Raw genomic sequence first — 72,089 nt, forward strand, 5'->3', positions numbered from 1 at the left:
ATTCTGCACATTTGTGAACACTGCTGAAGGAATTAACCTTAAGAGTCTTAGATATATGAGGGGACAGCCAAGGTGCACTTCATTCATGAAGCAGATGGAGGGATGATTTCAAGGATAGCACTTTTCTTTCTTCCCCGTACTTAATTCCTGCATTGCTGGGCTGCTGCCAACCCCGAGTCACTACCTGCAAGAGTATATTGAATGTAAAGCAAGAAAACTGAGGAAAAGAGTGTTAGCAGAATTTATCTGGCCCTTGGGGCTAGGCATTTCACTCATGCCTGTGACGGGCTTCACTAGCACTTGGTGGGGGCAGATCTGAGGCAGGAGGCAGCCCCTGCTGGTCTCCTCCTTCTGGGGAATGGCAGTGGCAGAGCCACAAGCTTCAGTGAGGTCCAGGGCAGGTGAGAATGCTGACGGCAGCTGCCGTGCACCAAGCAGGAGACAAGTCAATGGGCGAGAGACAAGACAATGGGCAAAGCCCCAGATTCCTTCAGAATGTATAGGGACAGATGGAGGCATCTGAGACTGCTAGAATTACTGTGGAGCAAATATGGGTGAAAATTAGAAAATGTTACTCTTTGGGTGTCAATTTCTTCTCTTCTAGAATATAATAAAAAATAGCAGAGACCTAAAGAGTTGTTGGGAAAATTAAATGAATATACACATAGCAAATCATGACCACTATATAAATGTTAGCTATTAGTCTTATTAATAATACCATTGTAACCCAGTTTTAACCCCAGAATGCTGTGTCCGGGGTAATATGAATCACACCATCAATCAAAACTTTATATCACAGAGGGTGGGACTACCTATAGAAGAGAAATTTAAAACAATGGAAAGTAAACAAAAAAAGGTGAGAAGGCTAGCAATTGCTGTTCAAATTTAAATTCCGAGCAAATAGAGAAAATAGACACGTGCGTGCCCTGACTGACTGCTTATTTAAGACACATTTTAAAGCTAGCTCAGATAGACAGCTTTTGGAATGTGATAAATGAATTAAACTGTGTCAGTTTCAAACTGTCACTGTTAGAATCTAATTCAAATTTAAACAGCAATTTAAACAGTATAAAAGATTGCCCTCATCGGTCCGCCATAATCTTAACCTTTGGAGCATCCCACAGAATAGATAGTAAATTGAATTAATTATTAGCCTTTCACCTTGGGGACTGAGGTAGAATCTGGCAGCTCAGAAGACAGCTAATGAGATTGGTAGTTTCGTTTTAGTCCCCTGTGTACTTTAATCCCCAACACATAGCCACCTGTCGTATTTTCCCACTGCTTCTTCTTAGTGAGTACAATTCTGAGAAGTTAAGAGTTGACTGACATTTAAAATCCTCTTTGTAAAGTGACATAAATGTGTATACCAGTAAAGTCAAAGCAATGTCATATGTAGGAGACCAACGGGAAGAGGAAAAACAGAACCTATGTTGAAAGTACTGTCCAACAATGAGCTACTGCTAATTATTTCTCATCGTTCCTGGATTGTATTTCTAACCCTAACACCTTCCACAAAAGTAAGCATCCATTTTATTTTCATTCGTTCACTCATAGTCAATAAGCACTTTTTGAGTAAGTCCTGGCAAAGCTACACAATAAGCAATTTAACATCACAGAACGTATGCCCTGGTGGGACATAGACATAAGTGAATAAGTAATTTATTAGCTGTGTGATAAGAGATATAAAAGAAGAAATATGAAGGTGCATAACCTGGAATAGGGAGAGTCACATAAGGCTTTTTGGAGGAAATGACATCTAAATTGAGTCCTGAAGTAAGCATAGGCATTAATCAAGCTTTGGAAAGGGAGTGAAAGTCATAGTATAGTCCAGGAATAAGGGATGTGATGGGAAAATGCCAACCCTCCCACTCTAAATCTACAAGTGCAGCTAGCCCCACCCTGCGTTCATCAGCACATGAACTATAGGGCTTGGTCCCGAGCTTCCCATGAATAATAACAGACAATCCTAACACAAGAAATTACTAAAATATAGAGGTTACTTCCACCAGGAACTGGGAACAAAGACCAGTCAAATTTTTCATTATGCTCTAGTACCCAGATATGAAAACTAAAGCTACTTTAGCAGAACGCCACTTTTTTTTTCATATTCCGGGTCTGATTGTTTTAAAAATACAATAAAACAACAGATAAGTGCATAAGGAAACTTCAGACCTTAACATTAGAAAATGGAAATTGGCAAATTTAAAGGAGGTCTCTTTGTTGGCACAAAGTTTCCTGTAGTTACTGTTGTATCACAACCAACAAGTTAACAAATGAGGGAACTCTGATTTTCAAAATATAAAGACAATGGTAAATTTTGTAACTGACATTAAAAATAAAAACCTTTCAAGAGATATTTTTGCATCCATTCTAGGGCTAGCAATATAACAATGAAAAAGAAACCATCTCTGTCCTTAACAAATGAGGAATATAAGTACAGTTTTTGGAGGTGTGGGGGGCAGTATTGCGAGCGAAGGAAACACACGTTTCATTGTAAGTAGGTATTTGAAAATTGGATCTCGTATGCTGCCATTTGCTCTTTACTGTGTAATTTAAATAATGTTGTCATTCAACATTGGCTGCCTTGATTGTATTAGCAACACAGTAGCTTTGGAATTAGCTACACAGTTTTCATCATAATCTTGGGAAAGTACTTTCAAATGGGATCAATTTAGGTAAGTATTTGATTAACATTGAAATTAAAGTCATTCTCTTACTATAGCTCTTCAGATCCTAATTTTGCAACCCTGGAATAGGGAGAGTCAAATAAACATCTTATCATCTTTTCTTCCAAGTCCCATAACTCTTGGTCCTGAATGTTAGTTTAAGAGAGTGCTTTACCCATGGTCAACTGATAATAATTAATAATTGCCTTCCTAAGCATGTCTCCTAATTATCCCCATTCTGATGTTAATGTCTTGTTTCAAAAGATGCAGTGAAGGCAACCTTGCCCTCTGCCATTAATTTACTCATTCCTATTAAAAAAATTCAAAAGGACCAGCAGAGCTGAAAATGCAGCACTACAATAGCTATAAGAACAGTAAAATCCATGCCTACTCACTAAATTCTGCAGCTGCTCATCTAACACCAGAGCATGCTCAGACTGGACATCAAAACAGTGCCAGGTAAGTGGAAAATCATGTGAAACATGCAGCATCTTGCTAGGAGATACATTATTCTTGAGGGTTGTAAAACAAATGTTTTCAACTGAGGCAGTTTTTAAAAGTAATGAAGCAAATCTATAGTTTGCCTTTTATCTGTCACCAGCATTCTGTGTTTTTTCATGAAGTTAATTAAGAGAGTTAGAAAACTTCTGTGCAACAATATATTTCGTATTTTTATTTTCAGGCAGTATAGTAAATTTTAGTTTTCTTAAACCAGAAAGATCATGTAATTACTAAGAGAAAAAATATATACAAATATCATCCGTCTGCAGAGAAGACTTACACTGATACACCAGTGAGGATAAGTTGGAGCACAAGAGTCCTCAGTAAATCCAAAACACCTGCACATCCGTTAGTCTTCTTAAAAATTAGCTTGATACTATCTGAATTAAAGTTCCTACAATAATTATACCCGATCAAGTGTATGTGTTGCTTGTTGTTCTCCTTCTCTATACTTATGCAACACCTATCCACTAACGTACTGTGGAAAAGTGCTTCACGAATTTGTTTTCAGTACACTGATGTCAGCTAACTTCCTCCATTCTGAAGATTTTTCGTATTTGGTGGGAGTTAGGATTCTTGATATTCTTTTGTATTTTATCATCACCATAGCTGTTCGTTTCGTAGTTCGGTATATGTAGCCAAAATTTGCCTTCACGTTGTAGACTGATTCTAGTTCTGCTTCCCAGAACAAATTGAAATAAGTTGGTATTTCCTTCTCAGAATTATGATGGTATCTTAAAAGTGTCAAGGATTTTTACTAAACACATCTGGTATTAAATTCTGGTTCTGCCGTTTATTAAAATGCATGACCTCATCTGAGTATCCTTTTCTGTAGCTTTTTGAAAATTCTGTTTGCTCATTCAAAGGGTGTTGTTTAGAACATTAAAAGGACCAGAGTAGGTAAAAAAAAATACTGAGCCTCCTTATCTCAGAGAAAAAGAGATCTAGAAAAATCCTTTATTATTATAATTTTGTTTTTAGAGTTTCCAGGTTTCAAACCCTTTCCAATTTGCCTATGACCCTCTTAAATTTTAAACCAGGAATGAAGAATATATGTCAATTATGATTTTCTTTTATATATAGAGATTAAGTGCATCATATTTAAAATCATTTAAAGAACCATGTATGCTGTAGATATTTTCATCCCCCAAATAAAACCTCTTGTAATTGAATTATGTAATGCAGCCTATAATAAAGCAACCGATTAATACTATCAGATTTTACTTTCCTTGATATGCTAGCAGTAATATTCTTAATTTCAGCTATAGAACTCTGTGTTATGATTTAAGGAAAGTAAGCTTATTTTCATAAATGTAGAAACACCTTCCTGGTCTAGGTGGAAATTAGAGACAGATTGTAGACAAGAGAAGTCCATCCTAAAGAGAGAGAAACACCGTGAAGAACTGAACACTTGTCTTTGCTGTAGTCATTGCAGTCGGTGCAATAATAAGGAAAAATTGAAACAAATGCCTTATATTTCCCATAAGTCCCTGCAGGAGTCAATACGCAACACACGTTTGTTTGAACTGCAGGGCTTGAATAAAATTTATATGGATCTCTTTAATGTTTGGGGGCATTAGTGGCTTATAGAAGAGTAGAAGCATTTCATAATTCATGTAAATCTTTTCTTAAGAGGAAATATCTGAGAAAGTGGAAGAATTCCACTTAGTTAAAGGGCATTAAGGCATAAAAGTAAAATGTGAAGAACATTAAATTGACTAGAAATTGGATCCAGATATATTTGGGAGCATCTGAATGGCTGACTAATAAAAGAGCATAAATCATTTTCTGAGGTGTAAGATTTGTGAAGATTTCACATTATCGTGATGTCGTCAGTGACTGGATGAGTAAAGGAGCAACGTGAACCATCTGTTCGGGACTCCTTTAGGTAACGTGTAGCTTTCATTTATGTTTTAAGGCCAGGGATGTTCTTAGAGTGAAGATGACCTTTTCAGGGATCAGTTTATACAAACCGTTTCAATGAAGCAGAACCTGTTTATCTACAGTTGAACCAGTCCCCAGAATCCCATGAATGACGTACACATGTACCTAGCTTCATGAGTGAAACCAGAATTTTGGCACAAAAATGGAAGCATTAAATAAGCTATTAATTTCTGTGTGGGTTTAGGCTACACAAATGAGGTTATACTTCTGAAAAGCAGGCTGCCAGCCTCAATGTAGGGTAGCTATTTTGGCATGAACAGGCCCATTAACTGAATAATTGAAAGAGCACTTGGCCCTGGAATCCTGAACCAATTCCAGCTTGGTTAATTATATGCATTTATTGCCATTTTAATCCTCCCTGCAATTTCAATTGGACTCAAAGTTTTCCTGAAATCCTCTGTCCTAAAATAGTATTCTGATGAATACGGGGTGTTTTTCTTCTACTCCTGCTAATGTCAATTGTTTGGCTTTATTCCCATGAAGTTCAGTTTGTAGTTTCCAGTGAGAACACAAACACAGAGTGTGATCTCAGGGAAAATATGGTGACAAAATGTGTTCAGTTTCAATGAGTCCCAATGGGTCTGAGAAACTAAAAAATCAATATTTTAAAATATGGTTGATGATATAGATTAACTATGGAAATTGATGGCCACGTGACGTCATGAGAATATGCTGGATGCCTGTATCATTTAATCGATATACAGATGGACAAAAGAGATGCTGATGCAGAATTAGTCACAGATCATTTCACAACATTTGATAATTTTTCAAGAATGTTTTCTTTCCATGTGGTAATGCTTATACTCCACAGTTATAGGTTCCTTTCTCAATTCCCATATTGTGAAATCAGATGTACAATCCTACATGTATAGCAATAACCTTAGGTGGTTATTTTCAAAAGTAACATTCAAAAGTAGCATTTCAAAAGTGACATTCTTATGTCATCATTTCAGCACAATTTCTCTATCAACTTTTTAATTATTAAGAATTAAACATTTAAGCAATGTTAATTTTTCAGGTCTCCTTTATAAAGTGAAACAATGCAAACTGAAGTTGCATCAGTGAACTAAAGTAGTTATCACACCTACATTTTGAAATTATGCAATCAATTTTACTTTTATCAATAACCACTCAATAGATGGCATATGTTAAAATGAGGACCTGTTGTAAAGAATTTTATTTTTTCAGCACTGATGTTACATTTTCGATAAAATTTAGAGGAAAAATTAATTTTTAGAAATATTATTTAACATTTGCATTTCAAGATATATATATATATTAAATATACTTAATGCCCTTTATTAAATTTCAATTCTAATGTTTACTGTAGTTTCTCATATCATGATATCGTAAAAGGAAAGGAAACATCAAACAGGTATATGAATCCTATTAAAACGCAATATAATAGTTAGGAGAGATAGTGAAATAATTATATTCATCCATAATAAAACATGAACAAATAAAGTTTCCGAATGCTTATCACTGTTTTTACCATAACATATGAAAACTACCCTAAATTTGAAGAGTGTATTTGCAATGATTTGTCAAAAATATAGGCGAACCAACATAAATGGCATTTACTTGGAGAGCTGAAGGTAGGGAAAACCTCAAAGAGCCTTTCACTATACCATGATTTGCATGCAACTGCCACCTATCTACCATCACATGTGTAACTCCACAGTGAGTGCTCAGGGCAAATGCAAAAGGAGGAGGTCTCGTACGTAAATATGGCTGTTTATCCCCCCCCCCCCCCACCAAGAATGCACAGGCAAGTCATTATTAATTTTCATCTCAAATATGAACTTCTTCATTTGGGCAAGATCCTAGAAAATGTTTACTACTCTTGCCACTTGTCCAATGAGTACACTGTGAATCAAATTGACACAGCAATCATCATGCACTATTAGTATTCTATACATATTGGATAATTGGGCACAGCTATTATTAATACATTTCCGAGGACACATTACTAGGAATTAAATTTGTAGGGGATTCAAATGGAAATCTTAGAATCCCCTTCTTTCAGGTTTTAGTCATCTGATGCCACTGTCTGAAAGGCACAAAGGATTACACATCTGAATTATGAGCCTAATCTTTTTCTTAAAATGACCTTTGGATACAGTCATGAAAATGCATCGACTTGATGAAACAAAATGCCCACAGTATTCTTTGACATACTATTATAGATATGATGCTAAATTCTGTTTGAATTTTCTTTGTATACTCAGAGCCAATTGCTTTAATACTTTTTTCACAATTTCTGCTTTTTAAATTTCGACATTTCCACTATTTCCAGAAGAGTAACCAAAGTATAAATTCAAGTACAATATACAAAATATACTCTAATTGTTAAATTAATTTTAAAGTATATATTTTAATTTTTTGTCAAAACTGGAATATATATATATATATATTTGTTTATTTATTCATCAGTAAAATAGATTATTAGCAATCACCCTGAGCTCAGTCTACTAAAAGTCATTAAGATGATTTTTAGAAAATAGTAGCTTAGATTCTGGAAACATTGGCACTATTTTTTAAAAACCCATCACAAACATAATATATAGAGAGATGTATTTGGAAGTATTTAAAATTAAACTGTATGTCTGGTTGCATATTCTATATTTTATTTTATTTAAATAAAGAATTATGATGGTATTTTTGTATTTTTATTTTCGCCATTCTTATTTGCCATTCTTATATTGATGTGTAAGACTCAATTACTTCAAACATTGGGAAAATTTCTAAGATAAGTGTCTACAAACTATAGGATACTACCAAATTATAAATGAGGTATGAGTTTATTACCCTTGTTTCATTTCCTTTATGTTGTTAGTTAGACTAAACAGACTTCAGAGTGAAGAAATTAAATGTTTATATCAATTATTTTAAGTGCTTTAACAAGCAGCAGAAAAACTGCTAATTACTACAAAATGGAAACTTGACTATATAAATAGTGTTTACTATTAATAGTGTCATGGGAATAATTAATAAAAAGCACAATTCTTTTTGGTTATTTTTCTCCATTTCTGGATTAGGTTAATTTCTTTCATAAAATCAATAGTGGTTTCCATAGAACACTTTTTTTTGCTGTTGTTCTGAGTAGAAAAATGTCCAAAAGCATTCAGTGCCATGATGGGGTCCTGCCGTAGGCATTTACAATTAAAATGGAAAGCTCTGAGACTGTGTCTAAGAGAAGCAAAACAGTGAATAAAGCAATGATTTGGCAGATCTATTTGGGGGTGAGGGTAAAGCCAACCTGTTTTTCAGTGAATCTCTGTCAAAATTTAATTTTTAAAAAATTGCCAGGTTGATATTTGTAGTGGTTTGACACTGTAGGTGCCTCAGAAAGACATGTTCTTAAATGTAATCCATCCTTGTGGGTGTAAATCCATCATACATAGAAACTTTTGATGAGGTTACTTCAGTTAAGTTGTGTCTAGTCTCAATCAGGATGGTTCTTACTTTTCTTACTGCAGTTCCATATGAGAGAATGAAATTCAGACAGAGAGAAAAGCTGCGGAAGCAAGATGCTGAAATCAAGGAAACTCAAAGAGAAGGGAGAGACCTGCAGATGCTGTCATGCACTTGCCTCATGCCACAGGAGCCAAGGATTGATGGCATCCAGCCCCAGAATAGCAGTCTGCAGGAAGAAAGCATTGCTGTCACAAGGACTTCATTTGGAATTTCCTCTTAGACTCAAACCTGTAAACTACTAAAGTCTCATTGTTTAAGCCAACCCATTTCACGGTATTTGCTTGAGCAGCTTAGGAAACTAAAACTATATTCTGCATTGATGTATCTTGTATTTGAGCCCCCTTTCTTCCTAAATTCACCTATTGAAGATGGCATCTACGGTCTTCTATGTTGTACTCCCCTTTCACCATTTTCACGCCTTCAGTAAATTATTTTTACAGACATAGCTTGGTTTTGGGAAAATTTGAAAAATATTTCCCTCTCCACAGTAGAGGGGAAGCAGGAAAAAGAAAGGACAGGCTAGGAAATTCAGGTGCACTTGCTGAAGAAGCAGCAGGAGCTGGTGGAGTCCAAATGTCCAGAGTCAGAAGAAAGTCTGAGGCAGAAGCCAACATGCCAGACACATTTGGGGACTTGGGCACATCCCCAAGAATTCCAGAATTACCTTATTTTTGATAAATTTGATTTCTCAAATTTATGATATGGTGTCCTATTATATTGTTATTTTGCATGATGGATTGGAGCTGTCTTTACCTCAGAAAAGCATGTTCTTAAAATTTAATCCATGCCTGTGGGTGTGAACCCATTGTAAGTAAGACTTTTTGTTGAGATTACTTCAATTAAGAGGTGACCACTTCAACCAGGATGGGTCTTAATCCTGTTACTAGAGTCCGTTAAAATGGAATGAAATTCAGACAGAGAGGAAGTCACAGAGGGAGCAGCCAGACACTGAACATCAGTGGAACCTGGAAGAGAAGGGAGGGCAAGACACAGCACCATGTATCTCTCCAAGTGACAAACTAAGAACCAAGGATAGCCAGCAGCCTACCCCAGAATGCCATCTTTCTGTAAGAAAGCATTGCCTTGATGCCTTCACTTGGATTTTCTCTGAGCCTTAAAACAGTGAACAAATAACATTCTCATTCTTTAAACTGGACTATTGCATGGTATTTGCAGGAACAGCCAAAGAAAGTAAAACATCGTGTGTGTTTTTTTTTGGTCGTTTGTTAGTTTTTTTACCTAAAAGATAATAAAAGCTTCACTTTCCTATGAGGGATTATATAAAATAGACATTTTATAGTTATCAATAGACACATAATATCCTGGTTATTTATTGCTGACCAGAGCATTTTCTGTTCATTTGACACAATTAAATGAAGAAAATTATTTTATAGCAAATAGATAGTGATCTTTTAAACAACCTTTCATGGTTTCATTTTTAAAGAATTATAAGTGTGCAGCCACAAAGGAATGCCTATTTACAGGAAGCTTGCCTCTGGTGTTACCTTCATATATAAAGCCTAGAAAAAAATCTGTAGAAGGCAGGACTCATTTGGTTCCTAATAAAAGTTACCCTTGGGAAGGTCATTCAGTCTACATGATCTTTCATTGCCACTGCACACTACAGTGGGAAGAAAACAAGAACATCAAAGTCCTACTATTTTTTATATAAATCTTTGTCAGTCACCAGTTTAAGACTTTTTGAAAACGCACAGTCAGCGATATAGTTGTAAAAGGTAAAAAGAAGCTAAAGTCAACCCCCTACTGTACACTCTACCTTTTGCTGTTTTTGAAGAGGGAAACTGGAAATTAAGAGCAGAGAAGGGACAGAAAGATATTTTTTTAACCTGTTCTTCCCAGTTGCATTTGCAGAAGTGAATGGGAGGGACAGATTTCCTAGTTTAGATAGTATTTAATTACATTGAGGAAAAATATACAATGTGCAAACATGTCCACTGATCCCTGCCCAATTCATTTAAAACAACTTGATGCACATTCTATCTCAAATTTGGACAGACTTTTAGTATTTTACGTTCTTTTTTATTTAAATAAATTAATGTGTATTTCCTTATATAGCTCCTTCTAAAATGGAAATGATAGCATCATTTTAACAAACAATAAATAAATAATTGTGGAAGAAACAGTGTCATAAATGCATCCTTCATTCACAGAAAAATCTCTTTCCACTTTTTCAGAAAACACAGCTTCCAAGAAGACATGACTGAGTTAATAAGAAAGGAAAAAGCATCTTCCTCAAATCAACTGACTCCAATCTAACCTCAATATGTTTATGCACAGAAACTACATCTGCTGTCTTATAGCTGAAGATGATTTCTCTAAACACAAGGGGGATATTTTGCTAATTGATAAACTGATTTGTTTTGCATTTTCATAATAAACATTTTAATATATTTAAAACAAAACAGAAATAAGATGCTGTAAGCAAAGTTTAGAATAGCAAATGATCTAGTTAAACTTAATAGAAAAAAGGTTCTTTAACATAATTCCATTTTCATGACAAAGTTTGAGCTCACTGCAAATCTCCAGTTAAGGAATTATATTAAAATTCCCAGTGATAGTAAATCAAAATGGATACCACAATTTGAAATTTGACCTGACCATTTTCTAAGAACTGACATTCTGATACTCCATCATTTTTCAGTCTCCAACAACTTTTTAACAAAGACCCCAAAGGAAGGGGTCTAGCCTGTTTCAATCTCCGAATTCAGTACCACAAATATTTATTAAGTACTTGCTATGTTGCAAATACTATGTCAGACACTAGAGTAATAAAATTAATAACAAATGATTCCAACACTCTCCGAGCTTAATTCTAGTGGACGGCAGGGAAAGAAACAGACCCAAAAGGTTAAGTTCAGTACAAAAAGACTTTGAGTGCAACAAGTGTATAATATGCAGTAGGAGCACAGAAAAGAAAAACCTCTTTCAGCCTGAGGGTTTCCTGGGAAGTATTAACTTTTCACTTTCTCTCTACTATGAAGAATGGGCTCTCTCTCTCTCTCTCTCTCTCTCTCTCTCTCTCTCTCTCTCTCTCTCTCTCTCTCTCTCTCTCTCTCTCTCTCTCTCTCTCTCTCTCTCTCTCTCTCTCTCTACACACACACACACACACACACACACACACACACACACACGGCATTCTTAGCTCTTAGAACTTTAATGTAATACTTAACTTCAGATCACCAAGATTCTCAAGTACTGTACAATATTTTTAAGCATCTCTATTTCTGGTGCTTATTGAATTGTTAACATTAAATAATTTCAATAGCCTTCTGTTTTGTATCAATTACATGAGTCTCTGTGTGTGTCTTTGTGAATGGAGACCTGTGCCCTCACACCCATCCTTTGCCTGCTCCTGCTGTGGTATGTCTGGTGGAAGACTGAGAGCCAGGATGCCCTGGCTGCAATGGCAGTGAGCTTTCTACTGGCCTCAGCCACTGGGAGGCACTGGTTGGGGACCAGGTGATGAAATAATGGGAGAACGGGGGTATCTTCCCCTTCCCCATGTCTTCGTCAGTCTTTTCTGCTTTAGCTGCCTCTCCATGGGTGACTCTGCTACTCATTTTCAGCAGCACCTGCTCTTCCCAGGTCTTTTCAGTCTAGGAGAGACAGGGACTTGCTGCATTGCCCACTTGACTTGTCTCGAGTGGCACTTTCTCGATTCTGCTTCCCAGCTATTCTATAATCATTTAAACAATTCCATGCATAAGGTTCACTGACTTTTAAATACTCAAAATCACTTCTGCTTCGTGGGCAAAACCCTGACTGACATGCGTCCCAGAAACTGTATCATGCTAGGAAGTTAAACTGAAGGGTCTTTAAAGTTGAGTTGAGCTGATTTCATCTATTCTAAATCACCCTGGTCAGTTGTGCTCTCTTAATAATGATGATACGTACTTAAATTTAATTGTGCATCTGTTTATTCCTATGTGATTTACAATGTTCTTTTATTTCATCCTTCCGACACCTCTAAAATGTCAAGATGATCATTTTTCTTGTCTTGCAGATGAGGAAATTGAAACCTAGAGAAGTAACGTGTTTTATCTGAGGTTACTTTGTGAACAGGTAGCAGAACCAAGGATTACATTTGGCCTTTGTGGCTACTCCCTCAGGCCCAGGCATCATTATAGTCTAACGACATTTTCTTTCCCTCTAGCTGTAGACTATATTTTTTTATGTGCTACTTTGAATATTAAGTATTCTGTGAAGTCATGGAATTAAACTTATTAGAATTAAGTCTAAAATATGGGTAATCACATTCCATGTAAGGGCTGAGAGAAGGTGAAGAATCCAGCATTCAAACCATAATTTGTGAACAATATGAGAATTATTTTAGTTCATATAAATTTTTCTTTGATAACCTGATTGTCTGTTCTATTCTGAAGTATGCAGTCTGATTGATAATTGAATTCCTACTGTCCAAATCATTTCTACATGTATAGGAATGTACTTAATTGTGATGCTATTGAAGGCAAAATTTACACTTCAAACTTTCCTTTCCCAGCCCCTCGTTGAGGATCAGAATCATAAGAGGCACTGAATATATGATTTTCAATAATAATTGGATAAATATATGTGCAAGTGGGTGTGTACACTGAAATATATATGTGTAAGATTGTGTATCCCTAAATTAGTACCCCAAGATTATCCAGAATCAACCTGCCATAACTTTAAGAACTATTCAATATTACATGCATGCTTGCAGTATCCAATGAGAAAGTGATTTATTAAACCGTTATTTGAATAGCAGGAATAAACTCAGACGCAGTAATTTTAGCTTGGGATTGACATTCCGTTGACCAATAAGATCTAGACTTTTGGTTTTACTTTGACGACTGAATAAGAAGTGTTTCTTCTTAATCTGATGAAACCCAATAAAATGGCAGCAAAGGTAAAAAGCTTGCAGAAACCCACAGGAAAAGAGAACAAGATAGGACACCAAAACAGATAAGAGCAGTCATGTACATTTTGAAAGCTAAAAACTTGATGTATGATTAGACTAGTTAACACATGTCAAAGCTGAAATCTGAGCCTGCAGTGGGAGAGGGCCACAAAAGCAAGCTGATCAGACTGCCACAACTAAGTGAACCCCAGAATCTGGAGAAATCAGTTATCTTATAAGGCAAAATTATCCATTTCTACTTCGGCGGAAGATTGTAGGCTTCTTCTCTGGAAATGCAGATTCACAGTTTCTGATCTTCGAGATACGTGGTTTCACTGAGGTGCTGGTAACACTTCACCTGAAAATATGAAAAATCTTATGGTGAATTGCAGACCCTGCCCTTGTTCTCAGAATGCTAAAAGCCAGGTCTATACTCTGTAGGTAGGAGCTTAACAGTTTCCCTTCCTCTTGCAGCTGATCTGTCCAAGAGATAAACACTTCTAAACTGACAGCTAGAGATTTTCCAATGAAAAGGCCAGATTCTCTTCTGATCACCCTTGCATGGACACCCGCAGGTCACCACCACCTCCTAATCACACAGAATTTCCAATAACCATCTTAATGAATCCATATTAAATATGAATAAATGCTAAAAAAATGGCTTACCTTTGAAGAAAGTTTCTTTCATGAATCATTAAGACCAAAACAGATGAAGAGAAAAGACAAAAAATTAAATTTAAAGATAATACAAAGGCAAAAAACATACTTTAAAAATTCTAAAATTAATATTTCAAATATGAACAGAAAACACTGTGCCAGGAAAATCAAACAAGGATGCTATAAAAAAGGGTAATTTAGAAACAACAAAATGCTCTCCAAAAACAATGCTAGTAGAAATTACCAAAAACGAAAACAAAAAACAGTTTTCAATGGAGGAATTGAATGAAAATTTTCCCTCCAAAGCCACAAAATGTCACAGACATGAAGTGGAATGATGACTAAAAGGATATAAGTGACAAGTAATTGAAGAACATGAAGTTCCAAGTTAGAAAAAAAAAAAAAAGACCAAATCCTAATATAATGATTTATAAAGGTTCCTTCCGAGGTTCATAATTATGAAATATCAGAATACTACCGAGCAAGAGAAAATTCTAAAGTGTCAGAGAGCTAAAGAAAGATATGTATAGTTGACTGAGAGGCAAAGTGGTGTCAAAATTCTTAGAACATCAGTAAACGTTATGCTCTCTGGATGACAGATGCCTATTGGCTTGGATGGGGATGGGAGAGAGCGTGGAAGTTTTTACCCTGCCATACCAGCAATAATTATGCATTTCTAATAATTTTCTTATGCTTCCCTCCCGAGCACCATTCTTAAGAAGTTACTGTAGAATATGTTCCAACAAAACGAGTAATAAATTGGAAAATAGTGAGCCATGAGGGTCTAGAAATGAGGGATCAAACAAAGATGAGAGGCAAACAGAACCCTCAAGATGACGAAGGAGAAGCCAAGGTCCCAGCTGTGCAGGAAGTCACTGTAAGCAGCAGTTTGGGAAGTAGGAAGAACTCCAGGAGGGGCATGTCTACTAAAGAAGGAAGGGACGGAGGGAGTAGACTGTGGGGACCCTCGAAAACGGGCACTTTTGCAAGGCCAAACACGTGAGTGTTATATAGGAACAAGGACCACTGATGCCCAATATTTCCATTTCTGAAGCCGAAGTACATATTTTTATATAAAACCTTTGATTTTTACATGAAAATTCCCAACTCTTAAAAGTCGACAACAAATTAAAATATTTTGTTACACCAGCATAGCAAACCTGTGGGATAAGTTCCACCAACATGACACAAATTTGAGGCTTTGCTCCACAGTGTTTGTTTTCCCTGCTCTGGCCATGTTTTCAGCTAACAGAAAGGTTCCGATCGTGCCCCACGGTTATTGCTATGGTTTTAGCCAACCCATTCCTCAAGCTTACTGATTTTTTTTTTTTTTTAATTTTCACAAATAACTTGGGATCATGAATCTGTTAGATTTGCCCAATGAAGAATGTGTATTTAATAGCTCAATCCACGGTCAGGAGGAACTACATGCTTTGTAGTGGGTCCTCCAGGGAGAAGTCACCTGCCAGGCCTGAGTGTGAGGAGTCATCTCAGACATCCTTAGAGGCAGGAGCTTGGGTTCCCAGCACCCTGGGAAGAGACAAAGGCCTTTCTGATCTTGCAGCTCTCCCTGTGAAGAATATTTCCCCAGAAACCTACTCTCTCAGAGACGTCCTGTACAATGATGCCACAACTTGAAAGTACAGCAAAAATCCTTGATAAATCAGCATTCCCTTCAAATACTATCAAGAATGCAACCTTTCTCCCCAACTCTACCACTCCCTGCCCCCATCCAGTCCGTACAGAGATCACTGCAGTAGACAGCAAACTCTTCACTTGCTTCCACTCTTTTCTTCCTCAATTTGTTCTTCACTTCTTTTAAAAGTGTTCCTTTTAAAATATAAGCCAGATGGTGTTGATCATCTGTCCAATGTGGCTCCATCTCATTCACAGTAAAAGTCAATCTCAGCTCCACCATTCCCCTATTCATTCCTCATTCACTCTGCTTTAGTCATATTGCTCTCTGCGGTAGGCTGAGGAAAGTCCCCACAATTTACTTAAACAAACTTAAAAATAATTTTTATCAGAGATAGAATCATGTAAGAAACATACCTTAGAATTTAAAATCTTTTTTTTCTTGAAGGTTCCTCTATACCAGACACTATTAGAAAAGCATAAAGTGTGTTCAATCTTTAATTTTTATGAAAATCCTATATCCAAGAGATTATTGTTACCATTTTATAGGCAAGAAAATTTCGGTAACTTTCCTCAAGTCCCGCATCTAGTGAATATCAATATGGAAATTCAAACTTAAGTAATATGATTCCAGAATCCATTACTCTTAACCAGTACGACATTGTTAATTTATTTGAAAAAGGAAATAAAATAAAATTAGTAATAAATGGAAAGTTGGAGGGAAAGGAATTAAAGTTGAAGGATGCACTAATTAATACAAAGAAGATTAAATATAAAAAGTTATAAAGTAGTGTGGGAAATGCAAAACAAGTTTAGGTATAATAAAAATATGAAAACTCATAACAAAAGTATAAACATCTTATTAGACTATGATCTCAAAAGAAGGAATAGACTTTGTTAAGACAATAAAGCCACATTAAAAGAAAAAAAAAGCTGAGTAAGTAGTGATATGAAATATTTCTTAACACACTGATCTAATTCAGAAGCAGCAAAGATTTCACTGTAGATAGGATTCTAATTCTTTGCCTGAATCCCTTCATCCACTCACACGTGCATACATTCTTTAAGTCTATTTTGAGTGTTTTCCCTGCCGTAGGCTCTGTTACAGGCACCGGGGATTCAGCGGTAAACAAAGCAAACCAAATCTTTCACCCTCACTGAACTTACATTGCAAAGTTAGGTAGATGGGTTCTAAATAAATTCAAAGTAAAACAAAGTGAATATATTTTATACTTATCTAATAGTGTCTGGGTCAGAGCAGCCTTCAAGAAAAAAAAAAGTTTTTAAATTCCAAAGTGTGCTTCTCATATGACTTTATATCTGATTTTCCTTATTTATTGTATCATGGTAAGTATACATCATAGGCATAAATTAAACATCAGAATCATCAAATTTTTAAAAGGCTGATTAATTTTAGATTTGGGGATGATTTTTATGCAGACTACTTACTCATCATTTACACCTCCCATATCTATCTTCATTCCTACGATATGGTCTATACTTTCATTTATATGCTGGCACTAGCATATGGATCAGAAGAGATCATGAACATTAGGTTTTTAAAAATGGAACATCTGTACTGTATATTTTATAATAAAGAAGGGAGGAGAGAAAAGCATTTTAAATCATGAAACAAACTGCCCTAAAGACTAAAATGGTTACCAACTTAAGAAACCCACTGCAGTTTATGAAATATTTGCACTCTGTCTGACAGCCTACAGTAAAAGCCTGTGGTAGGTTTGTAATTGGATAAAAGGAAAAACAGAATATACTGGATTGAGGCCATATTTATCTAAATCAGCAAAGACATTTCCCACTGCAATGACCTTCGCTGTGTTTTGAGGACTATGGCAGCACCAAGAAACACTTTCCTGGTTTAGAAAAAAAAAAAAACACCCTGGAAGAATCTCTCTTTATCTATGCTTTTCTTATGATCAAGTATTCAAGACATCATTATAAGGATTTCATATGGCTGAAGTTTTATACATTTCTCTCCACCACGAGCTAATCTTTCGTTTCACAGAAATGCTGAAATTCTCCTAAAAATGTCATATTCCTCCCCTTGATGATAATCACTCAATCCAACAGCTTTTTAAAAACCCATTGTTCTGACATCTACTGAGAGGAATTTCCTTGAGATGACTGGAATCCATCACTATAATGGAAAACCTAATGTTTAACATCTGTATAAATACATAGATATGGGACAAAGTAAAGAGTCTGGGTAAACTAATTTCTTTTCATTTTTTGAAAGAGGCATTGGACTGAATTTTTAATCTCTTCATTTATTATACATTACAATGCAATATATAAGATTCTTGGGAAAGTTTCACATGCATCCAGTCGTGTTATCCAAGTTATTCTACAGGTCTATGCAATTATCACACAAATAATTTTCTCTACGCTGTCAACTTTTAAAACACACAGATTTTAAACCGTGAGTGATTAATTTAATAGTAATAAGATTTTCTTTTTGAAATTGGAAAGATATATTAAATTAATTGTACCTTAGTTCCCTCCTTCTTTCCATTTGGCCAAACTAATTTTCCTGAACTTATTGTCAAATTGTTGTCACTTAATTACTAATTGAAATAAACTAAATAAATAACCTTCTTGTTCCATAGCTTATTATATATGCACATATATACATACATTATGAATAAAATACAAAATTGTCTTAACACTCATGGTTATAATCCTTTGGCAATCGTTTATTAATATGAAAATGCTCATTGGATGATGCGAAGTGCTTCCCTAAAGTATAATCTAAATACCACATATGATTCTATAATTTGGAAAAATAGACTTAATCTTCTATGGGGATTTACATACATACAGTTCCTCATATATATACATAAGTTGCTTGCGAAGTATATGAAATGTATGGTCGGAAAGTTTCCCCTCTTCAAAATGTGTATTGCTGAGCACAAGTACTGTATGAGTCATTCTTTTAGTTCAACAATGAAGAAATCTGAAAATTAAACACCATCTATTATGTGATACATTTTGCCTTATAAACCATTGTGTGTTTTTGGTTTATCAAATCATCTGCAATCTAGCAAATATTTCATGAAAAAGGAATAAATACCACCTAAGATTTAATTTGGTGGGTGTGCAAGGAAGAGAGGCTGATAGGGAAAAAGACTCAAGATTGATTTGATTCTTAATTGGGGGAATTACTCTCCGATATATCATGTGGCAACATAGAGGATAGTGGATGTAGAATCTGGTATATTGGATTACACACCCAAATTTAGATATGTTTCCTAATTGTAATCCGCATTCCTGTGGGTGTGAATCCATTGTATAATAGGACCTTTTAAAGATGCTATTTTTAGTTAGGGTGTTGCAAATTGAACCTGAGGGGGGGGGGGTACAGATAAGGATACAGTCACAGAGAGAAGCAGGAAGTCAGTGGAAAACCAGAAAAGTAGAAGAAAGGAAAGGACATTTCATGTGACAAGAGAAAGCCAAAGAATGTGAAGGATTTCAGCTGCCAGCACCAGCACACAGTCATCTTTGGGGAGAAAGCACTCCTTGCCAAAATCTTGATACTGGACTTCTGGCCTTTGAATCCATGAGCCAATAACTGTTGGTTGTTTAAGGCAACTGATTGTACAGTGTTTGTGATAGCAACTCAGGCAAGCTAAGACATAAGGGAAGTATTTAGAACATGACAATAATTGTAGGCATATTCCAGGATAGGCCAGATTTTTGGTTTTATTTTGCTTTTGTTAAAGAAAACAAGGTGCTTTCTCATTTATTCATTCATTCATTCAAAGATATTATTGAATACCTATTATGGACTAATAGACATTTTTTGCTACTAGGCGTTTTAGGTCTTAAGCTTCATTAGTGAACTCTCTCTCTGGGGCAGCGGGAATGGACAATAAAACAACCAAAACCAAATGTTATGGCATTATATAAAGTGATGCATAATATTGAAATTAGAAAAAAATAGAGCAGGGTAAGGGGATCTGATGTACAGGGGGTTGGCAGACACGAGATTATGAGGCCAGGGCTAGGATTACAATGCAAAAGCGATGAAAATAATAATCTTTTTGGCTATATTATTCTGACATTATTTCCTGATGGGTCTGATGTGTGCTTAATAAAAATAAAGGAGTCCATGCCATGGTATTTGGGGGAGTTGTCATAAACTGATATAAAGCTAAATACAAAAGATTTGGGGAAGATGAGAGATGAGTGCAGTTTTGGACATGTTCTACTTCACTTTCTGAGTCAGCTTAAATGAAAATATGATGTGAGAACAAACAACCCAAAATCCAAATAGTTAATAATGATTAAAGAAATATTTTCACTCATCCTATATATCCATTGCAGTTTGCCTCTCTCCCTCATTTTTTTTTTCATTTTTCAACCTTAATTAAAGAAGCAGATTATCAACATTGTTGAACTTGTAGGAGAAGGGAAAGAAGAGATAAGAACAATGCATTGCTTCTTAAACCTTCAGCCTGAAGCTGACTGTGTAGTCAGAATTCTACCAGAGGAAGAGAACCAATAGGAGATTGTTCTAGTTTGCTAGCTGCTGGAATGCAACACACCAGAGACAGATTGGCTTTTAATAAAACGGGATTTATTTTGTTAGTTCTTCAGAGGAAAGGCAGCTAATTTTCCACTGAGGTTCTTTCTTACATGGAAGGCACAGGATGGTCTCTGCTGGTCTTCTCTCCAGGCCCCTGGGTTCCAACAACTTTCCCAGGGGTGACTTCTTTCTGCACCTCCAAAGGCCTGGTCTGAGCCGCCAGTGCTGAGATGAGGAATGCTGAGCTGCTTAGGCTGTGCAACATTGCGCTCTCTCATTTAAGCACCAGCCAATCAAGTCAAACGTCACTCATTGCAGCAGACACGCCTCCTAACCGACTGCAGATGTAATTAGCAACAGATGAGGTTCACGTACCATTGGCTTATGTCCGCAGCAACAAAACTAGGTATGCTCACCTGGCCAAGTTGACAACTGAATCTAACTAACACAGAGATGATGATAGATTGATAATAGATAGATAGATAGATAGATAGATAGATAGATAGATAGATAGATAGATAGATAGATAGATAGACAGACAGACAGACAGACAGACAGACAGACAGACAGATAGATAGATAGATAGATAGATAGATAAATGATAGGTTAATTTCAAGGTACGGCTTATGTGATTGTGGATGCTGGCTGGACAGGGCAAAGTCTATAGGAAAGGGCTTGAGCAAGGGCAGGCTGGAAATTCTTGGGCAAGAGCCTGCACTGCCGTCCACAGGCGGGATTTCTGCTTTCTTAGATTAACTTCAGTTCTTCTCATCAATCTTTTCAACTGGTTGGATGAAGCCCACATGGACGATCCAGGATAATCTCACTTACAAACTAATTGCAGATGTTAATTACATCTACAAAATACCTCCCTGGCAGCACCTACATTAGTGTTTGATGGAATTCCTGAGTAGTACAGCCTTGCCAAACTGACACAAAAAGATGAGCATCCCACTGACACACGCGACCCATGCTCAGACTTCATTAGTCAGATCAGTTCTCATGGTCACAACAAAGTTTATCAGAGTAAAGACATACAATTTTCTTTAAGGAAGTAGCCACTGGGAAGAGGCAATGCACAAAGGAAAAGGAAATGGTTTAAATCCTAATGAAATCCACCACACTTTCTGAAATTGTTCTTTGGCTTGCAATTGCTCTCTTTTTATTCAAAGGTATTTTTATTTTATGAGATCCAATTGTGTGTTACTTTAAGACTTTGGCCTTGGAAAGACTTATAATATTTTTACACCTTTAATTAGTTAAGATTCTTATATTTGAAAGCGAAAGAAAACTAAATCCAAATTGGATTAAAGCAAAAAGAATTTATCTTATCCCCTAATTCCAAAGTCCAAAGATAGCAGTGGTTCAGGAACAGGAGGCACGGTAGGAGGAGGGGTTCCTCATGCTAGTAGCTCTAGCAGCTTTATGTCATTTCTCCCACAAACTAGTTCTCCTTTACATATTTGAAGATGACCATAAGAACTTCAGATCTCACACTTTCATAATCCCAATCCTAGTTAAGAAAGAAAGGGAGCTTTCACCCCTAATCATAGGACAACTCTCCAAGGCGTGGACATTCCCTGGATGTTGTCACATGTTGTGCTTCTGCCTCACTGAATCACTCTGGTCAGAAAATGGCTTAAACCCATCAGTTTCCTCTACTGGAGCTGGGAAACGTCCGAATTGGCCAAGGCAAAACACATGCATTGGAGAGTAGGAGGAAAATTTCCCAACAGAAATGCAGAATTCTCTTAAATGGAAAAAAATGTGAATTCACACATTATGAATCTATATGTATGCTATTTGGTAAAAATCATCAGATATGCCTTATCTATAAAGTAAGGGGTTTATGTTAGATTATCTCAAAATGCCCTTTCTATATCAATGACTATTCAGAATCTTTGAACATGTCATATGGTGAACCTCTGGGCCCTTTTTATAGATAAGACTCACGATGTTCCAAGGAAACTGCTGAAATTGGGGACATTCGACAAACATGAGGATAACACATCATGATGCAGTTAAAACAGCATCTCTGAGGTTTCTTTCCTTTGGACACTAAGTTACCAGTTTTTCAATTTTATAATAGATAAAATATTCTTAATTTTTATGGATATACCATTAGAGTATTCACTATACTAACTAGTTTATTTTTTGACCTTGGAGTTTTGCTATATGGAACTTGCTAAAAATGTGTATCAAATATATTATTAACTTTGTGGAAAAAATCAATATGTAAAATTACCTTTAATTCACATTTTATATTTTTAGTTTTGCTAGTTTATTACTTGAAATGGACACTTGATATTTCTTCCCTTCAAAGCACATTTAATATGTTAATAGCATCAAATTAATTTTTATTTAGATATAACATTATCTATTACTCTTTCAAGCCTTCAAACTTATTTATCCAGGGCTGACATTAATTTTTATTCAATTCTGCTTTGGCAAAAGATAACAGAGAATAATAATTATCACTTTCAAAATAAGGACACCAATTCTTGACCTCTGTATTACAACTGTGACTGGAAATACTTTTGCTTAATGAACCTTAAAATAACAAACGCTTAAATTTCCAAATATTGTGGTTCATTATTCTGATATTTAAAATTCATAATGGCAAATAAAGTGGTTAGCAGTAGACATATCTGCACCATTGGGAAAACATGAACATGTTGCTATGAAAGTAGAAGACCCTGGGGTTTGTGCAGATTTTTACATTTTTTAATTTAAGAATTTACCCATTGTTTGTGGATGGGGATTGAATTATGTACCCCAGGAAGACATGCTTTCAATCTTAATCCATTCCCGTGGGTGTAAACCTATTGCAAATAGGACCTTTTGAAGATGCTATTTTTAGTTAAGGCGTGACCAACTGAGTCACTATAGGCTTTAATCCAGGTTACTGGAATTCTTTATAAGCAGAATGAGGTTCAGACACAGAGAGAGAAAGATACCTGGAGAGCTGAAAGCCAATGGAATCTGGAGGAGAAAGAAGATGACACCACCATGAGAATTGTCATGTATTAGCAAAGGCAAGGGCCCTTCAAGGCAGCCAGCCTAGAATTCCAGGGAGAAAGTATCACCTTGCTGATGCCTCGACTTTGGATTTTCAAGCCTGAAATCAAATTGTTAAGCCAACTCATTGTATGTCATTTGTTTTAGCAATTGAGAAACTAAGACACACCAGTCAAATTAACTTGTTTATAAATTTCACCGGTAAACCTTGCCCATATGATGAAGTACTTGCTCTCCGCTATCTCAAGTTTCCTTTTCATTTACCAAGGATTAACTATTGTTTAGGATTTTTGTTTTCTTGTTTGTTTCCTTATTTTCAGGCAAACCAATGGATGTGTGCTCATTAAGGTAATCTGTCTGAACAAGCTATTCTCACGGTTTCTCCCTTCTGTCCTCCTGGACTGTATGGGCAGGCATTTCCCTTGCGGAAAAAGTGCTTTTGACCACTCACATTACTTTGTTGCCATCTATATACTGAGCGCACTCAGTATCCACTTTTCCCACTAATAAATGTTCAGTGTTTTCTCTGGCTTAGGCTGTTGTGCAGACAGGGGTTAACCCTTAGCTCATGGAGAGTGGGGACAGACAACATAGGAAGTAGAGTGTCATTCAGAGAGATAGACTGTGATGGAGAATAGGCAGGGAAATGAAATAGATTTTAGTGTGGCTGAGAGCCTGGATCCTACCATTGTTTCATTTCTTTGAAAATAGAGGAGATAAATATGGATTCATAACATTTTAGCCATGTGCATGTCTCCCCATGGAATGGTTGAGCACATGTCCATTTTATACACAGAGAAATATGGAGGCACCTAATATACATGGGAGAGAAAGGTTTGTTTTAAAATTATCATTTCATCAATATAAAATGGTATTCATGTTTTGTGTTTCAGTTATCATCTACTATAAACAAATGCAACATTTCCATTTGAAAAATGGTGATATTGAGTCAATTTTAAAGTTTTACAGAGGAAAATCTCAGCTGTATGACTATATTTCTAATTTAAATCACTGTTTAATATGATAGATACACATGATTTTATAAAGATAATAAACACTTTGATTCCAAATGAAGGGATAATACAGGTATCTTTTCTAAGCCTGGATTGCCCAATAGTTGGCTATTGAGCTGAGGAGATATGACCAGGGAGAATTGAGACGTGCTATAATGTAAAATACCCACCAGATTTCGAAGTATGAAAATAAGAATGTAATATATCTCATTGATAATTGTTTATATTGACCACAAGTTGAAAATATAATGTATCAGCAATGTTGGACTAAATGATATATAATATTAAAATTAATTTCACCTGCATCTACTTTTTTTAAACACGAATGCTAGAAAATTTTACACTGCATGTGAGGCTTGCATTGTATTTCTGTTGGACCCCTCTACTCTACACAATACAGCATAGGTATTAACATATTGAAAATTCTTTGCTCCAGTCAGAGCTCATGCATGGTTCGTATAATTCCTAGGCTTTGCATTAAAAATCCTTTCATATAGCTAGAACCATTTGAATGTTCTATTATAAAGGAATAGAGAAATAAAAAATTTTTCCTCTATCATGCAACTTCATAACTGACAATGAAGTCTTTTTTCTATGTAACTGTCCCATTCATTAAGAATGTCTTGTACAGGCAGTGTGGACAACCAAAGCAATAGTCTGAGCCCCCAATCTTGGGGTTTGTTCATATGAAACTTAACTCCACAAAGGATAAATTAAGCCTACTTAAAATTAGGCCTAAGAGAACCTCTTTTGTTGCTCAGATGTGGCCTCTCTCTCTCAGTCAACACAACAAGCAAACTCACCGCCTTCTGCCTCTCTACATGGGACATGATTCCCAGGGGTGTGGACCTTCCTGGCAACATGGGACAGAAATCTTAGAATGAGCTGGGACTCAGCACCAAGGGACTGGGAAAACCTTCTCGACCAAAAGGGGAAGAGCGACATGAAAAGCATCAATGGCTGAGAGATTCCAAGCAGAGTCAAGAGGTTATCTTGGGAGAGGTTACCCTCATGCATTAAATAGATATCACCTTTTTAGTTAAGGTGCAATGGAGAGGCTGGAGGGAACTGCCTGAAAATGTAGAGCTGTGTTCCAGTAGCCACGTTTCTTGAAGATGATTGTATAGTGATATAGCTTTCCCAATGTGACTGTGTGATTGTGAAAACCTTGTGTCTGATGCTCCTTTTATCCACCTTTTCTACAGCTGAGTAAAACATACAGATTAAAAATAAATAATAGAAGGAACAAATGTTAAAATAAATTCAGTAGATTGAAATGGTAGTGATTAATGAGAGGGAGGGGTAAGGGGTATGGTATATATGCATTTTTTTCTGTTTTCTTTTTATTTCTTTTTCTGAATTGATATAAATGTTCTAAGAAATGATCGTGATGACGAATATACAACTATGTGATGATATTGTGAATTACTGATTATATATGTAGAACGGAATGATCATATGGTAAGAATGTTTGTGTTTGTTATGCTTAAAAAATTTAAAAATTAATTTAAAAAGAATATCTTGCACAAAACATAAATCTGCACAGTTGTATATTGTATTATGATTCGTTTTGACATTCCCAAATACATTTTGGAAACTTAGCTACAATGTCCCCAGCAATCTTTTCAACCAGCTGAATAAATTTTATTAAACTCAACTAAGGTATTGAACATGATTTATGTATTTAGCTTTAACTCAAGTTTCATTGGCATACCCAAAAGTTGAAATTGCACCAAATTCTGTTTGTTCCCTTATTATTAAACAGCACAGAACCATTAAGGCCCCAACTGCAGAAATTCTGGGCTCCTGGGGTTTCTTCCCGTAGTAAACAGAGTGTGTGAAACTACTAATTCTTGTTCAGCAAGTATTGGTATAAAAATTTTTCTTTTTATAAGCACTAGTGAAATGAAGAAAGTAACCTCTTGCTATTTTCATTATTAATCTGGATTTTTGTCTGACTTGAACTTGCCCAAACCTCTGAACAAAATTAACTTTTTTTCTAAGCTCACATGTCAAGATATTTTTTCAAACATTAAACCTTTTTCCATGTACCACGCTTATTGAAATAAAGAACAACCAAATGTCAAACAATCTGTTTCCATTCCAAGAAGACTTCTATCTGGATGGTGTTTATGGTATGCAAATATAGAAAAACACTTTTAGAATATCAAGTAAGGTAGCTAGGAGACCTAAAAATTCCTTGCAAAAAATTTTCAATCATGAATTTTTTTTTATCTATAGTCACAATAAAAATAAAATATCAAAAATAAAAAATTCAGAAATAAAGAGTGAAAAGATAAAAATACTTTTAGCCAATTACATGAAACAATCTCCCGGGTACTTACTTTATGCCAGTAGAACTTCAGTCAAGGTTGTTTTACAGGTGTCTAACTAGATGTACAGTATCATTTCTACACTTTGAAAGATATGTATAAAAGCCAAGATAGACTTAATACCCCAAATCTTTGTATAGTCACCTCAGGGTTTAGACTTCCTTTAAAACAATCCTACTCACAAAACTAATTCTTTGGAGATTCTCTTGAATGTATCAGGTAGTCTTCAAAACAAATTTTTTTAAGTCACAAAATTTAACACAATGCTTAAACAGCTTAAAAATAGTTTACAATTCAAAAGAAAGTATTTACAGTCCACACTTTATTGTAATTATCATTGTACTTAGTAGTGGTAATATTGTTTAAATTTTATCTGAGAAGGAAGTAGTACAAAACATAGTACAAATATGTGCAAAGGCAGTCTTGGAAAGATGTTTGGCTTATAAGAAATGGGAAATTCCTCATTCCTTTTTGTTAATGCATAGATTGCCCATTCGCACACTGCATAGTTAATGCAAGGTTTCTAAGGCTAGAGGAGGAGCTGGTGGGGGGCCTGGCTCTACTCCTTTATTTTTACTAATTCGACAGCACTGATGTGAAAGTCAGTTTAGCTGCAGGCAGTTAAGGAGTTGGCGTTTACTGAAAGCTTAGGGAATAGAACACTCTCACCCTCCCAGAGAGGCGGGGATGCAGAACAGAGCAGAAAAGCACCTGGGGTAGTGAGGAAGCAAACAGAGCAGGATTAGTTCAATAAATCAAGGTTTTCTACAGGTTGCTGTGGCTTATTCCCAACTGTTCTAGATTTTCCTTTATGATTTTGCCCTTAAAGTTACTGTTTTATCCATGAGAGAAGTCTGCATAATTCCATTTTGTAAAAGTTTCCTATTCTTTTAGCATTTTAACTCAAATTTCAATGTATCTTTGTATAAGTATAGATGTTTAATAGTGATTATTTTATTATTATTTATACAAAATGTTTTACATACAAAATTGTGATTATTTTATGCAATCTTCTCTCTGTCAATCTTTCTCTTTCTTCCTCTCTCTCTCTCTCTCTCGCCTTCAAACACATTTATCTTTCATTTATTTCTGTAAGTGTTTCAGAGAAGCCAGAAAGAATAAAGGAAATAGAGAGTATTTAACATAGTGCACATGAAAAAACACTGCTAGAGAAAAGCAGAGGATTTATTTGAACCAAATTTATGAAGAAAACTTCTTTAAAAAAAACCTATTGAAAATGTTTTGTATTCTTTATGGAAGTTGCTTCTATGACAGAAATAGAACAGAGGTAAGGAAAAACTTCATGAAAATGAAAACCAAGGTAAACAAATTTAAATTACTTTGAGATAGTGAGAAGCAGATTTTAAACTGCAGAAAATCCAATAGTAAGAAGTCAGAAAATAAGAAAGGTAAACTATGAAACAAATAATATACCAAAATATGTAATTATTTTTAGTAATTATAAGTGTATATCCCCCATAGACAAAAAAATAAAAATATACATAATAAATATTATTGTTAAAACATACATTTTACTATCTAAAGTAAGTTTATATCTACAGTCAAGAGTATTTATGTATCTGGAGAAATAGATAAGAGGGAATCTATGCTGGATGTAAACTGGGAAATTTTTTATATTATGGATCCTGAAGTCAAATATTATCAGTAGCTATCTTAAAAGAACACATATTGCCAAACAATATCAAAATCTATACTTTTTCACTTTCATGCAGCTAAATAGCTCTTTTTTATTGAGAAATAAAAGATTCTGGGTCTTATTTACTGCATTTCTTACATGAATATAACAAGACTTTTCTTAGATAAACAAACATTCAGAATGTATACCCATTTTGACTGCTGGGACTTATTCTATGCTTAAGATTTACTTTCTCCTGCCCCATTTCCAGTATCAAGTTTTAGCTTTAATTCATCCATGTTTTATGGATGTTTTATACATGGATGAATTATTTATGTATGATATATTTCAATATATCTTATATTTGATATACCATGGGTATGATCTTTTTAAAAGTATTCTCTCCTCATCGTTTTCCAGGTGAAATTACCTTGGTGACCTTTCTCTAGATCGGATGGTTCCGAGTGCGCACGGCGGACTTCACTCCAGGTCTGCACGCCTGCCCAGCTGCATTCTCTGCCCGTTCTGCCCTCAGGTCACTGGATGATCCTTCCTCCTTTCCTTCTAAGCACCTGCATGTTCACTCAGTGAACTCCCCCTACTCCTTCTTTCAGAGACTGTCTATTCTCTGCCAGTTCTACGTCATTCTAATCATTATAGCTTTCACCATGTTCTAGTATCTAAAATGTTAACTCCCTTCCCATGCCTTTTCTTTGAATACTTGATTAGAATGCTTACGTTCAGGTAAAATTAAGAATCATTTCATTAAAATCACACACCACAAAAATGTTTAGTTGGCTTCATTTTGAGCATATTGATTCATAGGGTAATTTAGATAAAATGAAAAAAATCAATATTGAATCCTATGAAAAAGACACTATGCCTTTTCATTTTTTTTCCATGTTCCCTTTATGTTTCTTCCCATTTCTTCTAGAGCATCATCTGAGTGGTGATTCTTTATTTAGGAAAAGCTCTTGATTTTTATGGGCTAATTTATTACCAGTGACCTCACTAATTCTCCCATTGCATATCTTTCACTTAATTTCTTTGAGTGAGCCAGCTTTACCATCATGTCTTCTGCAAGGATAACTACTTTACCTTTACCTTTCCAATGATGGCATATATTGAAATAATTAGATACTTTTATCCTTTGATTTAATAACATAGCTAGCTTATTTTTGCAGATTTTGTAATATTGAAACATACATGCGTGGCTGTAAAATTCTGTTTTGGAATGGTAAGTTACTTTATTAATTATGTTATGGACTTCTGTGTATAAAATTTTACTGGATATTTTTATAATATAAATAATAATCTACTTAAATATCTATTTTTGTTCTATCTTTGTCAGATTTTTCTCCTTGTGATAGGTTTATAAAAATAAATCTGGGAACTTTCCTTCTCTCTTTCAGATCTCTTCTTTAAATAATTCAAAGAAAATCTTGTGGTAAGCTGTATGAGTTTATTGCTTCTTTGGTGTGTATCTATTAGGCAACTCCTTGAGTTTTAAATGTGGTCTTCTTAGATTTACTGTATTCTTGGCTGCCATACTGCTACTTTTGTAGCCACTAATGTTTGCTACCTTAACAACTATTTTCAACCTAAAATTCTTTAAGATCCTCAATGTTGTTAAAAAAAAAATCACTCCTCAGTCCTAGATTCCTAGGGTTTGAGAAAGATTGTATTATTTCTCAGTAAATAGACAGTCTTTGCTTCCTTTGCTCCTTCCCCTCCAGAGTTGTTCCTCTTCATAATGAGATTGAGCTTGGTCTTATGACTCACAGTGCACATTCTTTTTGGGCAGAAATAATCCTTTACCAATACCTAGGGAAATTTCAAGAGGGATTGTAAATTTGTACCAGTCTTCTTGCTTTCCAGCTCTCTGTCATAAGTACATCATGTTCCAGGTAAGCGATGCTCTTTCACCATGGATCCTGGAATGAGAATAAACAGGGTAAAAAGCTGAGCTTAATCCAGATCTTGGGGTACATCCCCCGCCCCAGCTCTTCCCCTAGCTGCCAACAAGCAAGAAGAGTGAGAAATAAGTATTTATTCTTAAAAGCTACATATATTTATATTCAATATACCTTAGTAAAAGCTGGATAATAAAGAACTTAGTAAAATAATTAAGACATAAAGGCAGTTTTTGATCCTGCTTTGGTATAGAGAGGGTCTAGAGTAACATCTATTTCAATCGTAGTTTGTGCAAGTACCAAAGTGTTTTAGTTTACTAAAATCTGCTGGAATGCAATGTACCAGAAACAGAATGGCTTTTAAAAAGGGGAATTTGTTATGTTGTAAGTTTACAGTTCTAAAGCCATGAAAATGTGCAAATTAAGGTAAGGCTATAAAAATGTCCAGACTAAGGCCTCCAGGGAAAGACAGTTTGGTTCAAGAAGACCAATGATGTGCAGTGATTCTCTCTCAGCTGGAAAGGCACATGGTGGCATCTGCTAGCTTTCCCTCCAGTCTTCTTCAATGGCTTTCCCGGGGCTCTGTCCCTTCTTTTAAATCTGTTGGTTCTGGTGGCTCTAAAGCTTTTTCCAAAATGGCTCCCTCTTAAAGGGATGCAGTGAGCAACCCCATCTTGAATAGTTGGAGACATATCTCCATGGAAACCATTTAATCAAAAGTTATCGCCCACAATTGGGTGGGTCACATCTCCATGGAAACAATCAAAAAGATCCCACCCAGCAATATTGAATGATGATTAAAGAACTTGGCTTTTCTGGGATACATAACAATTCAAACCAGCACACAATGTATTGTGGAATGCTATCTAGAAGGTCTCTGGAAAAAGCTTTACTCCCTAGTAAATTGACAGTGAAGAAATTTTCTTCCCCACATTTGTATATAATAATATTGAGGCATGACATCTAAAACTGTGACAATCATCTTGCCACCATAATAAAACAAGCCTATGAAGAAGATTCGACATAGTGGGTGGCACGTCAGGAGGACAAATGACATTGTTGGCTTGGTGAGTTAACCAGCCTTGGACTGTCTTATACGTGTTTCCTAATAACCAAGCTCATTTCCATTTTTTCTTCTCTCAAAATTTTAATTAGAATGACATTTTAATTGTTTGTATTGAAGTTAAACTAAAGTTGTGGGCAGCTTTGCATTTGATGGTTATATTCTCTCATGTGCTTCTACTCACTTTTGTTGAGTCTTTACTGACATTGACTCTGTTCAATAAGTGCTAAATTTGGTTCTTCGGAAGAATTTCAGAAATTTCTCCCCTAATCCAGGGTGAACACGAGAGTGATTCTGGCAAGCTTTATAGCCTTATGTTCTATTCTGCTAAGAATATGACATGATTCCTTCTTTCTTTATTTATTCACTTTGTTAATTTACCTCATAAATATTTGTTGATCACCTAATACGAGTCAAGCAGTGTTCTGATCACATGAGATTAAAGTTTTGTGCCCAGCAATGAGGTCTTGAACAGAGAATGGAGTAGAAGAATGAACAAACATCACTGGCTGATGTGCTACTTATACTGAATATACTGGAGAAATACTTCCTTGGGATTTGTCAAGTGTGTTTCTCATTAGTCAGTCTCATCACATTTCCTTTAGTTCCTCTTTATTTATTTTACTGTTGGGGTGGTTGTTTTGCTTTCTCCTTTTTACTAATGCACTCTTGTTGCCAATTAGTTTGAAGCTACATATATACATACATATTTCGGTGTCTGTGTGTGTGTGTGACACACACACACACACACACGTATATATGAAATCTTCTTGTAAGCCAATAACAAAGTCAAACATTAATGATCTTCATTCTTCTGAATATCAAAATTTTTCCTCAGTGGCTCAGATGATTATTAAGTTCATGCGTCAGTTTGGCCAGGTTATGGTGTCCAGTTTAGTCAAGTAAACACTGGCCTAATTGTCACAGTGAGGGCATTTCTTGAACTTAAATCATCAGTAAGTTGATTACTTTTATGACTGTGATCAACTGAGGAGATTGCCTTCAACAATGAAAGGGAGAAGCGATGAGTTCGGCAGTCAGAAGAGAGAATTCCATTTTTACTTCAGCCAGATTCTCCTGGGGAATTCATCAAAAACCTTCATCGGAGTTCCAGCTTGCCGCCTGCCCTCCAGAATTTGGACATGTGAGACAATTTTTATAAAAATATCCTTCTATTTACAGATATCTCTTGTTGGTTTTGTTTCCCTGGAGGACCCTAACTAATACAGGGGCAGAGAGAGGCTTTGACCTACAGCGAGTTTTCTCAGTTTTGGCACTATTGATATTTCGGGCACCATACTCCTTTGTTGCTGAGGACTGCCCCATGCATTGTAGAATATTTAATAGCATCTCAACTGTCTACCCATTAGGTGCAAGTATTGCCCCTGCTCACAGCTGCAACAATTAAAAATTCCTCCAGAATTGCCACACGTGTCCCCTCCAAGTAAAATCTCAACCTGCCATTGAGGATGGTTTAGGTATGTGTCTTAATTGCCAAAAATTTCTGCTCCCAAACACTTTTTTAGTATTAAAGATTGAGTCTGTTTTCCTTTTCAGTTGCCCATGCTATAAGTTTAGATTTTGCTATTTTTGCTTATTGTTTTTATTTTAGAACCATAAGAAGGTTTGTACTTATATGACTTCTACACCATATTTTCTCAGTTTTTCTATATTTTTAAAAAGAAAAGTGAGGACTACTTCATAGAAAGATCTTCAGTAAAATTCCTGATTCAATCTTCTGTACCTTTTCTTTAAAGTAGAAGCTAAATTTACATTATTGTTCAATATAAAATGCTATTTGGATGATTCAGATGGATTTATCTTTTAATAAATATTCTTCAAAAGTGCAAACATAACTGTGAAATTGAAAATAGTGTTACTAATGAGATTGATTTTTTGAGTCGTTCCTGGGAAACATCTTTTAAATTCTATAAATGCCGAAAAATTACCTGCAGGACATTTATTAAACTTAGTTTTCTAAATTCATTCTTCCATTTTTTCAAATTCCATTTGGATCAACCAATATTATTTGATACTGGACAATAATATAAATTTAGACTCTACTTTAAAGGAAAAGGCTGATTCCATAGAAAGCTGTCAAAATATATGATGAATATGAGTATCTGTTGACAATTGTTGAGCTAGGCAAGGTTATTTTTCTTCAAAAGTGCATTATGTACTTCAGGTATGAAAAGGGATCCTAGAGTAAAGCTCAGCTTAATTGACATGGCCAAGTAGTGCAAGAAATAATCAGTTACCTAAATTTTTGAATACAGATCCAAAAGCAATGTCAAGCATTATGAAGAGTATGTTCTAATAGAATTTTCCAAACTCCCAAGGACTACATCTCTAAAACAAAATTAATTAATATCTGGGAGAAATCAACATAATATTGCCCCCCAAACAGCTCCCAATTCAACCCTGAGTTGATCTAGTCTTCAAGACATCCGCATCTGATTCTTAAATTCATTTCCTTGTTGTTTTTTTACCTAACAACCTAAACACAAGTCCCTTCCATTAAATGCTACCTTTTAAATAATGAAAGTAACTTCAATGTAGAGTGCACATAACCTCATTTAGAAGATAACTGACTTTTTCTCAGAAAAAAAAAGGTAACATTAACCAGTAAGAGTCAATATTTTCCATGGAATTTTATCCATAACTAAATCCATAGGAATTTATTCAATTGTTTTAAAATAAAAATAACAGATAATAATTAACATATATTAGATTTTTACTTTGTAGGATTCTCTACTACAAATTCACACCATTATTTCATTTGATTTCACTACATGTATGATGAATGAAGATAATCTACATTATCCAGGGAAAGGAAGCTACATTTGAGAGGCTGAGACAAGATTACAATGTAACTGCAATATATAACAAGGTGGCAATTCTAATAAAGGAGCTGTTTAGTAAATTAATATGGTCATTTTAAAGTTTGGTGACTTCCCAAAGAAATGTAAACTTGGAATACCAAAATAGGTGTCCATTGGGTTTAGGCATTAGTTGTTAAATAACTGCAAATTATATTTATTTAACCTTGGTACCTACTCACCTTTAGGAGAAGGTCCAGCAGCTATCAAACTTGAAGAGAATAATTAGAAAATGTTAGATGGGGTCAATGAAAGCTATTTTGTACCATTCCTACAGAGGTGGTATCACTCACAAAGAAGAATTTTCTAACAATCATTGCTGTGCAATAAGACAAACATTTTTCTTTTTTAAAGAAGCAAGTTCAATAAATATATTCAAAGTTACATGATACTGGTGTTCTAAAATCCACTGACTCTATTTTCTTCATTCTGTTGCAGGATATTGATGTTCTTATGAATTTTGGTTTAACAGACTGTTCATATTCAGGAACTTATTGAAAAGTATACCATTGATCTTTAACTCATTTTAATAACAACTTAAATTGACCTTTTAACATTAAATAAAATACACATATATACAAACCTACCAATATATCAATGCACTTTAAAGAATTATAAAAATACTTGATAACCATATCCTTAATGCTCTGATATGTTTGGATTTATTCTTGTTTTGTAATAAATTGAGAAATCTGGCCTTTTTTTACTTTGCTAAAGTTTCAGAAATTTTTTAGCAAACTAGATTCATACTCTCTAATTTGGAAAACTCTCTAACACCTACCATCTCTGTGTACTACAGCCTCCTACCATTAAAGGATCAGACTGATATTTTCAGAGAAAGCCAATAACCATCATTGCAGTCTGACATCTGTAATACTTCTCCAGGTTTTAGTTCAGAGATAAGTTTATCAGCTTGGCTTGCCATCCTTGAAAATAGTTGTTAGACTGAAAAACCTGCAAGTCCTTTGTAGCTCCCCTTCACTGCCCTTATACAGCTAATGTTAATCCTGTTTTAATTCAATGTCATTTTAAACTTCTTGTGTAAATGATTTGTTCACCAGATTACAATATATTTTAGACTGCCTAGACAGACACGATTCAGAGACCAGACCCAAGCAATTGAGGCCATTTGGTGTCAAAATGAAATCTGGAGAAATTCCAGCTGGTGGACATCCCATGAGACACATATATCTCAGAAGTGCAGTAGTTATCTACTACTTTATGGACTTGTGCACAGTGCTGCCAGACATAATAAATTCAGATAAAAGGCAGCTAGAGATAACATTCCTAGAGACCTACCCACAAACCTCTATAATCTATAGTGCACGACTGAGCATACAGGGAGGCTATTAGGCATGAACTCCACAATTTTGAGTTAAGTGCCACAGTTCTTAGATGAATGGATGGTGGGTTTAGCACTTGGATGCATTTTACAAGATGCTTCAGAAATAAAGGCTTAATGATGAACCATTTTTTCCTAGCTACTCAACATAAAAGGTTAACAAATAAAAACTCATTAGAATAATTCAATGTAAAGCAGACATGCTGAACATTTTCTAATACTCAGGGGATACTTTAAAGTTGTTTGCATAATTCCATTCATTGCTGGTTGACTGGCAATTTTAATTGTATGCCTTTGGAAACTTCACAGTTGTTTGCAAGGAAAGGAGGCATTTAAAAACTGGGTTCTAGTTATATATCTAAAGGTGCTTTAAACACACACAAATTTATTTCAGGTTTATTATGTTCATTTTCGTTATATATCAAATTAGAAAGATAATTAGATGATAGTTATTGTGTTTCCTAATACTATAACCATACATTAACATGTATATTGTGTAACTGTGATTAGATTTAAAGAAAATATTTCAAAAATTTATAGAAATTAGGCTTTATTGAGTATATTTCTCTTTAAAATATCGCAAAAGATAAACTAGGATTAAGTCATAAAAAATAAGATCTGAGTAGTTTGACAAAGCTAACAAAGAAAAGAAAGAAAACTTTTGACTATGTTACTTTGAAACCTTCTGAAAAAATGGGAAAAAAGAAACTGTAACATTAAATAGGTATCTTGTAGGTTTTCATTGTTCCTAACTTAAAAGTAAGAAATAAGATTATGAATGATTCTCTGTAATGTAATTTGTAAGGACAATGAATGAACATGGCGTTCAGTGCCTGGTTCTTATTTTTTTTACCATATCTCTCTAAATTAAAAATCAAAGGAAGGACCAACCATGAAAGGAGGCACATTATATTTTCACCCAGAACATCCCTTCTTGTATAGTGATGGATCAAAATGCAATTTCTTAGTAAGTTAGTCTCCTATCTGCATATTATTGAAGAAAGTGCTTTTTGCTTTGATATTCAGAACACACAAATTAATCGCATGTACGTAAATTAACTTTGGTACCTTTGATTAAAAGTAATACTAAATGATTAGTAATTTATGTAGTGGAACAAGTGTAAAGAAAGTAAACACACACACACACACACAAAGAAAGTAAATTAAGCGTGTGCACAGGTGGTCCAGTGGTAGAATGCTCGTCTTCCATGCGGGAAACCCGGGTTCAATTCCTGGACCATGCACTGTCCCCCCAAAAAATAAAGTAAAGTAGATGTTTTTTATTTATTATTCCCATTTTGTATCCTCAAATATAAATTCCAAAAAAAGGGAAAAAAAATATATGCACATATTGTATGCTATTGAATATAAATTCAATTTTACAAAATGTTCTATATAATCATGCTCTGAATACCAATAGGATCTTTCATAAACCATTCCTGTCCCTCCTCACAGATGCTGAAGTGTTTGTACTCAGCCCTTAACTGACTGAGGGGCTGTGGAGGGTATTTCTGCTCACTCAAGTATTCCATGGTGACATTCAGCAAGCTGGAGTAAGCATAGGTTGCTTTAATTGGTGACAACTCTAGATTTTATAATAAAGACTTAAGAAAAGAAAATATTGAAACCTTAGTGTATGTGTGTTTCTTTCCCTCCAGACCCAGGACTCTCTTTAGAAGAGACTTAAGTAAATATTGTTAAGTAAAATGAACAATCAAACAAACATGGAGAACTAAGCTTAACATAGACTTGATAAAATATTGCCTACTTTTAAATAAGATATTTAAAATTAGTTTTTCAAGGTCATAGAGAAAGAACAACCTTGCTCAGCTTCCAGCTCTGATCACAGAATAAAATGTACTTTTATGTGTCTGTGATGGGTTAGAGCGATGTTGCCCAGAAAAAAAATATATGTTCTTAAACTTGATCCATTTCTGTGGGTATTAACTTTTGTAAATAGGACCATTCATGAGTTTACCTCAGTTAAAGTATGGCCCAACTGAATCAGAATGGGTCTGTTACTGGGGACCTTTAAGGAAGGTCACAGAGAAAGAGAAAGCCACAGGAGCATCCTGAAGCTGGAAGTAAACAGAACATGGAAGCAAAAGAAGCCAGGAGGGGCTGACCTGTGCCTTGCCATGTGTCAGAAAAGTGAAGAATCAAGGATTGCTGGCAATCAGCCCCAGAACACTGCAGCCTTCTGGAAGTAAACTTCACCTTGATAATGCCTTCATTTTGGACTTTTGGCCCAAAAACTGTGACAACAAATTTCCATTGTTTAAGCCAACCCATTTCTTGGTATTTGCTTTAGCAGCCAGTAAAGTAAAGCAGATTTAGTACCAAGAGTGGGGTACTGCCATTTCAAATACTTAAATGTGGAAATGGCTTTGGATTGGGTAATGGGTAAAAGTGGGGAAAGTGTGAGATGACTGATAAAAAAGGTCTTGAAGGTTTAAAGAGACTGTTGGTAGAAATTTGCATGTTAAAAGTACTTCTGATGAGGACACAGAAGGAAATGATTAATGTGCTATTGGAAATGGGAAGAAAGGCAGTCCTTTTCATAAACTAACAGAGAACTTGGTGAAATTATATTCTGGCATTGTATTAAAAATGGAACTTGTAAGTGAAAAAATTGGATATTGAGCTGAGGAGATTTCTCAGCCTAATGTGGAAAGTTCAGGCTGGTTTTTCCTTGCAGTATTTAGTAAAATGTGAGAAGAAAGGAATGAGCATGAGAACTGAACTTTGAAGCACAAAGAAACAACAAATTGATGGTTAGAGCAACAGAGAGTGTGTGCTAATACTGCGACCAGAAGCAGTTCGATCAGGGGTCTCCATGAGCTTCCAGAAAGCAAGGCCCTGCAAAATACTGTCCATGTGAGGGTTTAACTGAACATGTATCCCATGAGCCATGTGAGTGGAAGTCAGGATTGGAAATACAGTTATGCAGGAAGGATCTGTGGAAAGTTCTAGTGTTGGATGGTTTGTTCCTCAGTAAACTGCACATGAAACTCATGAGGTTTTTTGTGAAATGTGTTGGAGTGGAAACACTGCCAGCTTGGACTGAAAGGGACAGAGAAGGGACAAACTGAAGGAACAATTTCCTTCTCTACTTCAGCCAGCCAACTTCTCCTAGAGAGCTTATTGAAAACCTTCATCAGAGTTCCCAGCTTATGCCCTGCCCTATTAAATTAGGACTTTCCCATCCCCATAGTCATGTGTATTAGTTTGCAAACTGCCAGAAGGCACTATACCTAAAATGGAACGGTTTTTAAACAGGGAAATTTATTAAGTTGCAAGTTTACAAGTTCTAAGGCTATGAAAATGTCCAAATTAAGGCATCCAGTAAAAAATACCTTGGTTCAAGAAGGCCGATGATGTTTGGGGTTTCTTTCTCAGCTGAAAATGCACATGGTGACATTTCCTGGCTTTCTTTCCAGGAATCTTCAAAGGCTTCCCCAGGGCTCTGTCTGTTCTGGTGGCTCTGATGGTTCTAAAGCTTTTTCCAAAATGGTGCCCTCTTAAAAGGCTCCAGTAAGCAACCCCCCCTTAAATGGATGGAGACACATCTCCATGGAAACCAACTAATCAAAATTACCACTCACAATTGGGTGGGTCACATCTCCATGGAAATAATCAAAATGCTCCCAACCAGCAACACTGAATGAGGATTAAAGAACTTGGCCTTTCTGGGGTTCAGAGCAGATTCAAACTGGCACATCTTGTAAGCCAGTCCTTTCTTCTTCTAGATTCCCTACAGACTTGGGACCTGGCAGTCCTGTTCAGTGATGGCTTCTCCTTTGGAGACCTCCACTCAACCTTGCTCATTCGTGATTTCCCTGCAATAAATTTGAACTGCTTTTGATGGGAAAACACAGTCTGAAGTAAAAACAAACAAACAAAAAAGAAAATACTTCATTTTAAAAAAGAAAACTGCTTGAATTCTCAGTGCTAAAGAGACAGCATATTCAAAACAGGTGAAGTTGAGTATTCCAGGTGAATTAACACCACATTTAGTCATGTTGGATTTCGTTGAAGGCATTTTTTTTTTCTTTTTGAGAATTTTGTGAGAGTAAACCTACAGATTAAATAACAGACACTTAGATTTTTATTCTTTAGTTCTTGTGTTACATCAAATAATAACCAAGTATATTGTGAAATATAAGGTTATAATATTATTATTAGAATTCTTTTTGCTACAAAACCTGCTCATATTAGTATAGAAACTTTTATGGGAATTATAGTCCCATAATTTAGATTATCTTGTTAACTGTTCAATATAATTTCTTAGTTGCCATTATCCAGTTGGATAGAGGTGGGAGGAAGGACAAGATGTAGAAAAAAACGATGTTAAATACTTTGGATTGCAGTAAAGCTTTCAAGAGGAGCAACAGACTTTCTGTACAGAACATTCATAAAATCGTAAATCTGTCTGCAAAAGCCCTATAGTGCACCCTTTGTTTGTGGGTCACATCTTGTGAAGATCAGCGTTATCTTGGATATATATGTCTGAGACTCAAGTTTTATCTTCTGTAGAAGATGAGACCAGCCTCACAATGTCTAATATCCCTTCTAGCTATGACATTCTCATAACGAATCTAGATACACAGTCCAGAAAACAAAAGAGGTATCTTACACTGGTGGGAAATATGACCTCTTTTTCTGGGCTTGTGAAACTACCTGTCATAACAAGAAAAACAAAGAGATTCTTTCTTCCCAGGGCCATCTCCCTAAGGACGAGAATAAGTACAATCCACCAAAGACATGGCCTTTCCCAAAAACCTGAATCTAATTTCTGAAGGTATTTCCTTCCTCTCTACTGCCCATTCTGAATTGAGTTATTCAATAGGATGGCTATTTATTGCCCCTACTTTTTCTCACAGAAGTTACAGAATTCTAGCTCCTAATCTGAGATTTTAAAATCAGCATGAAGAATATTGAACTTTTTCTTTGCAAACATGATAATGAAAACATGCCCAATGTCGTTTAAAATGAAAGCATTAGAATCATATATTGAAATAGTGAATCAGTACATTTACCTCAATTTAAAATTTTCAAATTGTTTCAAATAAAAACTAAAGAACCCTTAGAAAAAAGTAACCATTTAATAAAAGAAATGGCCTATAGGTACAAAAGCAACTATTTAGAAACATTACTTCCATTTATATTTGACAGATTTTATCACAGAAAACTGCAGAGAGTATTATAGTTAAAGTATAAATATACAGCATACATTAACAGTTAGAAATTTTTAAAGCATTCATAATATAGTATATTAAAGCTTTTTAAAATTAATAATTTAGTCAATATTTATCTTCTTTTTATGTATTTTTCACAATGTTGTATTTTTTCTATTAGATTAATTTTCCTTTTTATGTTGGATAAATGTACCAATGAGCTTTTATGCTATGTATTATCTGAATAAAGAATTTGAAGATTCTTTAGTCAGTATATATTTTTTAAAGGTGAAGCACATTTTCACATTTTTTGAGCATTTTCAGTTTGCAGAAACAGTATGCTGTTTATTTTTTCTGTCATCTTCTACTTTTAATCAGAGTCAATGGCTCATTTTTAAAACTATCTGTTTTATTAAGATTCAAGCCTGAACCATCAGTTTGGAATAGCAGCCTATTAGAAATATATTTCAATAGAAGCTGAGGGGCTTTGATTCAAGATGTTTCATGTTGCAAGATGGTCAGTGCTTTGGCTTGCTAAAGCTGCCAGAATGTAATGTATCAGAAATGGGTTGGCTTTTACAATGGAGATTTATTGGTTCACAAATTTACAGTTGGAGGGCCATGAAAATGTCCAAATTAAGGCATCAAGAGGAATATGCCGTCTGTGAAGAAAAGCGCTGGCAGCTGGGCTTCCTCTGTCACTTGGGAAGGCTCCTGGCTGGAGTGGGCAGGTCCTTGGCTCCTGGGATTCACTGCTTTCAGCTCCTTGTTTCAGTGGTCTTCTGACTTCCGTGGGCTGTCTGTGAGCATCTCCTTCTCTCTAAGCTCTCTTTCTTTTTCTCAATGTCTCTGCCTCGTATCCTCTCTCAAAGGGGTCCAGTAAAGGATTAAGACCCACCTTGAATTGGGTGGGCCATATCTTCATTGAAACAGCCTAATCAAAAGGTGCCACCCACAATGTGTCCGCACCTACAGGGATAGGTTAAGCGAACATGGCCTCTTCGGGGTACATAGCAGCATTTCATTAAATTGTTTAAGTGGTCTGTTGCACAGAGGCTGATATCTTAGAAACAGATTTTTTTTTTACTATAAATACCTATCAAATTTTGTCATTACTGCGAGTCAGGTAGTATTCAGTAAACACATGTTCAATAAATAAATATCAAACTCTTTGCGACATAGGTAAATCTATTATGCAAAATAAGACACATCTATCACTTTACAGAAGCCATTTCCTTTTATTGTGGGCATATTGACTAATACATTTCTATTTCCTTTTGGATCTTTATGCTTGCCCCAAAACTGCTAAGTGCATGTTGGCAGACATCCATCAGCTCATTCTGGCCTCTCTGAAATGCCACTGGAAGGCCACATGCAGACTGTATGCAGAAACTAATTTCGCCTTTTGATGGCAGGATGATGGCATAATCATAGAATGCCACTCCAGACACCTTTATGGGGTAGTAACACTTTCAAGTAAAACAAATGTGACTATTTTCCATGTACTCACCCTGTCTGGGCCATGATGGAATAGTTTCTTTTTCACCTTCCTTTTGCTAGCAAGGGCATTTAAAAATGATATTGGACAATGACCATCATCATTTCCTTAGAGGCATTAGAGTGTCATATACTTTTTAAATTTCTTGACCAAAAGAGGATTGAAAAAGTACAGCCCTTGGGAAAATGTGTGAGTTAAGCATTCTGCCTTCTCCCTGATACCACTGAATTTCTTCGTTCAGTCAATTCCTAGATGCCAGAACTTCCTACAGGGCCCTAGCCTCCTCAGGCAAGTTTAATCACCGGAAATATCTGAAACATTGGGTTAGCTAATAATATCACCAGGTACACTACAGGAAAACGTGCTCGTCATTAGGGAACAGAACACTAACTACATAACTTTGGCCTTGCGGCAAGTTGGAAAGTTATATTTCTCCTTGCAAAAATTCCCAGTTATCACTTACACTGAGTTGCACATCCTCATCGGCCAAATTTAAGGCTGGAAAAAAATACAACAAAAATTTATAAATAAAAATTTTTTGTAAGCTTTAGAAACAGTGCCATTTTATTACCTTCCCAATATTAAGCTTTTTTGTTTAAAATGAATATTTTGCATCAGAAAATATGTATGAATTGCCCATTTCTGATAAGAGATGTAAACACTCATACAAAGCACACGCGTTTGGTGTGTGTGTGTGTGTGACTTTGATCTTATTGTCCTTAAATACACAAGGGTGCTGTTGGAAGACTGATCCATCTACTGCTCCATCTATCGGCATTAATGCCATGTTCCAAATCATCTTTCTTTCTAGGCTCCAAGTATCTCATCTGACCTTAGTGACAACTCATTTTAAAAAGTGATGAGCATTATGCTCTGTTTCGTATTAGAGGTAGGGATGCAAGAAGCATATTACAAAGGATGAAAAATGTAACTACATGTTGCAATCTATTTCTTATGTAGGTCATTGTCTTTGATCCTCACTTGAAAGCATTACCATTTCCAGGAGATGGTTCAAAAAAAAAGAAAAAGCAATTACCACCACATCTCAGTTAGAAGAGCTTATGGTATTAAGGGTTCATCACATTTTCGCTCTTCCTCTTTTCCCATCTGAAAAACAGTGTTATATGGTTTTAGGCCAAGGAGTTGAGATTTTACTTTTCCATTAGGATTTTTTTTTCTTTAGTCTTAAAAAAAAAAGCCCTCAACTTGTGAGTAGCAATTTTTAAAGAAGTACTAAAAAATAGAGGACGGATATTCATCCTTTCACCGAACAACAAAATGTAGCTAGGCAATGCAAAGTCTTTTAAAGCCATTACTGAATATTAAAATGGCATTGCTGCTTCAGTGAAATGCTCTACATAACAACATGATTTTTAGTTTTAAAAAGTTTCATGAAGTTTGAAGTTCAGCAAGTGTAGATGGCTTAACACCCCAAACTCAAATTTTTACGTTCTTAATATTCAGAAGAATTTTTACTATATTGTACTAATCTATTCTCTAGGTGAGGTAGGGCATGATTATTAATATTTGATGAATAGGGAAGCAGGGGCAACAGCGATCAGAATTTCCAGGGTCACCAAGTAGGAGTTAGTGGTGGAATTAAAATGAGAAGTTTGCCTTTTGAAACATAAACTTCTAATAGACTAATACCTAGAAAAACTAATCACTTGCTTGGAATATCCAACCTGAGGAGCATAATTTGGTGAGAATCCTGATAATTATGCATTGGTATTTAATAATGCATTTTATAACATCTATGCATATATTGTATCTTGAGTTTTGAGACTTCATTTAGAAGCGCCAAGAATATTTTGAAATACTTTGGCCTTAATTCCTTTAAAACAAATCACAAAAAGTAAAAATGGAAAGAGATTTGAGAGGTGATTGCCTCTCTCCCCACCAAATGCATTCTATTTCTAATATCCAGCTCTTCAATTCTATTTTCTAACACTCATGAAGTGACTGCAAATATTTACCACATATAGAATTGATCGTCTCCAAATCATATTTTAAGCTGTGTTAGGTGATTTTTTTAATGCATGCGCCTTGAAATATTGCACTTGGAAGAACTCCAATTGTGAATAGGTTCATTAATTTCTGTGACTTTCTGTTACCTCATTTAGACTGGATAAAAAATCACACCTACTGCAGTTTTTAATCATTAAATTAATTGAGATATTATATATGAAAATACATAAATCATTATAATTGCTCAATAATATTTCCTTCCCTCTTCCTCAAGGGCAGATTGTCAATATCTTTAATAACTGATAACAGTGGTAGGCCATGCTGTACTGTTATACTAAGGGATTGTAATTTTAAGTGATCATCTTCAAAGTTCATTTCATGTATGGGAAGACTAAGCACAATAAAAGTGCCTACAACCTTTTCTGGCACTTAGTACTCAATTTTCTTTAGACCTCATCAGATGATATGAAGCCTAAAAATGTCAGCACAGTTCTTTCTTGCATTTTCTTTTTTCTTTTTCTTTTCATTCACAAATTTGACATTAAATAGAAGAGGTATATCAGAACACTATACAGTGTGCTCTGAAAGTAGAATCAAAACAGCAAATTAATCATATGAGCTTTCACTATGTCATCATCTTCACATGAGTCATGGGTCACACGTAAAATCACAAAAACGATTCATTAGCTTAGAAGGTTGGAAAAAAGGGAGAAATATAGGAGGTTTCTTCCAATATCCAATTTGCAAATCAACATTTTCCCATTTCAGAAGTAAATAATATAATGCCCTATAGAATAACATAATCTATAATATATATGTAACTAGATAGTAGTTTTATTAGCTATTAATTATTGAATGTCTACTGTGACCCAGGCATTGTGTTAAGCACTATGCTTCCACTATGTTACTTAATCCTCAAAACTATGCATGTGCAAGTACCATTATCCCCATTTTATGAATAATAAAACTGGCATTCCAAAAAAAAATTAGTGCATGCCCCAAAGTTACGGGAGCAGTTAGTGACAAATTCCAGATTCTCAGAGATCCATTTGACACCAAAGACTGAGATGTTACTCACTGTAGTGTATTATTTATTCATTGATCTCACAGGGGTAAAGAATGTACAGCATTGAGTGAGAGGAGCCTTCAAAACAAAGTGAGGGCCAATCTTTCCTTTCCCAGAAAGGGACAGAAAAATCTTCACTAAAAAGAATTGTCTTAACAGAAAGTAAGTCAAAAAAGAAAGTCAATTTTTAGAAAACTTTATTAGATGCCAAAGAGCAGTGATCTCTAGTTATCACCCACTCTTTTGGGATCCATCAATATTCTCTAAATCAGTTAAGCTTGTATTTGGATATCTTAAGGAAGGAGATACTTACTGCAGCCTTAATTACAAAAGAGGCTTGATGAAAAAATTAATAAAATCTCTGAGAATCACGATATATCCCCAGCTGAACCCAAGGCTGCAGCTACTCAAATCATTGGAGAGGAGAGGACAGCATTAGGAAATACACTTTTTCATAACTGCTCAATCCAATATTGACAACGAGGGCTAGATCCATTACATTTGGACTCACGAAGCTTAATGTGTTACATTTGTTAGAGGTGGAAAGAAGTAACCCATTCTTTTTATTTATATTTTAACACGGGCAGGCACCAGGAATCGAACCCAGGCTCCTGCATAGCAGGCACGAACTCTGCCACTGAGCCACCGTTGCCTACCCAGTAACTCATTCGTATATGCTTAGGAAACATTACTTAAAATTAATTTAATTTTTATAACAGTTCCAGTTAGAGTGACTTGCAAGTTAGTGAAAAAGACTGTCTTTAGTTATAAAGTAGGGGCCACTGAAAATAATAATTGAATAAAACTTAGGGAAAAAAATATATTTTTTTAGAAATCCTCCTTTGGATTCAACGTTACTGTTTATCTTTGCTCCTCTTCCTTTAGATTTCTTTTTTCAACGTCTCTCATTGGTTCCACTGCACACTTAGAGTTTTCAGTATTTGCATTTCAGTATTTGCATTTTCAGCATTTGCATTTGATTCTAAAATTGGAAACCTTTTTTCCCTCTGCATGCTTTTCTCAAATACCCAACAGCGGTAGGGTGGCTTCTTTTACCTCCTTATTTGTGCATCAGCATCTCTATTGCATTCCACTTGCATTTCCAAATATTAAACTCCACACAGATGTCAAACAGGCACCTAAAATTAAACATATTCAATGGCTGTATTCCCTAGCTCAATTACCACATGACCTAGTTGGTCAAGTTATACATTTTAGCCATCTTTGACTCCAACAGCATTCCCAACCAGAAGCTGTTTATTCTGGCCAAAGTATCTCCTTTATCCTTATCGTTACTACACAGGGCAAACCCTTCGTTTATGTTGTCTACTGTTTTCGTAACTTCCTCCTACCATTATTCATTCCCTATTTCATTTGTCTGACTTGATGCTGGAGTTAGTTTTGAAATTAAAATCTAAACAATACTTGAATTTAACAGAAACAGACAGCTACATTATTCTGGGTGAGTTGAATATTTTTCCAGAAAACACTCCCTTGGCCATGAGATCTTCCCTTGAGCATGCAGATGCAAAGTTTTACCTTCCAAGTTAGCACTTTGAACAAGGAAAACTGACTTTAATACATATTGGGAAAAAAATTATGGCATGGGTATATGAACAATAACTTCAATCAAAATACTAAAGTGTGACCCTAAGATAACTTCATGGTGCTATTATCAAGGGCTTGTAATTCATGCAAGGCAATCCATAATGAGAATTCATACTAAATAAATAGCTGTATTCATTTGTAAACTGCTGGAATGCAACATACCAGAGCCGAAATGGCCTGTAAAAAGGGGGCTTCAATAAATTGCAAGTTTACAGTTCTAAGGCTGTGAAAATGTCCAAATTAAGGCATCCAGGGAAAGATGCCTTAATTCAAGAAAGGCTAATGGGCCCAAAGGGCCTCTGTCAGCTGGAAAGGCATGTGGTGAAGTCTGTTAGCTTTCTCTTCTCATTTCATAAGGCTTCCCCAGGGGTGTTTTTCTTCTGTATCTCCAAAGATCTCTGGCTGTGTGGGCTGTGTGGGCTCTGGTGGCTCTGGTGGCTCTGCAGCTTTTTCCAAAATTGTTCCCTCTTAAATGGCTCCAGTAAGCAGCCCCACCTTGAACAGGTAGAGAAATATCTCCATGGAAACTAATTAATCAAAAGTTACTACCCATAATTGGATGGATCACATCTCCACAGAAACAATCAAAAAGATGCCACCCAGCAATATTGAATGAGGATTAAAGGACATGGCTTTTCTGGGGTACATAATAGCTTCAAAATGGCACAGTGACTTTCCACATAAACACTATAAATAGATGCAAAACATATGTCCTTCAAGGTATGCACCTTGCCAAATTCCTACCCAACCTTTAAAACTAAACCCTTCTATGAAGTTTTTCATGCCTTTGCTGCATTAGAAACATGGACACTCTCTTTTATGTCATTCCATTATACTTTGTATAGACCTTTGTGGTATGATTTGTCATTTTGTACCTTCTCCCACACTCCAGGGTTTACATCTTTTCATCTTCACGGTCCTAGTAAAGATTTACCTAAGGTATAATGCAGTAAGACAGTAAGGGTTTACCCTGTGTGATTAACAAAATAATAATTGATGTCTAATATTCTTTAATTATTTGGCAGATGTTTATGATAACTAAACATATGTAATAAATTGATAATTTTGTAGATATTTATTATTTACCATATATAAGCACTATGAAATTTTTACTTCAAATATTGATTTATTTGAGGAAAAGCCCAATAAAGGAAAAAAGTAACATATAATTCACACAAATTGATATGAAGTATTTCCTTGTTTTTAACATTTTTCTTATCTATGTAATACATAAATTCTACAGTATCTGAAAGGGCAGAATGAAAGCATAGTAACAGAAAATTATTACAAATAAACAGATTGAAATTATATTTTAAATATCCTGACATAGACCAAAGTTAATTACATATAGGCAAATTACTTTTATTTAAAATAATCAATTTGTGAAGACTTAACTCTCTATTGTTAAAATAAGCCTAAAGTCAAGTTTTTTGCATTGAAAATGGGTAGATTACAATTCACAGAATATAGTTTGCTAAAAAATAAATTTGGCTTTAGTAGTTATTGTAAAGTATAGTGTTTATGTCTTCGGTCTGGGAACTGTCAATAACCATTTGTGTGACTTTCAGAAAATAATTATTCTTTCAGTAATATCCATTCTCTTATCTCTAAAATGGGTATAATACTACCTACCAGTTGTTTCCATGGAGATGTGACCCACTCATATGCCACCTATAGACTTCTCACATTGCGACAATTTATGTGGTAGTGTGTAGGAAGTAAATTAGTGTTTGCAAAGAGCTTAGAGCAGACCCTGGAATGTGCTCATTACCATGTAAGTGCTGCCTTCACAATGTGGGTTACTGCTACATTCTCCACCTTCCAGTCTCTACTCATCTTTAGAAATCAGCTCAAATTTCTCTTGCAATATTTTGCCATTGGTCTATTGATTAATCATATAGTGCCTTGTTACATAGCTTATATTATTTAGAGTAATTATGAATCTCCTTTATAATTATTTGTCTTTTCTTTTGTCTGTATGTTAAATAGATTCTCAATCTTTCTGGATAAAGTTAGTGATTCTGGTTCTCTTTTCAACTTAGTGCAGTGGATTGAGATAATAGTTCACTATAACATTCCTTTAACTTTTGTTTTGAATAGCATCATTTCTCATGACTTATGTAAATAAATCTGTTGACTACGAAATACAACCAATAATATGGTAAAATGGTGAGACAGGAGACTGTGATTATAAATGTCTTATTATTCATTTGATTTTCTTATTCCTCAATTTAAATGCACTTGACACATCCATATATCCCCTGTAGGGGTTCTTGAGAATTTTTTTTAACTCTGTCAACCTTTTAGCAGTTTAGCAAATACAAATAAAATTAATAACATTGATATAGAGTTATCAAAACTTAAAATTGATGTGTGATATTGTAATATATATAGCATTTTTACCCACTAAAAACAACATGCAGCAGTAGCTCAGACAGCTATCATAGTTTTAAAGTAGCAATTAACACAGACAATTTTTTGAGATATCTGTTACAGCAATGATGTGAAATAAAAATGTACATGGTTTCTCTTGATGTAAAAGTCACAGTTACCACTGGATATTACTGAGGTCTATTACCTATATTTACAATAAAATGATTCTGAATTTAATTTGGAGATTAATAAAAATAATGTGAGTTTTTTTTTTTCCCATCAAAGCTGCTATACCCTTATATTCTACCCATGGATTCTGGAGAAGTCTGTAGAACTCAAGTAACAACTTCTTTCTGAATTAAAGGAAGATTAAATCAGACCCACTGTGGTTTAATATACTGCCTCTCCAAGTGTTTAGTTTATTAAAGCTGCTGGAATGCAATATATCAGAAACGGGATGTCTTTTAAAAAAGAAATTTATGCAGTTGCAAGCTTACAGTTCTAAGGCCCTGAAAATGTCCAAATTAAGGCACTAACAAGAGGTTACCTTCACTCAAGGAAGGCGGATGCCATTTGAAATGCCTCTGTCAGCTGGGAAGGCCCCTGGCTGGCATCTGCTGGGGCCTTTGGTCTCTGGACACCTCTCAGCTGGGAGGGCACATGGTGACATCTGCCAACTTTCTCCCCAGCTTCTGTTTTCATAAAACTTCTCCAGGGGCATTTTCCTTCTGCATCTCCAAACATCTCTGGCTCTGTGGGCTCTGTTGCTTTTTCCAATATGGTTCCCTCTTAAAGGGCTCTAGTAAGCAATCTCACCTTGAACAGGTAGTGACTCATATCCACGGAAATCTCCTAATCCAAAGGTCTCACCCACAATTGAGTGAATCACATCTTCATGGAAACAACTTAGTTAGAAAGATTCCACCCAGCAATACCAAATAAGGGTTAGAAAATGAATCCTTTAGGTACACAGCAGTTTCAAACCAGCACCTTAAGTAATAATAGATTTTTTAAAATACCGCAAGGATAAAGCAATGCTTAAGCCAATGGTATAGAGAACTGATGACCAAATTTCATGTGTTAGATTGACTTTAGAGGATTTTTAAAATCATTTCTAATTTGACAATCTCAAACAACCTATCTGCAAAAGGCACTCCATTTCTAAGGTAAATAATATAGAAAGAAGTTATTTTCCTAATGCATTTTACAATTCTCCACAGCGAGCAAAAGAAATATCAAAAGCAGTTGAAAATTTTGATTTTCAAATAGTCATATTAACAAGATAATGTCTTTTTCAGAACAATTTTTATTTCTGAGAAAGGTATTTGTGTGTCGCTAAGGCATTTATAGGGGAATTCCCTATCAGAGCTTGTGCTGCTTTGAAAGGATTATGCACTCTAGAAAAGCCATGTTTCAATCCTGATCCATTTTATGGAGGCAGCCCTTTCTTTTAATCCTTATTTAGCAATGTAGATGGGAAATTTATTAGATTATCTCCACAGAGATGTGACATGCCCAATTGTGGATATTAACCTTTGATTAGAGGGAGATGTGATTCCACCAATTCCAGGTGGGTCTTGATTAGTTTCCTGGAATTCTTTAAAGGAGGAAACATCTTAGAAAAAGCATCAGAGCCACAAGAGCCACCAGAGTCCACGCAGCCAAAGATCTTTGGAGATGAAGAAGAAAAATGCCCCTGGGGGAGCTTCATGAAAAAATAAGCCTGGAGAGGTTGCCATGTTCACCACGTGTCTTTCCAGTTGTGACAGAAACCCTGAACATCATCAGCCTTCTTGAACCAAACCATCTTTCGTTAGATGCCTTAGATTGGACATTTCCATAGCCTTGCTTTAATTTGGACATCTTCACAGCTTTAGAACTGTAAGCTTGTAACTTATTAAATTCCCCTTTTTAAAAGCAATTCTATTTCTGGTGTATCACAGTCTGGTAGCTTGCAAACTAGAACAGATTTTGGCACTGGAGAAGTGGCGTGCTGCTGTGGTTTGCAAATACCAAATATGTTGGAAGCGTTTTTTAACCGTTTCAGCTTTCTTGAACCAAGCTATCTTTCCCTGGGTGCCTTAGATTGGACATTTTGATAGCCTTGTTTTCATTTGGATGTTTTCACAGCTTTAGAACTATTAACTTGCAATTAATTAAATTCCCCTTTTAAAAAGCTATTCCATCTCTGGTGTATTGCATTTTGGCAGCAGCTTGCAAACTAGAACACAGCTATTGTAGTATTAGTTAGTATGTATGTTATCATAGCTCTAAACTCCTCAAAGTTGCATTAATGGACCAAAAGAGTTAATATGTCCCTCTCTGTCCAAAATATGCTACCAGGAAGAATATTGGGGAAAGAAAAATCCTGCTTTACTATACAAAGTTCTTGCTAATCTGCAAATTGGTAATATTACAAATTATCCATTTGCAATACTATTTGTCAATATGCCATTATACAACAAGAGTTGTTACTATTTCTTAGTTTCAGATTATGAAAGAACTTTGAAGCAAACACAAACCTTTGGTTGTTTGGTTGTTTTCCATTAATGTTTATCATCTGTTTCTGATTCGGAATATTTTCTTTGTGAATAATCATTGAATATAGAAGAAATGGTAATCATAAATGCTTGTATTTTACTTGTGTATATTTATTGATAAGAATAGTATAATGTCCTAGATGAAGCTTATAAAAAAAGCTGCTTATTCATTTATTAGTCATGTTAAGCGTTGCTAGGAGTGCTATCTCCAACACATCTGTGTATCTAATCAACAGCCTTAAGGTTTAAAGCAGCTTGTACACAATGTTTTCCCCACTGAAAAGCAGAAAACTCCGATGAGTTAATGATTAAAAATCTTTTCTTACTTCTTCTGCATAGAAATAATCTAGATCTCTTGAAAGATATTATTCACTTCATTTAGAAAACAGATGAAATCAGCACTAGGGACTATTGTTTTATTGCTGTTTAAGTTGCTGTATAAATACTTGTTAGGGAATTGTAATCCAAAACAACAACAAAAATACAAAAGTGTGGTCAATGTATTCCTAATTTTAAAACTACACCACATCAGTATCTAGAATGGGACCAGCACAGATTAGATACTAAAAATATATATATTAATGAAGGAAAATATTTTTCAAATACTAATTGCTTCAAGCTTTGAGCTCAGTTGGAAAGAATGGGGTGTTAATGAGCTTTTGATCTCCATAAGGGAAAATTAAATTTACAGGCAGAAATTTCTGATCCCTAGCCACAGACTGCACCCTGTATTCTCAGCAGGTGATCCAGTAAATGAATTCAATTGATCACCATGGGGCTCAATGTGGGAGGGTGAATGTTCACTGTACTTTCATTACTAATAATGGAAAAATAACAGGAGAAGCTTTCCTACCCACAATGGTTAAATCATATCATTTTCATATGCAAAAGAACAGGCTGGAAAAAAAAGATATTTGGCAAAATACAACAATCAAGGTAACTGAAATCTTACTTCTGACTAACTATAATAAAAATCACTTATGATTTAAGATTAATAGCCTACTCAAAACCCCTATAAAATAAATTTATTTTGAATTTGGAAAAGCATGAGGTTACTTCCAGTATAAATATTGAATAATTATTGTGACCCGTGTTTGGATTTTATAGCTTTGCATGCATAACAAAACTGTTATCTTCAAATGCTCTTTAAAATATAGATACATAATGATCCAATCTGAGTATATAGCTTTTCTTCATTGCACATAATTCAAATGTTAAGTGTAAAGAAAACACAAATGAAAATTAAGTAGACAATATTAGGTAAATTAATGAGCTCCTTATTAATTTCAATATATTCTTTTAACCTTAAAATCAAAATGGATACTTTGGGTTTTCTATTGATATTATGAGTCTTTTTTTTTTTTCTTTTAAATATAATGCTCTATGTTCCTTTTAGGCACACAATGGTTACCATTTCAGATGAACATCTTTCATTTACTTTATGATAATATACTGGCAAATTAGATTGGAAAGTTTGATGGTTTTAGAGGTGGTGGATAAGTGCAAGGACCTGATTAAGAAAATTGGGGCTGTAATTTGGTGTCTCAATTTTGAGAAGATAAATGAGATTCAAAAAGTTATGTGAGTGCTTGTGCAACCAGTTCCCCCAAACATGTACATGTGTAGGTAAAGATGTACATGTGTACATGTACAAAGTATGAATCAGGATAAGGGAATGGTGGGTCCTGGTGGAGTTGCTGGGTGCTCCCCTTTGCTGTACAGCAGCATATCCTGCCTTCTCAGCTTTGTCTTGCTCCTCACACATGGAAGTCTTCAGGTAAATTTTTCTCCTATAAGGGACTATACATCTTCTACTAAGGCTCAGTGGGTATGGTTGGAAGTCTAGAGATAGTTGTGCTTTTCCACATCTTTTCAACCTCTAACTATGATTGGCACAACCTTTGGGAAAGTCTGACCCTGAGGTTTCATCAAATGATGGCCCTTGATAAAAAAGGGCAGGCTTTGGCATCAGTGACAAACAGAGACCACATCACTACCTCATATTTGGCCGAGCTAGCACAGTGGAGGTGCTTTTGTGGCCTCTGGGGCTCCAGAATCCTAGGAACAATCTTTTGTCTCATGATTATAGAAACACCATGGCTCAGGTGCTGCTCTACGGGCACAAGCCGAATTTATCTGGTGGGCTTACCATAAAACGTCTTGGTATGCCCTTGTATTCTCTCGAGGTCTCGCCCAAGACATTGGGCCACACACCTTACCCTCTGAGGGTGAGCTGTGGGGCATCTGAGCAGGGATCCCCAACAATGATGGAAACTTGATCATTGACAGTCTCTTACGGTACATCAATTAGAGGAAGAAGTTTAGAAAAGCTGGGTGAGAACTCGAGCCTCTGTAACCACACCCATTCATTTTATCAATGGGCCATTGAATCCCATAAATTCTTTTCTAGAGTTTTTGGAGCTGTAAAGGAAAGTGCTGCCCACTGTCCATGACATGGATTCTGGAGACCACGTTAGCCATTATTCACAACTAGAGGCTTCAGCAACTCCTTCTGAACTGGAAGAAGTAGCTCCACAGTATACTTCCCTTGCTCCTTTATCTGTTGTCCCTGATCTCTCAGATTTTGGCCACTAGTCACTATTCTCTCACAAAAGCCACTTACTCACAGTGGTAAGAAGTATATTGTAAAATGCCAGCCGAAGCTTTGACTATGGATTGACCTAATATTCTACATCCTATGCCTTTGCATTCTGACCAAATGTATGGACTTGACTTTGTGATATCAGAAATTCTGATTGAGCACCACTACTCACTGAGGCAGAAATGAGGCAGACATCTTTTTGAATAAAAGACTTTCAGACAATTTTTTGGATTTCCTTTTTTTTTGTATGCTGTATCATGGGGGTCACATTTCATTCTTTTTCCATGTGAGTATCCCATCATTGCAGCACCATTTGCTGAATTTTTTGCGTGTTTGTTTGCTTGTTTATTTTTAGGAAGTGCATGGGCCAGGAATCAAACTGGGGTCTCCCGCATGGCAGGCGAGAATTCTACCACTGAACGACCCCACCTCTTTGGATTTTTTTATGAAATTTTTTCTGGCCTAACCCCAACTGAAACCATATAGAAAGAATAAGGAGAGAAGGTGCCTTTGAATGGCTGTAAGCAATACAGCTTCAAATGAGAGTGAGGCTCCCTTGTCTTAATTTTAGATTTAGTTTCATCAGCTGCCTCTAATTATAAACATTTTGTTAAAACAGATTTTGGGTTGAGTATGCAGTTTCTAAGTATGCTTTAAGACTTTGATTTACCTACACATGTACATTATATTTTTACTGAACCAGCAGTCACTTCTCTGGCAGAATAGGGAACTTTATCAAAAATGCTTAATTTCTGAATAAGTTGAACTGAGCCCAAACTATTTTCAGAATTTCCTAATATCACAAGGCATCAAGGACCAATAGTATCTGTGCCAGAGATCTGCCACTATTAGCTGAAATAGTTTTTGACCATTCATACCTAAGTCCTTAGAAACACTTCCCTCTCGAGCTAAAGTGGAAGGAAAGGGATCATCGTAAAGTCTGAGGTACCATACTGAATGTACACTGATTGCCTTTACAATGGCTGCTTAACTGCTCATTTGATAAAAATGAATTCTGTCAAAAGTGGACTCTGCTCCCCTCTGCCCCCTCCATACATGCTTTGGTATAAAATTTTTCCAACGTTGCCAGGAGTTTTCAGGCACACGTTAAACTAAAGAAAATAATATGATGAAGTTAATCAGTTGGAGTACGGGGTCGTATTTACTTTTCAAGATCAACCAAAGCTCTACTACCTACTAAAGTTGACCAAGCATATTAAAAAGAATTTAAAAACAAAACAAAACAAGCAAACAAAACAACCATGCACAAGAGCAGCCATTTGCTTGATCTGATGGCTTAGGTACAAATACTTAATTTGCTTCTCTGAAATCATTTACCTGTAGAAATATGATTCTGAGAAATTCATGCCGCCTGCCTAAAGCCCGTTGACTGTGAAGTGTCTGTCAACAGAAGCCCAGACAACATTTATCGGTGTCCTGCCTTTGCCTCTGCTCATCACCACTGTGGTCACTCCATCTGGACCTCACCAATGAATTGTCGCCACATCTGTATGCCTGAGGGGAAAAAAAGTGAGAAAATTACATTCAAAATTCAAAACAAACTCTGAAGAATGAAGTTTATCATCCTCTGCCTCTATCTTCTTTCTCGTATCTTTCAGTTAACTTTTCTAAAGATTTGTGTTTATGGTAGGAATTGAACCCTACATAAAAGTCTAAACAATCTTTTGTATTCCCATGATACCAGGTTACAGGACAAACTCAAAGTGGGGGTTGGCACTGGCATCTGTGGGAGCAATTAAAGTTAGTGTTTTGGCCAAACAGTTACCTTAAGATAATAATTAAGAACAGCAAGAAACTTAAACAGCTAAAACAAAGTGTTAATTTTGGCTGGGCTTCACAATGTGACTCATAATGAGATGATGGGACAATAGCAGGGCATGGGATGCTCATCCTTATCTCTTCTTGTTAAATTTTATAACGAAAGGCAAGGGGAATCTGGTAGAAGCTTCTCATCTGCCAGATTCAAGGACTGAGCATTTTTGTCCTCAGGTTCCTTGTCCGGCCTCTCCCATGGCTGCATGCCCAGAGATGTGATGCTGTTGCTGGCGGTTCTGTGTTGAGAACCTTTATGCAGCAGCCTTAGAACAGTTGAGTGTAAGGATCTGCCTCCCACCAGCATGTCCTGGGAGGTGGGGGAGAGCAGGTGGTGGTATGGGTGCTGGTGGAAGGAGGTTATTGAAGTAAAAACTACTTGACTCTATTAGATGATGAAGATGGGGTCCTGTCTATTAATGGAAGTTGTTAAGGACTCCTGGATCCATAAATATGTTCAATGGGTTTAACACGGGCAATACACTGAGAACAGCATTGTTCTCACCTTCAAGGATTTCTGGGTAGAACTAAGGACAACTGACTCCTCTTTCTCAAAAGTATCTCCTGTCTCTTCTCAGCCAGCAGCAAAATTAGGCTTCAGGAATTTTTGAATGTGGTCAGTCACTTCAAGGACTTCTAGCAAAGGGCTAACAAGGTGGGGTCAGTGTATAAAAGCCTTAGCAGGACACAACAAAGTAAGATGGTTTTACCATTCTGTATTACATCCTTTGCAAGACCCTAAAACACTCTGCTACAAAAGTTGAAGTTCCGTGGTCTGGACAAGCCTAGTACTCTGTGCTTGAGCAGAGGAACACAAGAAAATAAGACATTTGGAAAAATTTTTATTCAGGTCAACATCTGTAGTTCTGATGTACAAAGTAGTCATGTTATTACACTTAGACAACAAGTTCAGGCCATACCGTACTTTCTGGATTTAGGTTGATACATATATATATATTTTCCATCTAGTATATGAAGGTTTTTCAGTCCATAATCTGGCTATATTATAAGCAAACTAAAAGTGGCCAAGCCAAAAAGCAAAATAAAATAAGAAATAAAAAATAGACACTTAAAATAAAACTGAACTGAGGGGAAAATTTTAAAATATTTTTGTAACCTGCCTCAGACACTCAGTTATTATGCAGCAGTGCAATTCAATCCAATATCCTACTAAAGCAAAAGAACATTCTTTTCTCATGAATCTCTACCACTTGCAGCTCTTCTCTCCCTCTCTCCCTCCCTCCCTCTCTCTCTTTCTCTCTCTCTCTCCCTCTCCCTCTCCCTCCCTACCTCTTTCTTACTCCACACCCCCTCCCTTTCTCTTCAGCAGTAAACCAAATATTTATCTGTGTAAGTTCTTTTTGGAGGTATAGAGATCTAGATAGAATCCGAGCTATACCATTGATCAACTGTATGACTTTGAGGAACTTACCTGCTACCCTGAGTTTCCTTCCTCATCAATAAAGCAGAAACAGTAATAATGGTTATCTCACAGAGGTGCTGAGAGGATTATAATTGCACAGCACCTGTATTTAGGACAATGGCTGCCTCATATTAAGTACCTGGTAATGCTAGCTATAGCTATCATCCATGTGAATTTGTGCAAATCATTTTACCTCACTCTCCAGGCTTTGATGTTTTCATTAATAAAACGAATTTGTTTAATACCTGCCCCTTAAGTCTTTTATTTTCTGTTGTAAAAATAATAACAGGTAATAATGACATCATAATCAAGTAAATTAGCATTTTAATAATTCTCTATGGAACTATATTCAGTACAAAACAATCTGTCTTATATTCCCAATTAGGGGGCTCATTTAGTTTGCTAACTGCCAGAATGCAATATAACAGAAACACCAGGGCTTTTGAAAACGGGAATTTAGTAAGGTGCAAACTTACAGTCCTAAGACCATGAAAATGTCCCAACTACTGCAAGTCTATAAAAATATACATATATATATATAAATATATATATATATAAATATATATATAAATATATATAAATATATATAAATATATATTTATATATATAAATATATATAAATATATATTTATATATATAAATATAAATATATATATATAAATATATATATAAATATATATTTATATATATATATATACAAATGTCCAAATTAAGGCACCAACAAGAAGTTACCTTCACTCAAGAAAGGCTGATGAAGTTCCGGGTTTCCCTCTCAACTGGAGAAGGCACACGGCGCACATCATCTGCTAGCTTTCTCTCCAGGCTTCTTGTTTCGTGAAGCTCCCCTGGGGGCATATTCCTTCTTCAACTCTGAGGTCTCTGATTGTGTGGGCTCTTTGCTTCCCTGGCTATCTCGTTATGGCTTTCTCCAAAATGCTTGCTTTTTTAAAGGATCCCAGTAAACTAATCAAGACCCTCTTGAAATGGGTGGAGTCATATCTCGCTCTAAGCAAAGATTAATACCCACAGTCGGGTGTGTCACATTTCCATGGAGATAACCTAATCAAGTTTTCAATACACAGTACTGAATAGGGATTAAAAGAAACGGCTGCTCCCACAAGACTGGATTAGAATTAAACCATGCTTTTTCTAGGGTACATAACCCTTTCAAACCAGCATAGGATCTAATTATTATTTTTTTAAAAAGAATTTGGACTTTGGAAGGAGTATTGGAGAGAAAATCGGCTTTGCTATTTCAGTATTGCATAATACTTTCCATAAGGGAGATAATCAGAACTGATATGTAATGATTTTAATTGAAGTTATTGTATAGTTAATAAAAGTGATGGAGACAGAAGCCCTATTCCTAATCTAGAGGTTCTTATAAAATATTTTATGGGACAACACCTACACAGTAGATAGAACTTTCTAACTTTCATTAGTTAATCAATAGATTGATGAGCCCTCTGCCCCAGCCACACAGTAAAGATGCTTTCCTGGAAGATGCCAGAAAACTTCGAACTTAAGGCCTTGGCACATGGGCTCCTCTCTACCTAGTTTCTCACTACCTCAGTTCCTTGAAGGCTTTGCAGAAAACAAAGCTTGTCAGAAAGTTCTCTCTAATCACTTCAGTTAAAATATAAACTCCTTCCTTATCTGAGGCACTGCCTTTTCCCTTTCCTCTGTCACTGCCATCACCCCCTCTTGTATTTTAATGTTACACTAACCATTATTTAATATGCCATGTATTTTACTTATTTATTTGTATTGCCTGAAAAAGGCAATAAAAATATTTCCTTTATGTTCCTTTATAACATAATTTCTTTGAGGTATTTTTTTCCCCTGCTTTTTATTTCCTCTACAATGTGTTTCTGTTGCCTAGTATATTATAGGCACTTGGTAAATATGTTGAAGGAAAAATAAAATATTGCTGAAATTATGCAAAAGAAAGAATAATACAAAAAACAACAATACTAGTGGTCTCTAAGCAATAGTAATAGGGGCTACTGTACAAATGTTGTAGAAAAATATATTTTTCCCTCTACCACTCTTTTAGCTTTTGAATGAACATATTCAACTGCATGCATTCATTTTCGAATATAAATACCTTAAAGAGAAAGGATGCCCTCTAGAAACCCTGAATACTGGACGGAAGGAAAAGAAATGAGTTGGCTGACCACATATTAATCCCCCATCTGTCCTTTTTAAATCACTGTTAGATTTTCCCAGATGTTGATTATAAAAATGTCGTTTTCTTTATTTTTATAGTTTCTGTCTTTTTGTGAGCAGCTCTTAATCAAATGGTAAGCATGAAGAAAAATTTTCGCTTTAACTCTTTTGAGTTCTTGCAAAAAATCATTTTCTATGTAATTCTATTTACATGCTTTGGCAGATTTTTTATATAAACATGTTCAGTTTTTATTCCCCAAGTGAGTTGAGAAAATGAACTTCTGTTCACACCTGCATTTTTTGCTTCTAAATAAGTTCTCTCATAAACCAAATATATATATATATATCCTTCAATAACCTTCTAGGCCACAAGATGTAGGAAATATCAAGTTCATGTCAAATGTATCAAAAGTATTATAGTGGGAACTCAAAGTTTTTTGCTGAATCCCTCTAGAGCAGTACTATCCAGTACAGTTGCGACTAGCTATATGCAGTTATTTAAATGAAATTAAAAATTCATTTCTCAGTTGTACTAGCCCCATTTAATTTGCTCAATAGGCACCTGTGACTAATAATGAGTATACTGGACAGCACAGGTATGGAAGATTTCTGTCACTGCAGAAAGTTCTATTACCAGCTCTGTGAGAATGGTTTCATCCTGCTCTACCTGAGGTTAAGCCACAAAAAAAAGCAGATACCTAGAGAATATAAATACTTCAAAACGTATACTGATGGCTCTTTCCAAGACACAAAGAATTCCTCTGAGAGATGTTCAGAATATTCTTTGGCCAAAATATTAGACTTATAAAAAGATCATGACAGCAGCCAACAGGGTGCTTGTATATATTGCACTTACTAGGTTTTCAATAAAGATCATTTGAAAAAATTTAGCAATCACTATTTTGTGACTGCTTAATATTTGCAAAATAGTACTTGAGGCCTTTGGTCAAATTCTACCAAAAATTAGTATTTTACAGAAACCTTTTTTTTTTTTTTTTCACATGGACAGGCACCGGCAAACGAACCTGGGTCTCCAGCATGGCAGGCGAGAACTCTGGTTGCTGAGCCACCATGGCCTGCCCAAGAAATTATTTTTAAGTCATCATTTAAGAAATATTGAATTAGAATTACATGGCTAAGTCCCATTACATAGCTAGTTAAGATGAAGACAGAATTTTATTACATCAGTTCCTCATATGTAAAAACCTATAAATGTACCATTTGACCTTCCTAGGATGCTCCCTGCATCACTCCTTCTCTGATATTGTACTCCTATTTTTACTGTAGAGTTTAGACCAATTCTCAACTTCTCAGGGGAACAAGAATTCCCTGGCCCTACAGGTTCTCTGACATCTCATATAAAAGTCTTTCATAGCATTGGATACCTTTCTTTCTTATTTCCATTCATGCTTGTTTTAGTTTCCTGGCTGTTAAAAAAAATGCCATGCAATGGGTTCATTTAAACAATGTGTTTTAGTTTAAAAGCTGCTGGAATGCAATATATCAGAACTGGTATGGCTTTTAAAATTGGGAGTTTAATGTTACATGTTTATAGTTCTAAACCTATGAAAAGTCCAAACCAAGGCACCCAGGGAAAGATGACTTATTTCAAGAATGGCTGATATATCTGGAACCCCTCTGTCAGCTGGGAAGGCACGCTGGTCCCCTACTGATCCCTTATTCCTGGACTCTGTTGCTTGCAGCTTCTGTCCCTGTGGGGGTTCCTCATTTTGCTTCTCTGTGGCTGGCCTTCATTTCTTGGCTTCCCTTGGCTCTCTCCAGGTTCTGGCTTGCTTAATATCTCATGGCAATGTCTGCTGGGCTCAAAAGCATCTCCAAACATCCATGTCTCTGTTTTCTGTGTGTCAGCATCTGTGTCAACTCTGCTCTGAAGTTTCTGTTGGCTCTGTCATTTCTGAGGTGTCTCCAAAATGTTTCCCTTCTTAAAGACTCTAGTAATCTAATCAATATCCACCTGGAATGGGTGGGGTCACATCTCCATCTAATCAAAATATAGTATCCAGGGGTATTTATCCAGGGGTACAAGGGTAGTTCAGTGGTAGAATTCTTATCTGCCATATGGGAGACATGAGTTCAATTCCTGGCCCATGCACATCCAAAAATATTTTAAAAATTTAAAAATTCAACAAATGGTGCTGCAATATTGGGATATCGTCATATGGAAAAAGAATGAAATGCGACCCTGTCTTACAGCATACAAAAAAAATAAAAACAAAAAGATCTCTGTGGAGATAATCTAATCAAAAAATCTCCAACCTACAGTATTGGATTAGGATTAAAAGAAATGGTTGCTTCCCCAAGATTAGATCAGGATTAAAGCATGACTTTTCTAAGGTGAATAATACTTTCAAAGTGGCACACAATGGAAACTTACTGGCTCATCACTTTGAGGCTTCAAGAGGTCCAAAATGAAGGGATGCTCAGAGCGATGCTTTCTTCCTGCAGAATGCAGTGTTCTGGAGCCGACTGCCAGCAAACCGTGGTCCTTGGCTGTCCTGTCACATGGCAGTGCACACAATGGCCTGCCTCGCCTAGCTCCTCCTTTCCTCTCCGGCTTCCATTGGCCTCCAGTTTTTGGCTATGCCCTGTGGCTTTCTCTTTCTCTGTGACCATCCCTGTAAAGCCTTCAGCAACAGGACTAAGACCCATCCTGGTCCATTCTGACCACAACTTAATTAAAGTAAATCATCAGAGTTCACACCCAGGGGAATGGATTTTTCTTGGACGTGTAGCTCGAAGCCACTACCACACTCAAACTATCTTTTCCACTAGAGTGTGAGCTTCATGAAGCATGAGGATAGAGCTATTTTTACTCACCACTTTATCTCCAACACCTGGTACATGGTGTCTGTCTGATAATTTAAAATACTGAGTGAGTGCTACCAATGCTCCTTCATGACAGTCAGCTCTTTGTGGATACCTAGTTAATGAAATCCACTGAAGATGTGGTAAGAGTTTGAGCTGGGAGGTGGGTGGGAAAAGAGACGACTTCTCTTGGATCATTACCTTAAATGCCTCCTTTCTTCACAGCAGACTTCAACCTCCTCCTGTTTAAAGATTAATACCACACTGTTAACATGATGTAGTAGAAAGTTAAAAAACGTAGGAGTCAGAACACTTCTGTTCTCCCTTATGTTACCTACCCACTGCATGACCTGAGAAATGAGCTTCTGTTCCCTAATCTGTGAAATGGGAACAGAACCACCTGTCTCACTTCACTCATATTTATATAGTTTTTTTTTTTGTGAAGGTCATATAACGTAATTTATTTTAAAACATTTGTTGAAATTCAAATTATTATTCAAAACTGAGGAAGACCTGTAGGCTCTTAAGAGATCTTGTTCTTATATTCTCACTGCCTGCCAATCTGAATTCTTTCTATTTCAGTAAATTTCTTTTCTTTTGCTTTTGAACCTGGAGAACTCCCCCTCTCCCCTTCTGCTCTATTTAAGTCTCCATCTGTTTATCATCATATTTCGGTTTTCCCCTTTACAGCCAAACTTAATGCCTTCTTTTGTTATCAGGTAATTTACCCATAAAACCCTGCACTGCACCTTCTTTTCTTACCACTTTATAAAAACTGTTCTTGAGAGACCTTCTTTATGTCAAGTTCTATGGCCATTTCACTAAGCCACCCCTACCTATCACCACCATCCCTACCCCGTGGGGGACTGTGGGGCAACTTCATAAAAACGTATTAAGGTGTTTTGTTATAATTTGTAGGCTTGTTACAAAAAAAGAAACCTATACTTGAATCTTAAAATCAAGATATAGTCAAAACCATCTCTCCCTTCCCAGATCAAATTGTCCTTTCCTATAGACTTAGTGCTAACTGTAATGTGATCCATATTCAATTAATTAATCTGCATATATTTTTCCTTAGACATGGCCTTTAGGGGATGATATTCCCTTTCCCTTTGTGATCTCTGAGCATGACAGTCACTCACTCAAAAAATGACCTCCTGCTCCATGTCAGTCACTGTTTAAAGTGCTTACATACACTGATGAGCTAAGAGGCATGGGTCTACCGTCTTAAAAGGTATCTGTTTGGCTAAATGACAAGCAATTAAATAAATATACACAATTTATACATAAACATTCCTGTAAAAGTTCATGATAGTTGCTATGAAGAAAATAAACAAGATGCAATGATACCAAGACTTAACACCCTCTTTATACTCACGTAAATTGGGAACAAATAAGGAGGATTTTTGAATAAACCAGACATGAGATGTGGTAGCGTGATACAGAAAGGTGGAGAAAGAAATGGACACTGACTGCCCTATCGGAGACATAGTTAGAAGTTGAAACTGTGAGTCTTGCAGAAGAATGAGAATTTAAAGGGTAAAGGAAAGGTAAAACTTTAGAGTGATTTGGATTCTGGTTTGATCAAGTGAGTAGACAGTGGCCCCATATTTTATAATGGAAAAGAGTAGGAAAATGATTCATTTATGGTACGGAATGTAGGTGAATAATATGTATGTCTTAGATATTCTAAGTTTAAGAAGATTGCAAAATATTTTCACATAAAAATGCTAATATTAGTTTTACATTTGAGCTCAGAGGAAGGGTCAGTGAACTTTTTCTGTAGAAGGCTAGATAACAAACACTTTTGGCTTCGAGGGCCATATGGTCACTGCTACATCTACTCAATTTTCCTGCTGCCATGAGAAGGCAGACTAAACACATGAGCATGCCTGAATTTCAATAAAACTTTATTTATAGACACAGTGGTTTAAAATGTATATGATTTTCATGTGCCATGAGACATCATTCTTTTTTTGATTTTTTGTAACCATTTAAACCTAAAAAATAGCTTATATCATGGGCAAATGCAGAAAGCAGGCTGGCTTAGATCTATAGATTGTCCTTTGTCCACCCTTTTTCAGAGCATAGAGTAGTCCAGTCTGAAGAGGGCAGATAGCAATTAAAGACATAAAAATGAATACAACCGGGTAGGGTAAAGTGTATAGATGTGTATGAGATGATTTAAGAATAAGGCCTGGGAAATTCAGAGTTAAAAATCAGATAGAGGAAGAAAGTATAGGAAGACTGAAAAGGAGTAGGCAAAGAGAAAGAAAACAGAGCATGGCACCGTGATAGTGAGAAAGAAAAGGGCAGCTCCTGACAGCTGTCAGCTGGTGGCTGGCCTGGGTGCTAGGCTATGATGTTTTCCTATTGAATCTGAGCAATTTGACAAGAACCATCAGCAGAAAGGACACTATGTAACTATGATGATGTGAGACAAAAACAAGATGACTCTATAATCATGCCTGAACAAAGAAAAATACAAGAACATTAAGCAAGCTACAAATATTTCTCAACATCCCCCTCTCTCAGGTAACATGAATGTTTGCTGCTTCCTTACCAATTATAGCTTTAGCCTCACTCTGCTCTTCCACCAAAACAAAAATTGAGATACTGGTCATAGAACAGATCCCACTTCTTTGAGCTTTCCCCTTAATCACCTTACACAAGCTCAGAAACTGTAACAAGACACTCTTAAAGAGATCTTATCAAATTGCCTACAGCTCTCCATGGTGTGCAGTTTCCCTTCTTGTACAAAGTACCCAAAAGCCCAACTTTGTTTGTCCACAGGGCATTTTTGACTGGTGGACACCGACATAGACAACGTCTTAAGAAAGGATGGTTCAACTCCATCAGCAGATGAGGAGTCAAATAAGATGAAGGCTGAAAAGTGATCACTGGATTTGTTTACCTGAAAATAGTTGGCATTTTTTTTTCACAACAAAAAAAGACCATTTGAGTGATTGAAGCAAATCTCAGACTGCAATGGGATTTTGTGTAAATGCTGAGTGCAAAAATAAAAACAGCATGTGCAGACAAGTTTGCAAAAATGTGAGAAGCTTGGTGGTAAAGAAAAGAAAAAAATGAATACATATTACCAATGATTATCTTTATATGCTCTAATTATAGTCTGGTCCTTAACCTCTATTCCTAAAATACGTTGGAGATCTTGCTCAGCATAGTATCCAATTTAAAAAGATCTTTAAACTCTTTTGATGGTGATGGGATTTTAAGTATTCTTACCCCCCAAATTGACAAAAAGCAACTAGGACAATTTTAAATGGGAAATAGTTCAGCAATTATGTATTTCACAGGGAACCATTTTCCTACAATATTAATAGATTTTTTCTGTTTTTTTTTTTTTGCATGGGCAGTCTCCGGGAATCAAACCTGGGTCTCCAGCACAGCAGGTGAGAACTCTGCCACTGAGCCACCATTTCCCACCCCGACAATATTAAAAGATTTTTATGGTGAGAAAACAAATGTAGTTAATTACTTTCCAATTAGTCTGCACTATTCGCATGGAAAAAAACAATGCCTGGATAAAAGAATCCAATTATCTAGTAGCCCAAGATAACAATCACAGAAGTGCAGCATTTATATCATATTTGCATAATCAAAATCAAAATATTGATATTGTTGGTCTTTGTGTAAAAAAATAAACCTCTTTAGGCCATATGAATCTCAATCTATTAAAAGTTCGTCTTTTTGTTTCTGTTTGCACAATTTTAGACAATACTCTCCTATCACACAGTGTCTTCTCTGATAACTAGGAGGGAACACTAGGACTTATTGCATAACCCACATGACCAGGAGTGAGCTATTTTGAGGTTCAAACAGAGCTGGACCCTTTTTATTTCCCCTCTATTATGTATTTTTAATTTTTTCTGTTGTAAGTAGTCTGTTTATTTTTCTCCTTACATAGTTAAAGATACTGTTGTTCATCATAAAACCTACGGTTACAGGATTGGACAGGATAGCTTTTGCAGTCTGATACCCAGGACATATGATATTCAATTAAATTAAATCAAAATCTCTGAGTGGGAATTCCAGACTTCAGCACTTTTGAAAGTCCCTTAACTGATCCTTCTATGTAGCCAAGATTGAGAACCTCTTGATTAAGCTTTACCTCTTTAAGCACTATTTACTAAATGCCTACTACGCATGCTGTGCAAATCAACAACCCTAGAAAACAAGATATTCGAAGTTGTAGTTACTGATAAAAAAAAAAAAAAAAGAAGCTCACAAGTTAAGTGCCTGTCAAAGACCATCAGATAGTGATTGGACAGAGCCAGGACCCAATCCCAGTGTCAGCTCCTAGCAGGAATATGGAACTGTTTCTCTGTTCTCTTAATCTCTAAGGGTCAGACTTTCTCATATTTCCATGTCTTGTCCATTTAGAATTCCCATATGGCATCACAACCTCCACTTATTTAGTCTTCAGAATACAACTCAACATCACCACTTCCAAAACATTTCTCTGACTTCTTCAACTGAGTAAAGTGCTCTTCTGTAACAGCTCAGGTTTCCTTGTCCTTAACACCTGAAGTTATAAGATCTTGGCTGGCTTCTCTGTTGTCTCAGGTGACTGAGAACTCCCAGAAGGCATAAATGCATCACATTATCTCTAAATTCAGGGACAGTCAATGCATAACCATCAAATGTCTGCCAGTTGAGCAAAACCACAGTCTCACAATTAGAGGCAGAGATATTCCAAACTCATTGGCTTCTTAGATGTTGTTCTTTTATGAATTAACATGCCTTGCAATTATCTAACTATATGTGGGGTTTCAAAAATGTTAGTATGTTTGGGGGGCATGTCACATAGGCACACATGCATATGTATGTGTGTTCATTTGTTTGTTCAATATTTTTCTGAGTTTCCAAAATGGTGCAATCAATACATTTTGCTAAATTATAAGGAGTAGAAACATAGTCCCTGACTCTGAGAACCAGACTCCTGCTGTCGGAGTACAGAATGGGTCACTGAGGGATGTTTGCAACATTTTCACCTAGTCAGTGAATTCAGAGTCCTTTCATCATGGTAACACATATTCTGCCAGAATTTATCAATTCCATGGAGCTTTGTTTATGGCTATCTTACTAAGTTCATTCCCCCAAAGGGAAGAAGAGCAAAGGTTTGCTCTTAATGGATCAGTCAATTTCATGCAAGTAGGTCCCTTTGAAAGCTTTATTGGTATATATCAACTGGAACATTCATTATCTTGCCCATTCTTATCTCTGTCCCTTGTGAGCCCTTTGTGAGGATGATACTGGCAACCTTCCTCAAATGGTGCCAAATTGCATGGTGACTTTGTGATATGCAATCAAAGAAATTTACATACCTAGACCAATACATTTATTTTCCCATCTGGTAGATGCTCTTGGAACTCAGTTCTCTAGAGATAAGGTATATTCTGTTCTCCTTTCCCTTTTGATTAAGGTAATAGGCAATATATAAGGTTCCAAACCATGCTTGAGACTGTGGTGTCTGAAACGTCTCCCACATTGAATTACCAGGTAAAACCAATAGCATTTTACCCTCAAGAAGTAAATGCATGAACCTTAACATGTAACTTGCGAGGCACTCAAGCAGTCATTACAGAGTGGATTTCATTCCAATGAAATTGCTTCCAAACCTCAAGCTGCTAGTTAGCAGATATAATTCCCAGCATCCCTCAAGAATATGCTTCAAATAAAACAATGTTAAAAATGAGCAAAGTAAATGAAGATATATTTCATCATGGGGGCAGTTGCAAAACAAATGGAGTCACAGCTCACCATGCAATTCATGAAACTGATGCCTTAAGTATTGATTTCTTAATCACTGTCATCGTAAGAAGGCATTCTGTGATTTTTTTTCCCAATGTCATAAATTCGACTTTAAACAGAATAAGAAGCTGTTAGCACAAAAATTTTACATCTGTTTATGTCTGAAATTAACACCACCAGAATTGAAAGGAAGAAAAAATAACCAAGGGGGTTTTCAAAAATTTAAAACTCCATCATGCATAAATGGAGCTCATCAAAGAAAGTAATTTCCCTGCAGAAAACACTCCATCTTTTGTTTTATGTAAGTTATCAACATGAATATTTTATTCTCAATGAAACTGCCTTTTCCCCTTTCAGAGTTTTCACTTGGTGTCTCAAATAAATAAGCTTCCTTCCTTCCATCCCACTCTATTATCCAGGTCAGTTACAATAAGATATATTCCTTGGCTGGTTTAAGTAGTAATTATAGACTGGGCTTTACTAATTCAGTGTTTTTCATTCTTTGTCCTGTTGTGCCTTGAAGTCTAGAAATGCTCCAACTACTTGAATTTACCAACAATAAACACAAAATCATTTATCCAGGGTGGAATAATATAATCTAAGTTGTTTATCATATTGAAAAGCATATCATCAAACTTTATGATGAAATAAAGTTTCCACGAAGTAACTCTAGTAAGTGCTATTTACTATGGCCGGTCTAATCAGCCTAACTGAACATAGTAAATTGAACATTGGTATCTACATTAATTCCAGAGATTATAATTGTTGGATATGATTTGTCTAGTGGTGCCCTTTAATGGCTGGTTCTTCTGTTCCCTTACCTAACGGCTTAAATCTTCAAGTCACATTAAATTCTTATTCTGGCTATACCTTGTATAATTATATTGTGGTATATGGAATATCAAAGCATAATTTTCTTGCAGATAAATCAAGTCATATTTTAGTATTGTTAACATTAAAGCTTCAATCAGAATTAAAATTTACTGATACATTTAAAATTTGGTTTAAAAACTAAAGCAAATTTAACTGTTATTCCTGCCTTCTATGAGTCTGAGACTGAATCAGGAAATTAATTTTACTGTAGACTGCAAATAATATTCATACTCTTAAGTTTTAAATAGTAACATATAGCCTCACTCTCTCTACTTCTAGATGCTTAGCTAAATAAGAAGTAGTTGGGTAGGTTTTGCTTCTTTCAGTTCAACTGAGAGATAACCTTACTTGTAAAAATTTAAAGTTCTCAAGCCCTTATAATTTATATGCAGGAGTGTTTTTCACATTGGTGATAATTACCTCATATACTAGACTATAGCATTCAAATCCTCACCCAACCATTTAACATTTCACTTGCATAGCTGAAGAGGGTATTCATAATTCATTTGATATTTTTAAAATTACTCTGATTATAGTGGATGGTGATAGTACCCAAGCTGAATATTCAGAAAATAATTTCCTTCAAAAGAGTATAATGAAAATTGAAAGCACCGTGAATTCTTTTATTTCCTCATAACTTCATATTTTTTGTATCTTATGAGCAAATTAAAACCAAAAATTGAAGCATTGACAAATATTAAATAGACAAATATCAATCATATCTGATCTTGCTAGATTAGCTTACTTTTAAATACAGCCTTATATATGCACAAGACAGACAGTCATGATAAACTACTTTAAGGCTGAGTTTTTGACAAATAAGAATTTTAGCTTCCTTCAGTCTCTCTTCTCAGTATAGCATTACCCTTTAAAAATGCAACAATAAATCAATAGCATTCCCTGCACTGTAATGTAAAAAAAAAAATGACAAAACTACAGCATAACTCACATAAATAGAATGTTATGCTAATACTCAAATCTCTCACTCAAGGAAATAGAATTTAATTTTGCAGCCAGGCAGTTGTTCATCCTTTCCATTAAACACATTTCAAAAAAAATAAATAAAGTGATTAAACTACACTGTACATATTTTATCTGATAACCTGCTATTATCAATATTTCTCATCCTCTTTGCCGCATCGTTTGAAATGTAAAAATGAAAGTAGCTAACATATTTATTTTTTATAAATAACTAGATTTTTTCCTAATGTTATTTATAGGCATATTCAATAAATTATGACAATGAAAGTTCATCTTTATTCAATCTTTAAATGTAAGACGTACATTAGAGACACTTCAATTTATTTTTTCTCGGCAATGTTTCACACCATGTGGTTTACTTTAAAGATAAGAAAAGTGATGTATTAAAATGTTTCAAGCAGAATGAAATTTGCAATATAAGAACTTTACAAAATTTGTTTCTGAATCACCAAAGGCACTTCAACTTAAATTTAAGGACTATCTATCTATCTATAAGAAGTTTTACAAGTTAGAACTGTTTGAATGCTAAGAAATTCTCACCCAAAAATAAAAACACCTTAAACCTCTGGGAGTAATGGCATTTCTTATGAAGACTCATTTTGTCAGGATGATTTAAATTTTGGCAAATGCATTTTCACTGATATCACTCAATCAGACATAAAGGGCCATCTAATAAAATTAGCTTGATTCTTATTTGAGTTAGTAATAAAGTAATCATACAAGCAAAGGCCTCACTCAAACTAAATGTGGGTAAAACATTTTTATTCAAAAAGGTTTGTAGCCTTGTTTAGATATTCTTTGGACTCCAAATCTATTCTATGTATGTTCCCTACACACACACACACACAAAAAGAGTTAAAAGGCTTACTTTCCATTATTGACAAGTGTTTATAGATAGATTTTAGTTTAGGGAGTTCAAAATAAAATCTAAGTTTATTTGAAGTAATCAAATTTTTCTTGTAATTTTTTTGTCTAGGCAGAACTCTTCACACTGATATTCAGTGTTTGTTTGCTTTTTTTTTAATATATGCTATATAGCAGGGATCACATTTCATCCTTTTCCATGTGAGCAGCCCCCTATTGCAGCACCATTAGCTGAATTTTTGATTGGTTTTCCGTTTGTTTGTTTGCTTGTTTTTGGGAAGTGCATGGACCAGGGATCAAACCTCGGTCTCCTGCATGGCAGGCGGGAATTCTACCTCTGAACAATCCTTGCACCACCTGATATTTAGTTTTTAATTCATCATCGTCTATATGTGTATTTTTTCTATATTAACTACCCAAATAGCTCTTATATATATATATATATATTACGTTTTATAAAATAAACATATTTATCTTCTAGAAGTACAAGCACACACACCCCTTAAACCAGTCTTTGATTATGAATAATAGTTGAACTATATTTGTTTAAATACAACAACACAAAAAATTAACAAGCATGAGAATTATAATAATTAGGGTAAAGCAGAAAAGAAAAACATTTCCCTCTAAAAATTCTTATGTCTAATATAAGATTTGAAATTTTGAGAAACCATTTCAGTTATACATTTTTCTAATGCTATAGATCAGAAGTTACTCAGATATAATTTAAGAAAAATAGTCACAAACGCTGATGAAAACATAACCAACAAAAGCCATAATAACCAAAATTGGTATGCGTATTTATAACCAATAATGTCCATTAGAATATACTATATTTCATGTAATAGATAGAAGGCTGTTGTTTTTCCAGTAAGAGTCACATTCTATGAGAAAATAGTATTTTGAAAAATGAGTCATGTAATATGATTATGTAGTAAATCCATTTAAACATTTAATAAATTTCTATGCAGCTATGATTCCAAAGTTCTC

The 72,089-nt window shown here is 35.5% G+C and overlaps 1 pseudogene; it reads left to right on the forward strand.

Annotated features, from left to right (window-relative positions):
• Positions 1-14,953: 14,953 nt before the first annotated feature.
• LOC143666140 (mesoderm-specific transcript homolog protein-like) lies at positions 14,954-54,348 on the forward strand (annotated as a pseudogene).
• The last annotated feature ends 17,741 nt before the right edge of the window (positions 54,349-72,089 follow it).

This window comes from Tamandua tetradactyla, chromosome 22 (genome assembly GCF_023851605.1).
Source record: "Tamandua tetradactyla isolate mTamTet1 chromosome 22, mTamTet1.pri, whole genome shotgun sequence".
In the NCBI taxonomy this organism is placed as follows: Eukaryota; Metazoa; Chordata; class Mammalia; order Pilosa; family Myrmecophagidae; genus Tamandua; species Tamandua tetradactyla.